Consider the following 68,439-nt stretch of genomic DNA (forward strand, 5'->3'; position numbering starts at 1 on the left):
CACTATGTGGTCTGTAGAACTGGTATCTACCACTATGTGGTCTGTAGAACTAGTATCTACCACTATGTGGTCTGTAGAACTAGTATCTACCACTATGTGGTCTGTAGAACTGGTATCTACCACTATGTGGTCGGTAGAACTGGTATCTACCACTATGTGGTCTGTAGAACTAGTATCTACCACTATGTGGTCTGTAGAACTGGTATCTACCACTATGTGGTCTGTAGAACTGGTATCTACCACTATGTGGTCTGTAGAACTGGTATCTACCACTATGTGGACTGCAGAACTGGTATCTACCAAGTTAAAGTTGACCTGTGTTGTCATCTCTATTATTTGATATCGATGACCTATCTTCAGGCTTAGTGGGAGGGGATGCGCTTACAATGGCCCACTGGATTGACTATAACTAACGCTTTACACCTGGCATAGATTTGAGTTTCTGGTGCATGGGATGCAGGTCTTGATAAATTTCCCCCTATGTATTTCGAATATTTCGAATAAACTGAATGAACTTTGTTATCTACAATACTTTGCATACCTACAGGGCCGGTTTTACACAAAGTGTGGCCCTGGGCAAAATTTTAAGTGGGGTCCCAAAAGAAATATTGCACAGACAACACATTCACACATAGCCTGCCTGCACTGATTGCAGATTACACATGTTTTTTCCACGCAGATTCTCGTGCAGAGAAACTGCAGTGTAATACAGTACCAGCAAGGTGTATAAAATTATCTTTAGGATAGGTCATCAATATCAGATCGGCTGGCGTCCTTCTCCCGGGACACCTGCCGATCAACTGTCGGGAGGGTGATGTCACTGTATATCAGTCACATGGACTAGTTGCAGTTCAGTCCCATTCAAGTGAAAGGAGATGAGCTGCAATACCAAGCATCGCTGCTGTCCAATATACGGCGCTGTGCTTGGTAAACTATAAAGAGACTGCAGTGCTAACCAGCGCTCTGGTGAGCGCCGTTACCTCTTCAAACAGCTGATCAGAAGGGGTGTCAGGAGTCGGATCCCCACTGATCTGATACTGATGACCTATCCTGGTCTTATATCAAATTCCCAGTTAAACCTTATAAATAAAAAAAACAAGAAGCAGGTTGGAAAGACAAACAAATATAGCCTTTAAAGTGTAACTCTCCTTTAAAAACACTTTCTACATGTCATCGTGACCACATACCTCTTACATCCAGGGACAACTATCATGTAGACCTTCTCTTTCCTCTTCTCCTCTGTTTGACCCAGACCACCATGACAAATTCTTTCAGCCGCATCTTGTCTCTACAGAGTTTGTAACAGACACGTTAGATTTCTAAATTTTTCCTTCAACCTCCCCATCCTGGTGTCCCAACAGTGTCATCCTGCTGCCACTCCCAATACTGTGCCAGTTTTGCTCTCCAATGTCCCAGGTACTATCCTGCTGCAAAAATAGTGACCCTAATAGACATAATTGTGGTCATTTATCAAACTGGTGTAAAGTAGAACTGGATTTCCAAAAGAGTTGTCAAAAATGAAAGATGAGATCTGATTGGTTGCTATGGGCAACTAAGCCAGTTCTACTTTACACCAGTTTGATAAATTACCCCAAATGTCCATATAGTGTCCACAGCAGATATAATGTCCCCTAGATTGCCCCAGTAAAAATAATAACACCCTATATTGTGCTCCAGGTAATAATCCCTGTATAGTGTCCCCAAAAATATTAGAATTGCCTCTACAGTGCCTCCCCAATAGAAAAGCCCCCCATGCTGCCCCATATAGTAATCCCCCCATAATAATTTGCCCCCCACACACAGTAATTTCCCCCACATAGTAATATACCCCACACTGCCCCCCATAGTAATCCCCCCACAGTAATTTGCCCCCCCCCCACAAAGCAATTTCCCCCACATAGTAATTTGCCCCACACAGTAATTTCCAGCACACTGCCCCTATATAGCAGTTTGCCCCCGCACAGTAATTTCCCCCACACTGCCCCCACACAGTAGTTTACCACACACTGCTCCGCACAGTACTTTACCCCACACTGCCCCCACACAGTAGTTTCCCCCACATTGCCCCATATAGTAATTTGCCCCCACATAGTAATCCCTCCCATAATAATTTGTCCCACATAGTAATCCCTCCCATAATAATTTGCCCCCACACAGTAATCCCAGCATAATATTTTTCCCCCACATAGTAATTTCCCCCCATACTGCAATTTCCCCCCAATGTACTGTCTCTTCACATTTACTCCTGTGTGTCCACCCCATGTCCCCCAAAGCTGGCACATAAAATTAAAAAATTTATGAAAAAAAGCTAAAAGCTAAATACTCACCTATATCCAAGGTGCGCAATGGCAGGCGCACACTTCACTGTGCTGCGTCCAGTCACAGGCACACAATGATGTCATCACACACGCCTGCTCTGGGATTTCACTACCGCATAGGCCTCAGGCCTACTAGGCATGAAGCCTATGGCGGTGATCAGCAGCGGGGCAGGGAACTATTCGGCGTTCGGGTCGGCGTTGGGCCCTGGGCTGCCGACACAAACGTCATCCGCCACTGACTGGAAGGGGGCCCCTTTGGTTATGGGGGCCTAGGGCAATTGCCCAGTTTGACCCCCCCCAACGCCGGCCCTGCATATCTGTTGGTATACTGTAGTAATCAGTGAGTTTAAATTACCTGCTAGTTCCTAGGAGACCACTGAATTCCCTTTATTCTGTGACCTGAAACGTTTTCTATGACAAGAAAAGGAAGCTGAGATCAGATTGGCTTCTACTGGAAGATGTTGATAGAGACTGATTAAACAAAGACTAAACACTTCCTTCCTTAATCTATTCCCTTTATTTGATACTAGTTTATTTCGTATTACAATCAAAACCGAGAAATACCATATTTTTAGCCCTGTAAGACACACTTACACTTAAGACACACCTAGGTTTTAGAGGAGGAAAATAAGAAAAAAAAAATTTTTAATCAGACCTCAGCTCTGATTCCTATCACAGCACACAGTGGAGCGAACAAAGACCAGAAAGCGGTAAGTACAGAGCCTGCATGGGGAGCGCTGCATTCACCGTTCGCCGGTCTTCCTGTGCTAATAAGCGCTTCCATAATGGAAGTGCTCATTAGTATTTGCCCCATAAGACATAATAACTTTTTTCCCCCACTTTGGGGGGGAGGGAGTACGTCTTATAGGGCAAAAAATATGGTTTACAGTGAGGAACAGAACTATTTGAACAGCCTGCGATTTTGCAAGTTCTCCCACTTAAAAATCATGGAGGGGTCTGAATTTCCTATTGTAGGTGCATTCCCACTCTGAGAGACAGAATAAATAAAAAAAAATCAGGAAACCACATTGTATTATTTTTTAAGAATTTATATGTCTTGCACTGTTGAACATAAGTATTTGAACACCTGAGAAAAAGCAAGAATTCTGGCTCTCAAAGACCTGTTACTGTGCCTTTAAAAAGTCCACCTCTACTCCACTCATTAATCTACTTTTGTAGCACCTGTCTGAGCTCTTTAAAGACACCTTTCCACCCCACAGTCAGTCAGACGCCAACTACTACCATGGGCAAGACCAAAGAGCTGTCAAAAGACACCAGAGACAAATTTGTGGACCGCCACAAGGCTGGAAAGTGCTACGGGGCAATTGCCAAGCAGCTTGGTGAAAATAGATGAACTGTTGGAGCAATTGTTAGAAAATGAAAGAGGCTTACGACGACTGTCAGTCTCTCTCGGACTGGGGCTCTGTGGCGAAACCAACCTCGCCACTGGGTTTTGGAGGGGCCTGGCTGCCAGCCTCTTGCCCCAGGATTATGGGCCCTCTCATCAGCCAGGTTTCCTTTGTTCACAAAGGACTTGTACTAACTTGAACCCCTAGTCTAATTCGTGCCTGTTTTATCCTTCATCATGTTGAGGCTGGTGTTTGGGTAACTGATCAACACTGGGGGATTGCTATACGCTGAAGATTTGCTATACTCCCCTGGCTTTACTACTAGCTCTTGTAAGAGCTGTTCCTGCTCTCTGGTTTTAAGAGAGGTTCACCCACTGGAGCCTGGAGCCTTGTCGTAGGTCCAGGGTGGGTAGGAGACGGTGAGACCTCAGCCAAGCTTCGGCGGTTCGTGGGGTCTGCAGTGCTGATGGTGTCAAGTGGAGTGCTTGGAGTCCTCTGGAAGCACTAGGAGCATCTATCGACGGAGGTACCCGGTCGGGGTGCTAGGAGATCCGTTACATTGGTGGCAAGCAGTGGGATGGCGTCCTAGTGTGAGGAGAAGCAGCTCGGAGACACCGTTCGTGGAGTATATTGAGGGCAACGCTAGTATCCGTACAGCGCCCCTGGATACAGCAGGATGAAATCAACTAGTCTTCGGACAGCGTTCTATGACGAGGAGGAGGAGGCAGCCGCAGACTACAGGGATGCAGAGAGAAAGGAAGTCTGGTATGATGCCCTGGAAAATGCCCAGCGGCGGCGAGGTGAGAGTCTCCCCAGTTATGAGCAGCAGCTACAGAAACGTGTGGCGATGCGGATAGGTCTCTTGGGAGAGCAGCCCCTGGATGACTGGGTAACCGAGCTCCAGAGCCTGGTATGTAAGGAGCTTTGGCTAGAGGACGCTTACCAGGCCCTAAGGTGACATGACATTCAACATTCCCCCTGGGCAGCTGAGCATGACAAGCCAGAGGGAGAGGAGTTTTATGGTCCTGGCTTGTTATGGGAGTCCTTTGCAGAGCCTGACTTCGGGAGCCCTGCACAGTCCAGACTTCAGAACATTTTCTATGAGAGGGAGGCTAGGCTGGATTCGGATGACCCCCACGAGGTAGAGAAAGACCTGGCTCACCTAGCAACCCTGGAGTGGGAACTGGAGCAGGTCTACCGAGATCTCTACCACTCCATTGAGAGGGCTCAGCGAGAGAGCAGAGTGTCAGACCCAGGTCCAGAGCCCTTCAGCTGGGAGGATATTGTGGAGGTGTACTGGGAAGACCCGACTGAAGTATCCCCTGCTTTAGTACCAGCTACAGAGGTAGGGGACCTCATAGACTGGTCCTTGGGGGAAACCCATATGGCAGGTGGAGATGGGACCGAGATCTCTCCACCGCCCTACAGGGATGCTGGGCAGTCGGCCCAGATCCCCAACGGCAGCCAGAGTTTCAGGGAGTAGGGACAGTTGGTCCTGCTCCCCAGCGGCAGTATGTTTTGCAGGGAGAGGAGAGCATCGTCTCCATTCCCCAGCGGCAGTGTACTTTGAAGGGAGAGGAGACAACCGGTCTCTCTCCCCAACCACAGGGGGACAGCACCCCTAACTCCAATGGTGCAGATGGGACCGCAGTCTCTGCACCAGGCCTACCGGGATGCTGGACGGCCGGTACAGATTCCCCACCAACCCCACAGGAATGCCACAGCTGATCCGCAACAAGGTCCTGGGGGTAGGATTCCCTGACCCCATCCCAGCGGAAGAGCTGGCATCTGGGCAGAGCGCAGTTGGCCTCTGCCCTCCTCTATCCTCTTCTCCAGAGGCTGAGTCCACACCGGCTGCCCAGCGGAAGAGCTGGCATCTGGGCAGAACACAGTTGGCCACTGCCCTCCCCTCTCCTCTTCTCCAGAGGCTGACTTTCCACAAGCTACCCCAGCGGAAGAGCTGGCATCTGGGAAGAGCACAGTCGGCCTCTGCCCTCCCCTATCCTCTTCTCCAGAGGCTGACTTTCCACAGGCTACCCCATCGGAAGAGCTGGCATCGGGGCAGAGCGCAGTCGGCCTCTGCCCACCAAGTACCTACAGCTCCAAGCTAGAGAAAAACAAGGAAGCAAGGAGTAGCAGATGCCCCCTCAACAGCTGGGGACATACAGAACAGAGCCAGGCCCCAAAATTCAACAGGTCCAGTATTGGGTTGTGGGTGGACTGCCAGACTAACTCGGGTACCGACCAGCGTGAGGTCAGGTATCTGGTTAGTCTTCCCTGGGAGGGGGAGATGTGTGGCGAAACCAACCTCGCCACTGGGTTTTGGAGGGGCCTGGCTACCAGCCTCTTGCCCAGGATTATGGGCCCTCTCATCAGCCAGGCTTCCTTTGTTCACAAAGGACTTGTACTAACTTGAACCCCTAGTCTAATTCGTGCCTGTTTTATCCTTCATCATGTTGAGGCTGGTGTTTGGGTAACTGATCAACACTGGGGGATTGCTATACGCTGAAGATTTGCTATACTCCCCTGGCTTTACTACTAGCTCTTGTAAGAGCTGTTCCTGCTCTCTGGTTTTAGGAGAGGTTCACCCACTGGAGCCTGGAGCCTTGTCGTAGGTCCAGGGTGGGTAGGAGACGGTGAGACCTCAACCAAGCTTCGGCGGTTTGTGGGGTCTGCAGTGCTGATGGTGTCAAGTGGAGTGCTTGGAGTCCTCTGGAAGCACTAGGAGCATCTATTGACGTAGGTACCCGGTCGGGTGCTAGGAGATCCGTTACAGGCTCCATGCAAGATCTCATATTGTGGGGTATCACTGATGATAAGAAAGTTGAGAAATCAGCCCAAAACTACAAGGGAGGAGCCGGTCAATGACATGAAGAGAGCTAGGACCGCAGTTTTAAAGGTCACTGTCGGTAGAACACTACGCCGTCATGGTTTCAAATCATGCAATGCACGGAAGGTTCCCTTGCTCAAGTCATCACATGTCCAGGCCCATCTGAAGTTTGCCAATGACCATCTGGATGATCCAGATTAGGCATGGGAGAAATTCATGTGGTCAGATGAGACCAAAGTAAAACTTTTTGGTCTAAACTTCCCTGGTCGTGTTTGGAGGAAAAAGAAGGATGAGTTGCATCCCAAGAACACCATTCCTACTGTGAAGCATGGGGGTGGTAACATCATACTTTGGGGGTGCTTTTCTGCGAAGGGGACAGGACGACTGCACTGTATTAAGGAGAGGATGAATGGGACCATTTATTGTGAGATTTTGAGCAACAACCTCCTTCCCTCAGTCAGAGCATTGAAGATTGGTCGTGGCTGGGTCTTCCAACATGACAACGACCCGAAGCACACAGCCAGGATAACCAAGGAGTGGCTCCGTAAGAAGCATATCAAGGTTCTGGAGTGGCCTAGCTAGTCTCCAGACCTAAATCCAATAGAACATCTTTGGAGGGAGCTTTAACTCCGTATTGCCCAGCGACAGCTCCGAAACCTGACAGATCTAGAGGAGATCTGTGTGGAGGAGTGGGCCAAAATCCCTGTTGCAGTGTGTGCAAACCTGGTCAAGAACTACAGGAAATGTTTGACCTCTGTAATTGCAAACAAAGGCTTCTGTACCAAATATTAACACTGATTTTCTCAGGTGTTCAAATACTTATGTTCAGCAGTGCAAGACAAATAAATTCTTTAAAAATCATACAATGTGATTTCCTGATTTTTATTTTTTTTTTATTCTGTCTCTCAGATTGGGAATGCACCTACAATGTGAATTTCAGACCCCTCCATTATTTCTAAGTGGGAGAACTTGCAAAATCGCAGGGTGTTTAAATACTGCTGTTCCTCACTGTATCAAGAAATCACTGTGTCAGCCATGCTCTTCCTCTTCTTCACTGTCCTGTGTCTGACTGTAAGAAAGTTGGCTTGAGCAAAAGCCTCTGTGCTGTGCCCTGTATGCAATATGATAAAAATGTTACAGAACCACACCTCCTTTGATAGCCTTGATGACAGTGTAAGCATAGAGGGGGGGGGGGGTTAACATTTATAAATGGTTGCTTCCTTGGGGTGCTCAAGTGAAACTTTTTCTCACTAGGGGGTTCCTGTCTTGAAAAGGTTGAAAAGCAACGCTCTAAACCACCAAGGATTATAAAATTAAACTCTTCATTGTCCTAGACCACCAGGGTCTTTACAACTAAACCGTTACTGCCATAGACCACCAAAGATTAATTTATCTGAAAACATCATTAACTACACAGCACAGTACATCTAAAAGGAGTATACATACATAATATAAAACAAAACAAGTACAAGAAGCAATGTGTGCAAATGAGCCTCTAAGAGCAATGGAGACGTTGCTGTTACACCTAGATGCTCTGCTCTCTCTGCAACTGCCGCGCCCCCTCTACTTTGAATGACAGGGCAAGGTGTGATGACGTTTTCAGAGCCTATTCCTGTCAATCAAAGTGTAGAGGGTGCAGAATTTGCATTTTTCCTAGAGACTCATTTGCATGTATTAAAACATCATTTTTCTCAGCAATGTGGGCACATATGAACATGGGACCAACACAGATGCCTTCAGCTGTCAAGCGCACATGGAACAGGTCAGTCAGTTTCATAGGTACAAATTGTAATTAACTGTAATTGATAGGTCTGGCTGAGTCACATGGGGGAACGATGATCAATTGTGTTTTCTCCATTTTGAGTTTTAAAAAGTGAGAGGAGATCCCCACTTTACTGCTCTAGTTCCTTTAATTCTATTAACTTCATTAATGTCTTTAACCACCAGGGATGTCACTATTAACCCCATTACCATTCTATACCACCACCCCATTATCACACTAAAGACTAAAATAACCCAGTATTATGTAGAATTGAGTGGCAGTATACAAGTATTAAATTACGGAATTATGTAGGATCTTTATGAGGGTGTTTTTTCTTTTAAACTACTTATTATTTGGGAACAATATGGTAGTAATATGTTGACATTTTCTGGAAGTATTATTTTGATATTTTAGCACTATAATAGTAGTTTTATTATGGCGATATAACATGGCAATGTGTCACAGTCTTATGGAGACACAATGAGAATATAGGATCTGCCAGTCAGTATTATTGCAGCATCATATGATGGTATTATTAAATGCATAATGTACATAAAAAAGACAGCAGGTATAAAAATATAGAGAGAGAGAGTGAGCAAGGATAAATAAATACATATTTTTTACCACTGTAAGAATGTAAATGCATCTGCCTCTTTTTTAATTACACATGCTGTATGTACACACAATATAAGTGATTTCTTAGGCACTTTTTAATGAATTAAAGGAAACTGAAATAAATATTCTTTGTAATAAATTTTTATTGCACACAAAGTCCTAAGTCTGCATTTCTAAAAAAAAACATCTATAATAACAAAATTTGCGTTGTTAACTTAAAGAGAAACACATATTTTTTGTAACAAAGGTTAAAAAGGATATTTCCTCCTATCCGATGGGGAGCAGGAAGGTGAAGTGTGCAGGCAACGACTTCCTGTTTCCAGTTACAGTCTAAAAAATAGAAAACAGAACAGCATACTGATCAAAACTGAAGCCTTACTTTGTCATCAATTTCCCTATTTTCACCTATGTGAAAACAAACTGATTGGTAAGCCATGTTTTTTTTCTCTTTTTTGGGGAGGGCAGCAAATAATATGTCAACATAGTACAGATAGATGCTAATGTGAACACAACTTCAATGGACCTTTGTTATAATACATTTAGGGGCACATTTTTAGACACCGGTCTTAATAAAGCCCTATTTTAGGTAGAGAGTTGAACGCCACTCCTCTTCAGTAAAGGTAGTGCTCAGAGGTAAATTTGATGCTTCAAAAGTGGGAGAAACCACGGCACTGAGATATCAAGTATATAGATTATTTATTTATTTTATTTTTATCCATCCAAATAAAGTTCTAGCCACTGGCCAACGTTTCGGTCTAAACATAGGCCTTGTTCACGGCCTTATTATGGTACAGAAAATAAATAAAATTAATTAGAGATACGGTAACAGCAAAATTAATAAAGGAATGCGAAATAGGATATCACATAATTACATAATTAGATGCTGAGATAATCACATGATTGGTACAAGGATAGAAATTATCTCGACAGCAAACGATTAACAAAGTCATGTAAGGTATCCCGACGTAATGGACTTGGAGCCATCTCAGAGCAACCGGGCAAGGATGATCCCTGTAGGTTTAACATAGATATGGTATGCCAACAAGTAAGTAATACATGGACAAAAAGTTAGTTGTACTAGGAAAACATGTATAGCCAAACGCATGATAGTCATGGAGGTATAGTATTAAGGTAAGAGACAGCAGACATAAAGTCAGGGAATAAACCTATAAAGTCAGGCATAACAGGTAGGTTCAGACTGTCTAATGGGAATTGCGCAGCGCTTCTATTATGTATATGCATAGTTAGTGGCTTGTGGAGGGGACAAGCGCCCAGGAGGAGACAGCAGACATAGAGACACAGATATGGTGGACAGGATGAGAGTTCTCCCATTTAATAAAGCCCTAAACTGGCAGTGGGTCCGCCGGAGTTATGGAGAGGCGCCGGGCTAGTTTAGGTGTATTTCAGATTAATAAATGACTCCCTTATTAGCCTTTTCCACACATGAGCAACACATTAAAGCATTAATGTACAACAATTCCAAGTTGTATGGAGGCACAATACAGCACCACTCTGTGCTTCCGGACTGTACACCATATTCCCCCAGAATTTATATTGAGGCATGTCCCATCAGCCTCCATATTATACAGGCATTCTCCTCTCATACAGAGGCACCTTACAGTTGCAGAGTTTAAAATATTAAAATAAATACTTAAAGAGGACTTGTCACCTTTCCTGACATTCCCCATGTAAGAAGAATTCTGGAGCATCATTTAACTCTACGTTATACCCTTCCTCGATTATTGTTAATAGAAGATTATGAATGAAATGCCAGCAATCTGCAATAAAGCTTCAACTGGGTGTTACTGGTTGGTTGGCTGTTCCTGCACAGCCTGAAAATGGCAGTACTGATTGTATAATATCAGACTGTGCAGGGAGACACCCAAACGGGTAGCACCCATCTGGACCTTCACTGAAATCCGCTAGAAAATCATTCGGAAATTCTGGCAGAAATATTAAAGAGTGGCACAACATAGAGCCATAAGAATTAATGCTCCAGAATTGTTATTACATGGGGAATGCAAGTAGTTACTAAAACAGACAGACAGGGACCTTTTTAACTAGATGCTGAAAAATCCATTCACATTGCATGATTTGTCTAGCTCTGTGTTTTTGTCTTTCGCAGATGCTACATTATTTTGCAAGCCGATTGCTTTTGATTAGACTATTACTTATAAAATATTGCTCATGAAATCAACCTCCAAAACAAGATAAATACAAATACCAAGCAAAATACTAGGCTATGTCCTCAGTACTAATGTTGATAGTGTTGTACCATAGTGCTCGGGTGCTCGGGGGCTCGGGCTGAACACATCGGGATGCTAGGGTGCTCTACCGAGCACCAAAGTATAATGGAAGTCAATGGGAGAACGCGAACATGAAACCAGGCACCCCCTGCTCTGAAGAGGGGAGGGTGTCTGGTTCATAGGAAAAGGTCAGAAATTGATGGAAACACCACTGAAATTGTTCGGGAACAGCATGGGGAGGATGTCTGGATGCATCTTGGACTCCCAGGTCGCTGCTGGGAACGATGTTGTCCGAGTAGTACGCCACTTTTACAGACTGACAATAATTCGCACCAAACCGAAGATAAAATAGATTTTAGAGGAAAAATTGTTAGGAAACATTCTTTCCTGTATATTGACTTGCATATAAAGTGCAAGTGCTGCCAAAAATTACAAGGAAGAGGAACTCCGATACAACCTGTATATCACATAAAGGAGGGCCTCATTCACATTGTGGTACAATTGTTCAGGTAGTGGGATCTAAGACATTATGGGCGATGACCTGCTGCCTTTGGTGGCTCTAGATACCCTGAAGTCGATTGCACCTCCCCGTGATGGCGACGATCCATTCGGATGTCTGCCCTATCAACTTTCGATGTTATTTTCAGCGCCAACTACGGTGACCATGGGTAAGGGGGAATCAATGTTCGATTCCGGAGAGGAAGCCTGAGAAACGGCTACGACTACCACATCCAAGCAAGGCAGCATGTGCGCAAATTACCTATTAAGTATAATTAGGTAGGTGAGGGCCAGCAGGTGAGCTGACCCTCTAAAAAATTATATGCAAGGGCCTGCTGCTGAGCTGACCCTTAAAAAAAATATACAGTGTTCAAAGCAGGCCGGGTCGCCTGAATACTTCAGCTAGGAATAATGGAATAGGACTCCGGTTCTATTTTGTTGGTTTTCGGAACTGGGGCCATGATTAAGTGGGACGGCGGGGGGCATCCCTATTGCGCCACTAGAGGTGAACTTCTTGGGCCGGCATAAGATGAACCAAAGCGAAAGCATTTGCCAAGAATGTTTTCATTAATCGAAAACGAAAGTCGGAGGTTCGAAGGCGATCAGATACCGTTGTAGTTTCGACCATAAACGATGATGACCAGCGATCCGTCGGCGTTAGTCCCATGACCCGCCGAGCTAAAAACCAAAGTTTTTGGGTTCCGGGGGGGAGTATGGTTTCAAAGCTGACAAAGTACACTGTGTGTCACAGATAAATGTTTGAAGCGCACACTTTACACTGCAGATGTGGCCCTGGTAAGGTCACTGTCAGAAGCGGACACCGTCTGCGGAAAAATTACACTGGATGTCACAGATATTTTTTGGATGCGCACACTTTACACAGGAGATGTGGTGCAGCTAATCTCACTGTCCGCAGTGGACACCGTCTATTAAAAAGTACACTGGATGTCACAGATATTTTTTGGATGCGCACACTTTACACTGGAGATGTGGCGCAGCTAATCTCACTGTCCACAGCGGACACCGTCTATTGAAAAAAGTACACTGGATGTCACAGATATTTTTGGGATGTGCACACTTTACACTGGAGATGTGGCACGGATAATTTAACAGTCTGCAGCGGACACCGTCTACGGAAAAATTACACTGGATGTCACAGATTTTTTAGGGATGCGCACACTTTACACAGGAGATGTTGCGCGGATAATTTAACTGTCCGCAGCCGACACCGTCTACAGAAAATTTACACTGGATGTCCCTGATATTTTAGGGATGCACACACTTTACACAGGAGATGTGGGGCGGATAATATAACTGTCCGCAGCCGACACCGTCTACGGAAAAAGTACACTGGATGTCACTGACTTTTTTAGGGATGCGCACACTTTACACAGGAGATGTGGTGCGAATAATTTAACTGTCCACAGCGGCCTATTACACGGTATTTAGCGCAGGATGCGCTAAAAATATATATTGCTGCTATCACACACAATAGTCCTTACAAGGACTTTTGGGTCTCTGAAACGTTTTTGTACAAAAAAAAATATTTAATTACTCTCCCTAAACTGTCTGTCCCTTTGTCCCTTTCTATGCACAGCTCCCCCTAACACTGAACAATTTAGCGCAGGTTGCGCTACAAACATATATTGCTGCTGTCACACACAATAGTCCTTACAAGGACTTTTGGGTCTCTGAAATGTTTTTGTACAAAAAAAAATATTCAATTACACTCCCTATACTCTCTGTCCCTTCCTATGCTCAGCTCTCCCTGACTACGAATGACCCGAACATGCGTCATCGGGTGCTATATAGCACCCGATGACAGGTTACGGCCTTCCAATCACTGTAATGCCAGTAACCAACATGGCTACTGCCATTACAGTGAGGGCAGTACTTACCTGCACGTTTTTGGCTGCATAGCAGCCAAGAAATGTGCAGGGAGGAGACTCGAACATGGCGCTCGAGCACATGCAATACTCGGCCGAGTACCGCCATGTGCCGAGCATTGAGATGCTCGAGCCTAACAGATGTTCGACCGAGCATGCTCACTCATCACTACTCAGTACCATAGAGAATGAATGCTGACCTACTGCTTCATCAGGGGAACAGGTTCCCCATTCTGCTCCAGCAGTCAGACCCAAGTGATCAGTCACTTATCTCCTATCTTCTGGATAGAGTATAACTTGTAAACTTGGCAACCCCTTTAAACTTTGTAGATTCCTGTTTTTTGCTTGTATTTTTGTGTTTTTTTTTTTACTATTTGTTAATATGGATAAATCTTAACACAATGCAGAATTATAAATATTATTAAATATTTTGGTTAAAAAAGCTAATTTCACTTACCCATGTTCACATTACATACAATATGGGAGCAAAACTATGAATCTACTCTTGAGAATAGATGAATTTTTCAACTCATAAGTCTCAGGTCTCATGCACACAAAAGTATTTTCTTTCCATGTCCGTTCCGTTTTTTTCGCGGAAGTTACTCCGTGTGCATCCCGTTTCCATATGTCCATATTTCTGTTCCACAAAAAAATAGAAAATGTCCTATTATTAGGGACAAGCATAGTACTGTTCTATTAGGGGCCAGCTGTCCCGTCCAAAATACGGAATGCACACAGGCGTCATCCGTATTCTTTGCAGATCCGTTTTTTGGGGACCGTAAAATACATACGGTCATGTGCATGAGGCCTTATTCAAAATGAAAAGTGTATGTGGTTTACCAGATATGAAATGGCAACAGTGCACAGATTTCCTCCGGTATGCTTCATGGCTTTTAGATTAATGGATTTAAAACCATAAAAAATAAGCTGTACTACACATTAGCCTACAATATCACAAATGTAATTCAAATCGATTGGTACCCACACGCTTTAAGTTATTGCCTTTTTGGCATCCAGACATACATGTATGTTGGATGCTGGGCTAATTTCCTGCATCGTGCCATGCATGCACATCCTGGGGATTGTAGTTGAGCCTGTAGAACAGCTGCACTTCTACAGCAATGATTAGAATTTGAGAATCCTACAACAATAAGCATAATCAATTGAAATTAACGCTGTCGTCAATGCGTACAGCAAAGAGCTTCCCAGGTGATAGTGTTTTATATAATATCCACAACCATAAGGTACTGACATTTAAATCTATGATAAAGCGCAAAAGTTTCCAAAAGGGTAAAATCCTAATTAAAAGTTGTCAAATATAAGCAAAAACAAGAATGTAAGAAGAAAACAACATTAAAAAGCTATTGTTTTACAATAACAAAATGTATGTATACCACATATAATGCAATATTACAGACATATATGGTATCTTTGAAACTATAAAGACTGTTACTATAAATATTTTTGGTGGTCAGTGAACTGCGTGAAAATTAAAAGAAAAAATTATTTTGATTTGTGGGTTTACCCCAAAATGTAAATTCACATAAATTATACTAAGATATATGTTTATGGCCCCACATTTTTGCTTTAAAAAGTATAACTCCTACAAGGCCGCATATAGCTGTTGCTATAGGTAGCATATACCCAATGGAATGAAAGATGCAAAATCAAATTAAAATACAGGTCTGCTGCAAGTGTCCTCAGTGGTTATATATTAATTAAATCCTTGTTCAGGGATGGGAGGCATGATTCCAGTAGTACGTGACATGACTGCTGTGTCCACTGAATGGCTGCAGCCATCAAGTGCTGGTTGCTTGTAAACAAAGACTGGCATGTCCACCCTGGACTGTGAGGGTTGAACAGGTGAATACTGCAGTATTTTATTATTTATAGCTCCTCTTAGTTTAGGTAGTTCTTTTTTTTTTACAAGCCAGATAACCCCTTTATATAACTTTATCAAATCCATAAACATGAGGGGGAGGCATATATGAAACCTGGTGTATATTTTTGTATCAAAATATTGCACATGATGTCGCACGCAGCACCTTGGGCAAAATTTTGGGACATTTTGACTGCTGCTCTATTTTCGGTTTTTGGAGTTCAAAAGCAGGCTTGGTATCTGCGACTTTTGGAAAAGTTGCAAAAAAAAAACTGTTGCAACACCACTTCAGTAGGGGGTGGCAAAGAAAAACTGGAGAAGCATTTGTAGACAAAATTATTAGGTTTAAAGATAAGCCGAATTTAACAAACAACATGCAACTTTTGGAAAATTTGGAGCAAAGTATGCCAACACAGACTTCTGCAAAACTCAGATATTACCCTTATGATAAATTCTGTCTTCATTATAAATTTCCCTCAATGTGTACACTATACAAACTTAGTATGTAAAAATTAGCATAGAGAATTTGAAAAAATTGAAAAAAATATAGATAAATGCAATGCATGCAATGTTTATATACATCTTACACAACGCACAAGAAAACCGCATAAGCTGCACATCCAAAATAACTAAAATCAAGTATAAGTTTTATTAGAAAAAAAACAGACACGTTAAAAATTGTATACGATTTTTCTTCAATAAAACTAATACTTGATTTTTTGTCATTTTGGATGTGCAGATTTATTGCGTTTTTGTTGTGTGTTGTGTACATTGTTTATTGGTTTCAAACCACTCTTGCACTCCGCAGTATGGTGAGTGTGCCCCCATTTTTCATTATTATGTTTATATACATCATTACTATTATTTTTTACACAGAAACCACCGCCACTTTATTTATTTTATTATTTTTTGTTTACTTTAATGGGGGCGTTGCTAGAAAAAGAATTATTGAACAGTTTTAGGCTACATGCACACGACCGTTGTGTGTTTTGCGGTTCGCAAATTGCAGATCTGCAAAACACGGATGGCGTCCGTGTGCGTTCTGCAATTTGCAGAACAGCACGGACAGCCATTAATATAACTGCCTATTTTTGTCCGCAAAATGGACAAGAATAGGACAGATTATATTTTTTTTGCGGACCACGGAACGGAGCAACGGATGCGGACAGCACACGGAGTGCTGTCCGCATCTTTTGCGGCCCCATTGAAGTGAATGGGTGCGCATCAAAGCTGCAAATACTGCAGCTCGGATCCGGACCAAAACAATGTTCGTGTGCATCTAAAATGATCATGGCAGGGATAACGATAAAACATGAGCGTCCGTTTAACAACAGGTTAGACCTGTCCTGCTATCTAAAAAAATATTCAATGCAAAAAATTGACATAGCTATGCTAGAAAGTGATATATGAATTGTGAATTAGGGTGTCCTATGTATACCTTGACGTCATTCAAGGTAAATAGCCTTTAGGGCGAATAGATTTTGATATGGCTGACTCTAAATCTTTACCATACCTACAGTTTGCTTTCCTTAATTGCGAACATCTATGTTGCCATATAAATACAGTAAAATGAACGTCTTTATTATTTACAAAAATTGATATTTTTCTTTTTAAGTACTAAAGCGGATGAGAGACACTTTAATGTACTTCTCATCAGACAATCTTACAATGATTTGATAATTTATTCATGAAACAGATCATGTTGCAATAACAGCATTCAGTATGCTCATGGGCCAAGTCTCCTTTTTTTACAGAAACTAATTTAATGATTGTCATTTTAATAAAAAAAAGATGTCAAACATTGCTACTGTGGACATGTCCTTATTCTGATCATTTTGGTCAAGTACTCACATACTCCTTTGGTTTAATAATCAGCTAATTTATTCAGTTTTTTCCTCTTTACATGTTTAAGCAACTGTAACTTTTTTTATTTTTGTTGGCATGGTTGTATAAGGCCTAGTATAAGGAATAACTAATTGCAGTTTTGTGCTATTTGGGAGTATATATAAATTACTTTGTAATTTATAAAACTTTTTGCATGTTGCAAATATAGAAAAATAGATTTTTGACATTGCCTTTATTTACTTTTTCGTTTATACTGTACATACTGCATGTTGGTAGAGCAGGAGCATTCACAGAAGTGCTCAAATCCTTCTAACCAAAAGACAAAATACCGTGGATACTACTTAAGGAGTTAAATGGTTTCTGCCTTAGGCTAGTTTCACATTTGTAGACCTTATGCAGACGAACATATATGCTTTCCGTGTCCGTTCCATTTTTTTTTAGGACCGTATACGGAATCATTCATTACTCCATGTGCATTCAATTTCCCTATGTCCGTATTTCCGTTCCGCAAAAAAAAATAGAACATGTCCTATTATTGTCTGCATTACAGACAAGGATAGTACTGTTCTATTAGGGGCCAGTTTTTCCATTCCGCAAAATACAGAATACACACGGACGTCATCCGCATTTTTTGCAGATCCATTTTTGAGGACCACAAAGTACATACGGTCGTGTGCATAAGGCCGTAGCCATGCTTTCCAGCAGGCTGCTCCGGCAGAGAACATCCTGCCAGAGTTCTCTGGATCCAGCATTGCTGGATGTTACCAGAATGGCCGCCGGCCTCATTTACTATAATTTGGTCCGGCAGAGATCCACTTGCAACCTGGCAAACATGCCGCTATACGGCGGGACAAAAAATGCTGCACACAATTATTTTTGTCCAGCCAGTTCCTGGAATTCTATGCCAGAACAGCCTGCCGGAGAGCACAGCCACACATGTGAAAGAAGCCTTAGGCCCCTTCACATATATCTGTTGTGTATGGCCAGCTAATTCAGGCTGGGAACCTACACAACTGATATATGTGCACTGCACTTCACTGCACAGATTCACTTTTCTGTCTGGAGCTATTTGACATCCGGCGTCATCAGTGATGCACCAAATGAATATGAACAATCCCATAGAAAACTGTGGGACCATTTGTAGCTTCAGTTCCCCTCTGGCATTTTCTGCACCTTGCTGGAGGGGAACTGAGGCAGCCACATATATGTGAAGCTGTCCTTTACAAATTTAATGCATCTTTATCTTTTTTGCTTTATATATTCTTGCATTTATTTCTTTACCCTTTTTTTTTTTCATTTAACTTTTATGTTACAATAAAACAAATAAAAAATTAAAAAATGTTGATTTGTATATTGTATTATTTATTTCAGTACTATTCTTTTCTGCAGATATCTTGGTTAATGCTTCATGTATTCAATTCAAGTATTCTGGACACTTTTATTTTTTTTTGTTTTGCAGAGCCCAGTGTATATGCACTTTAGTGCACAGGTCTGGCATCTATAAACTTATAGCACTCGATGGAAAAAGGTAGCATGCCGCATTTTTCTGTCCTTTGCTAATTGACATCTGGCATCACAACTGATGTGCTGGATGAATATGAAGGGTCTCATCAGATTTCTGGCTTTAGTTTCCTGCCACGCTTTGTTATAAGATAAGGCCTCATGCACATGATTACTTTTTGTATTTGCTCTATTGTTTTGGGACCAAAACACAAAGGAAAGTGTTTTTTCACAGCAGCAGTTCATATAAATGAATTTAGATTGGAGGTGGTATGAAAAAAATTCTTCATAGAAGTCAATGGAGCCTGAAAAAGGTACCCATAATACTGATAGCAATATAGAACTATTACTATATTATCATATAATAATGTTATATTATTGCATTCCATTTGGATCAGTTGCTCAAAAAATGCAAAAATAAAAATGTGCAGCAAAATAAAACACTATAGATAGCAGATTTCTAGACAACTTGTATTAAATTTGAATACATTTTTTTTAAAAGTTGAATTTTATATGTCTGTATTTTGACCTAAAAAAAAATCTGATAAAGTCTCCAGATAGGGATTGTTAAGCCACACCTTTTATTAAATTGTCTAACTTGTTTGTATGGGTGGTGTCATTTTTGTGTGCGCTTTTTCTTTTAAGGCATATTGGTTGGACCTCTATAGGAATTAATAAATGATGCACAAAGGTGTCTTTTGTAGTGGTGCAGTGCAATGGCGGTTTTTAAACTTGCAGTATGCTCTGGCTGTGACTTTTTTTTATCCTTCATTTTCTGAAGGTTTTGTCTCAAAGACATCCAATGGGTACATATTCCTTTATTTAAAAAAAAAAGGCATACAAAAATCATATTAAAAATACCTGTCCTCAAACATTATTTGGTCAAAAAAAAATGCTACAAAAAGACCCTACTCCAAACGTCAGGAATTTTTATACCTTTTTTGTGTGTGTGGGGGCGGGGGGGGGGGGCACAGGCAACTCCCTATGTGATGTAAAACATATTAATATCAGTTAATAAATATGGTGAGCTAGCTGACTACCATGTTTTCTGACACATTTGCATTATTGGTGGGTCTTACCACCGTCATGCTTGGCCCCTATAAAGTCAAAAGTATTCCAAGAACAATTTTAAGAATAAAATATACAGTTTTATCCCTAAACTCACAATAAAGAAAGAATATAGTTAGCAGCAAAAGCTATTAGGTATTACTTCCCTCTGATGAAATAGAAAAAGCACACATATAAATAAATAAATAAATAAATATAGAACAGTTTTCTCATATAATCTGTATACATGTACAGGTTATATGTATTTTCTATTTATAAATATGTATTACTATTGTTCACATGGCTGTACTCATAATCCAGTTTATATTAGGCAGGAGTTTTATCTTTACAGCCCCATCAGCATTGAAAAGTGGAATGATCGGAACAAGTGACACAGGTTCGGGTCACCCTGATTCTTATTGCTCTTTGAAATGACTTTTTACATTTGGAAATGTTAAATAATGGTCTATGACCTCCAGAAAAGACGCTCGGGTTGCAGTGACCTGACCAAGGAGGAGGGAATGTAATCTCCCGTGTTGTGTTCTGCATGGCTGCGACCCATGGGATGACACAAGAGGTCCAGTATGGTGGAGCTGAGGACCTGTAATGTATATACACACATGTACACTCACATAGGTGTCCTATCCACAAAGCCAGCAGCAGGGACACATAATCAGGTGTAATACATCCGCAGAGAAAGTCTACACAGAACTGGATCTCTGGATCTCATAGTCATACTTTTATATGTTTCTAGGCTTTGCAATATGTAATTTATATACATTAATACAGATAGAGGAAATCCAATAATAAATGCATCTCATGTTTAATAATACAACACATTAATGTGACATTGCAGAAATACGTCTAATATGAAGCACATTACCTACTGTATGCCCATAACATATGATGACCATATGATAGATAGATATGAAAGTGTAAACATTGTAGCTACTGTATATTCTCCCATATTGATGCATCTGTATGGGTGAATACAGCTACACATTTTGTACTTGATCAGGGGTGCTGCCATATCTGTCTTTGAATATATTTGCATGGTACCTGGATCATAGGATGATGAATGGATAGATAGATATTGATGCATCCTTATGGGTCAATAAAGCTACATATATATACTTGACTTTGGGGTGCTGCCATATCTAGTTTTGAATATATCTGCGTGAGACCTGGATAGGTCAGATATATGGATGGTTAGTCAGATTAGAAAGATAGATAGATAGATAGATAGATAGATAGATAGATAGATAGATAGATAGATAGATAGATAGATAGATAGATAGATGCACTGGATGTAGAGAGAGAGATGCATGTAAATCTTTGACAACTGTAAAACTACTAGTTATCACTATAGAACTATAATTTCTCAAGACCATAAATATTTGTAGTCATCTTTTCATATAATAGCTATATGTTTCTGCTGAACTTTCCGATTTCACTTTAAAGTGACTATGTTAGAGACGTCTTCCTCTCTGTCCAGCACTATACTTAGTAATTGAATGTAGAGATTAACTCGGGCATTGTGTCTGTGCAGTGTACACAGCATTGTCTCAGTCTCTTCATGCAGAACAAGAAGGGAAGAGTAAATATAATCCACTATAAATGTATGGTATTCTCCAACTGGGGATTTCCTCATTCACATTAGATAGATCTATGACTGGATGGATGGATCTACATTAAAATTTATTTAGGAAATATGTATGTTATTTAAATAGCTGTCAGCCAAAACTATCATAGAAACAGCGATTCTGAGACAGAATAGCTTTTAACTACAGACACAAAAAATTAGCTACCATAAAAACTGTGTTTTTTGGGCACTACCTCTGGGTGCAATGGATTCAAGTTGCCAATTTTTCCCTGTGCCTTATAGACATAGATAGATAGATAGATAGATAGATAGATAGACAGACAGACAGACAGACAGACAGATAGATAGATAGATAGATAGATAGATAGATAGATAGATAGATAGAAAGATAGATGGATGGATGGATGGATGGATGGATGGATAGATAGATAGATAGATAGATAGATAGATAGATAGATAGATAGATAGATAGATAGATAGATAGATAGATAGATACCCCAGCACATTTTTATTCAGTGTGTGTTTTCATAGACTATTTGTGTCTTTGGCTCGTCATAGACAACTATGTTGAATATAGCAGGAAAATATATTGTTGAATATAACAGGAAACTGAAACCTTGAACTCTCCTCAGTAGTAAAATAGAATGAATGTCAAAGTTGATGCATTTACAAGCAGAGTGTCCCTGACTCGAGCAGATTAAACATTAAGCCAAACCAGTATGCAGCAGGGCAGAGCTATTTGAACATATAGTATGTGATAACAGACTGCATGCATTGTTCTAGATATCATATACTGTTATATTGTGCTCATTTCAGCAAGTTTCATGACAGGAAGTAGTGGCAATAGGAAAGATCATTGGAAAGAGCCATTATCACCATATTAAAGTCACACTCTGCTAATGACAATCAGCTTAATACCATTATCTGTGAAGACATCTAGCGGAAAGTTTTGGCAACTGCACTAGGAGTACCATGTGGCAGATTATTTAAGTGTAGGGTTTACCATTATTTGAGAAGAGGAGCAGTATATACTAACTATCTCATCTGCTGTATTATGTATTAGATTCCATTAACTGGCCCAGACTGAATACTATCACATAGGCCATCTATACACTCTTGGGGGGGGGGGGGGGCTCTTGTTGGCAGAGGAGACGATCACATGGAAGAAATGCACAGAGACAGTGACTCCTATCCACAATCGTTAGGACCTTACTTTTAGTACATTGTGAAGGAGTGATATGTAGGCCTCACACAAGGATATGTTGTAGGAAGGATAACCTGTTACATCTGCCTGTTCCGACCAGTTCAGACACATGGATCTGAAAATAATATTCTTCTATAACTTCTAATGATTAGAATGCTCTAATTTTACTTATGATCAATCATAATAGTTTTACCCTGACCAAAGCACAAATGTATGGATCTCCTTTTCTATGTAGATCCTTACACTGTACACACTTTTTATGAACTATGTACATAAGGTCTCAATAAAATATTGACTTTTCTGGTATTTCCAGTCCTGTGATTTGCCTCCTATCAGTTGTTGTTCTTTATGTAGAAAGTTGTTTTTCTGATTCCTCCACCAAATAAGAAAACATATAAGGTTACAAGAAAGGTCACAAATACGATAGATAGATAGATAGATAGATAGATAGATAGATAGATAGATAGATAGATTAATAGATAGATAGATTAATAGATAATAGATAGATAGATAGATGAGAGATAGATAGATAGATAGATAGATAGATTAATAGATAGATAGATAGATAGATAGATAATATATCAAAAATAGATAAATTTTCCACACATTAATACATTTACACGTACATAAACACACGATAGTTGATGATAGATAGATAGATAGATAGATAGATAGATAGATAGATAGATAGATAGATAGATAGATATAGAGAGACAGACAGATAATATATAAAAAATATTACATTAATACATTTACAAGTACATAAACACACGATAGTTGAAGATAGATAAATAGAGACAGATAAATGTAAATCTCGACAATTATGAAACTACTACAGTTATCACTATATAAATATAATTAGATTGACAGATAGATAGATAGATATAGAATAGATAGATAGATAGATAGATAGATAGATAGATAGATAGAGAGATAGATATAGAATAGATAGATAGATAGATAGATAGATATATATAGAATAGATAGATAGATAGATAGATAGATAGATAGATAGATAGATATAGAATAGATAGATAGATAGATAGATAGATAGATAGATAGATAGATAGATATGAGATAGATAGATAGATAGATAGATAGATAGATAGATAGATAGAAGCATTGCCATTGTTTCAACTACCTAAATTTGGAAACAATAATATTTGGTCGTTCTCGTTTAATTATTAAGCAGCTCAATAAATGGATGAAGTAATAAAATAATAAAGAACATCACTCATAGATCAGTAATAGGTGGGTCATTCGTGATGCTATAACTTGAATGAAAATTCATTAAACTTCTGAGATTGTCGGGCCAAACAGTAGACAATAAGCTACATAGTGAAAATCAATAATCATCATACATTAATATAGAGCAGAAGACATTGCCAACCTCAGATACATATATAGGGAATTTAATATGGTATATTTTTCTATAGGAATATTTATTTACGGTACTGAATACATATTATTCTGGTGATAGGTCTTGTACTTTACTTCAGAAATAGGCGCGATGAATACTATTTCTTATTTTACATATTGTTACATATTGTGGTTAATCAGATGTTGAGTTTGATAGTGTGAAGATGTGATGTCACCATTCCACGATCATAGGAATATGTATCGCACTATCTATGGAGCTATATGTCAGAGAACAATAATCGCATCTCTTGCTGAATTTGGGATAAGGTCTCATGTGACAGGGAACTAACAGGCCCCAATACCATGTTTAGAACCAATGGCTGAAGAATCTAAATCCTATCTGGTGTGTGCAGCAGTGAGATAACCATAGCTAAAAATAAGATTGGGGGCTGCTCTGGACAGTGGATGGGCTTCAGCATTGTAGATCAGGTAGCTGCAGCCCTTTAACAGAGCTGACATTTTAAAAGCATGCCTCTGCCTTAGGTTACATTGAATCCCATTAGACTGTTACTTTATATTGAAGGGATTAGGATGGAGGTAAAAGAATGAGATCTAATTAACCCTTTCCTTTCTGCAGCTCACAACCTGTTGTTAAGCTGAGATTTTAAAGTGCCCTATTGTGTCAGACACCAGGATGCTTTACTGTAAAGGGCAATGCCTGATACTTATGGCTATTGGGGCATTGCTTGGTACCTGCTGCCTATGTATGTATTATTGTAGTTGCTGCCACCTTCTTGTGTCTGATTCCAAACCCATATCTGCATGTGATCGTGTAATGCCAACTACCGGCTCATGTTCACTTATAGCTAGGATTACTGTACAGCTAGTATTGTCTAAATGGGACTTCACGTGATAAAATCTACTGAGACAATGTACTGAAATAGCTGCTCAACCACAGCACATTCTTCCAGTCTTGATCCCCCCACAGCCCTTTGTTTCCAAAAGGTATCCAGCCATCCTGGTCAAAAACAGTAACGTCTCAAGCCAGACAAAGCAAAGGGGTCCCAAATTGCAGAGCTGGAGAAAAGCCTTTGAAGAAAACCACTTCCTTACACCAGGGGTAAGACAAAACATGGCTGTTAAACTTGAACTTAAGAGGAATGAGTGAGTGCACTGTGGAAAGGGCTAGGGAAAGAAAGAAAGAAAGAAAGAAAGAAAGAAAGAAAGAAAGAAAGAAAGAAAGAAAGAAAGAAAGAAAGAAAAAGAGATGTAGTTAGATAGATAATAGATAGAGAGAGATAGATAGAGAGATAGAGAAAGAGAGATAGATAGATAGATAATCCATCATATACATAACATGGTACACATCAAAATACTCTTTTAGTATACACACATTAGACTTGCATATTTGTCATGAATCAGCTTTCTTTATGATAATAGTATAGTAGAATAAAAGGCTTTTGTAAATGAAGATCATTATTTTATTTTTAGTAAAGATGTATATTAAAGTGTTACCTTTTGTGTCTCCAGTACAGATGCCGGACTGGTACCAGTACAGCTCCAGGCACAGCAGCCAGTGTTTTGCAGGCTGTCTACAAGGAGAGACACATATTAGTGGGAATCTCTGCTCTGAGGCAGCGGGGAAGTGTCACACTGTTTAATTACCTCGTGTGTAGACACCATTTGTACAAAGCAGATTTTTCCCCCCTCCTTAATTAATGATATTCTTTACCGAATACCTCGCAGCACAATATTATGGAGAGCTCTGTTTGCACAAGGATATCATAAATGTCCCTGTATAGCATGCTATGACCTAGAGATACATTTTAATTAATGAGCCCGTCAAGGACATATGATTACAATTAGCTGACTCTTGCATATTGCCAAATATTGGATCAAATTCAAATGACAATAAAATATACACACCTCTAAAATAATCTCATGCACTATTACTTTGAAGGAATGTTATGAAATATGTTTATGTATGGATCAATGGCAAAAGCTATTACATGTATAATATACTGCTGCTGCTAATGATTATTATTATTATATTTTTTTATTATTATTTTCAAGCAATGTATTACAGCCACACACAAGATACACACGTGTGTACTACATTTATATGTGTGTTTGGTCAGTGTTTTTTCAGTAGGTCTGCAGTGCTGCCTCATTTTCTATTTTTATGTGTGTTTGCCGATAATATATTGCATGAGTTAATATAATAGAAGACTGGAAGTTTGCCCTCAGTTGTTTATTAGTATTATTGTTGTTATTATTAATAATAATAGCAATGAACATTAATCATCATCATTGCGACATGTATTATACTCAGTAACATTACTATGAAGCAGAATTGAGCCCAGTTCAATGTAATTATGTCTTCTGTAGGTCAACAAACCCTTTTGTTTCTTGAAATAATTTCCATTTCCCATAGACATGTGCAAACAAATGGAAATGTGTTAATTGTATACTTGTATCTAAAAGGTTTACCAGCTACTCGTTACATAACTAATGATTTCTCTGGAACAAATTACATAATTAAATATGGTAATCATTATCCGGGTAGATATGACAGTCATTTTCTTTCCGAATTAATGACTATTAAATTTATCAGGCATGGATGAGATGGATGTGACATTGTTATTATTCATGGCCTATGCTCTTAACCTAATATATATATATATATATATATATATATATATATATATATATACACACACACACCCATATAGATATATATATATATATATATTTATATATATATGCACACAAATTTAATGACAAATGGAATGTGAGGGTATGTATATGTCTGTATATATGTATATGTGTGTGTGTGTGTATGTGTGTATATATATATATATATATATATATATATACACATACAAACACATATATGTACATATACATGCAACAGTGTACACTTCGAACTTATGGTAATCCCATGACATATAGCAGGTTTTAGTACATGACCTCGGTGTACACGACTTCTGCCTAGACTCCAGTGCAATTGACAGAGCACATTTGGCTAGACAAGCACTTTCAACTTGACCTTGGCCTGTATCCCTGCTCAGCACTCATGCACAGTTGCCCTGAGTTCAGTGCTAGGTGTGGATACTGTGTATCTAGTATAGAATCTAAGTCCTCAGAGAGACTCTCAGTGTGCCCCATCTCCTCATGTTATTGCATACTGTTCACCAGGGGATGGAATCAATACCATGCTATTTTTTCTTGAAATAGATATATAAAGATAATGTAAAGCCGAATGGTACAGTCATTTAAGATTATCATTACATATAGTTGGTTTATTCTGTGCAAGGGTTTGAAACTAAATAAAGTATTACTTTTAATCAATTTGCACAATTTATTTCAGTGGAGCTTGATGCAGTTGGTGTAATGTACTCTTGCACACAAAGCTCTTATTTGCATTATTGTATATAATAGATATACAGCTAGATATATAGATAGATAACATAAGTATATGACAGGCAATATAAGAATATGATAGATTTATTGATAGATAGATAATTATAGGAGAGACAGTAAAAGTATATAATAGATAGATAGATAACATAAGTATATGACAGACAATATAAGTATACAATAGATAGTGTGTGTGTGTGTGTGTGTGTGTGTGTGTGTGTGTGTGTGTGTTTTCTCATGTGCCAATACTACTACTTACATTTATCTTTAAATTATCTACATTTTGTGTTGAAATATTGATATTGCTTTTTTCAGTTTCCGTTTACTTTTATCCATTTTGTACATATTACTGTTTATAAATACCTTCTTATATTGGATACATTTCTACTTCTGTACATATTACTGTTTATAAATAATATATTTTAGACATTTCTATGTCTGAAGACCCCTCTGGGTTTTATGCTTCCACTTCTCCTGTTTTCTGCCCCCGATACCGCCTATAGGTAATAAAAATGAATTCTTCCACGTTATATATATATATATATTATAACTGCCCTGAGATGATGGGGGTAGATGATTGATGAAGCTGTCACACTGTGTAATGCTGTGGTCCCTCTCTGTGTGTAGAATTCTAGATGCTGGTCTGTAGAGTAGATCATTTAGGAAAAATGCATTCTATTAAAAGGAATGAGGGGAATGGGCCCATGATAAACCGAGTGTTGACTTATATGAGGGAAAAGGAAGAAGAAGAAAAGAGGTAAAAAACTGAATTATCTGCCTTGGCTGCTGGGCTCTGGACTCTGGCAGCTGCTTTGCATATCACGTGACGCGCCGGGGCCAATGAGCGGGCGCGTCTGGCGAGGCTGAGGCTACACTCAGGGAGCTGCAATGTGCTGGGCTCAGTCTTTGGGGCTTTTAATGCGGAGCTGCCCGGGCTATGACAGCCTCCGTGCTGCTCCATCCCCGCTGGCCCGAGCCGCTCATGTTCCTCTACGACAACAGCTTGGATGACATTAATAAGAACATGGAAGGATTCGCAGGCAGCAACTTCGCAGCCAACCAGTGCAGGAACCTGATGGGGCACCCGGCGGCGGCATCTCTGGCCCCCAGCAGCGCCTACTCCTCCAGTGAGGTGCCAGCCTCGGGCATCGCGGAGCCTGGCAAGCAATGCAGCCCCTGCTCCGCGGTGCAGAGCTCCTCGGGGGCCAGCCTGCCCTACGGGTACTTTGGCAGCAGCTATTACCCGTGCAGAATGAGCCACCACAGCAGCATCAAGTCCTGCTCGCAGCCCTCCTCCTTTGGAGACAAGTACATGGAGACATCAGTCTCTGCTGGCGAGGACTTTCCTTCTAGGGCCAAGGAGTTTGCTTTTTACCAGGGATATGCCACAGCCCCTTACCAGCCAGTGCCAGGCTATCTGGACATGCCCGTGGTGTCCACCATTGGAGCACCTGGGGAACCAAGGCACGAGCCATTACTGTCAATGGATAGCTACCAACCCTGGGCAATTACTAATGGCTGGAATGGGCAGGTTTACTGTGCCAAGGATCAAAGCCAACCACCCCACCTATGGAAATCCACCTTACCGGGTAACACACCTGTAATTCCACTAAGTAACTGTATTCCCCTCTCATGTACAGTCAGCGCTATCTATCTATCTATCTATCTATCTATCTATCTATCTATCTATCTATCTATCTATCAATTAATTATCTATCTATCTCATATCTATCTATTATCTATCTATTAATTGTCTATCATCTATCTAATCTATATCTAATATATCTATCTACATATATCTATCATCTATCTCTATCTTCTCTATCTAATTATCTCTAATTTATCTATCTATCTATCCACCACTAATCTCCATATCTATCTCTAATGTATAATTATTATACAATATATATATATATATATATATATGTACATGTATAGCTCGATACACTCAAGAATATGTGTGTGAGTATATATATATATATATATATATATATATACACATAGACTCACACACAGGTACATGCACACACAGTGTGTGTGTGTCTTTGTGTGTATCTGAGTATATACCTCTGTATACATCTTTTGTGTCTCTATATGCAAGCTTAATGTGATTTATTGGTCTACATATATAGCATCAACTATTAATTTTGTGTGATATTATACACTGTGTGATCATGTTAACATTTAATTCTCCACCTTATAAGAAAAAATATGTCGTGATGTTTCAAGTTTTATATATATATATATATATATATATATATATATTTATATATATACTCAGATATGTGTGTGTAAGATATATACTTATATGAGTGTGTAATATTATATATATGTATACATATATATATTACAGTTATGTATAATATAACTGTATATTGCTTGCTGTATATTTTATATTTAAATACATACAAGATTACATGTATTCTGGGGGATATATATATATTTATGCGACTTGACCACTGCATTGATGCTTGGGTGCCCCATACCTCAGTGACATGTACTTTCCCTTTCAGACGTGGTTTCCCATCCTTCAGATGCCAACTCCTATAGACGAGGCAGGAAGAAACGAGTCCCTTACACTAAAGTGCAACTCAAGGAACTAGAAAGGGAGTATGCAACAAATAAATTCATTACCAAGGACAAAAGGCGCAGGATATCAGCCACCACCAACCTGTCAGAGAGGCAGGTCACTATTTGGTTTCAGAACAGGAGAGTGAAAGAGAAAAAAGTCATCAATAAACTGAAGACCACTAGCTAATGGGCGGATTATACTCAGCAGGTTCTTATCGCATCAAACTGATCTGCTCTTTTCCTGACAAGTCATCTGGAGACCTTTGAAAATGTTTAAAAAAAAAAAATATGGATAATTTCTGGGGGGAGGGAAAAAGTTAGAGAAAAAACAAAAGGATGTATTATTTGAAAAAATGGCAAGACTCTAAATCTTGTTGGAGGTCACAAGATCTTCTATCTACTGGTGGAATTGTTCTGAGCATCCTGATATGACTTGTGAATTGATCATAAAGAAAAGACTTGTAGCTTTTATCAAGAATCGATGTAATAATTGCGCTTTGAACCTTGACACCAGACTGCATGTTGAGTGACTGCTCAGGTAATTTGTATCTTTACTGTATGTTCACTCTATACATTCTCATATATAACCTGGAGGGTTATTGATGATGTTTTGAAAAAGAATGCACAGTTATCTGGATGGGGGGGTTGGATTTTACACTATACACAAGCCCATTTAATAAGTAGACGCCTTCCTAGGCCTGCCCTGACATTGTCCTTGTAGGAAGTGAGGTGCTTTAATCTCACCTCGTTTTACATGAATTTATTATTTGGTGTATTGGAATTAAAATGATCTGCAAAGGACAGAGCTCCATCTCCACATGGACGGATTATTGAAAATACCCGGTTGTGTATAATAAATACCAAAATGACAGAAGTATAAGACTGTGATATTTAATGGTTGAGACTTTAGAATGGTATTAGGAATATTTTTTTGTTTTGTTTTACTCTCTGTAATTTGGCTGCGGTAGATAAGGAGATCCAATCATTTCCAGCACTTTTAATCTCATCAGCAACTATTTGAAAACATTTGTTCTGTCTCTTCTCACTTCTTTAAATGCAATCGTGTAAATACAAAAAAAAAAAAAAATAATAATAATAATAATAATAAATTAGCGCACTGTGATTGTGAACTGTGCACCGGCCATGTTTATTTTTCCCTGAACCTCTAATGTATCATTAGCAATAGAAAAATATGGATCTATGTAAAAACTCCATCGTATTGTGTGAAAGGGTGATGTGAGATCCAATACGATTCAATTATTAGTTCTGTAGAGAATATCAGGTTTAGAAACCACATCAGAAGTTGTTGTGCATGATATTGTATTGGTCCTGATACTAAATAGTGAGCTCCATCTGAAAATAAATTGACCAGAAGGATCCTCTAATTATCCTTAGCCCAGGGCTGTATTTTCTGGGAAGCTGTGGCGATTGTTGAAACAACTGGATGGGAAGGCCTTAAACCTTGACCTTGAGGAAAAGAGACAATTTGTGACCTTGACTTCTGACAGCTCATGAATAGGCATCACTAGGATTAGTAGATCAATTGCGCCATCTGGTGTTCAAAAGCAGATCTGCAGCGCTGGTGATTAGCTGCTGTTAGGACTGGTGCTTGTTCATGTCTCAACGTGTAACCAACTCATTTTTACCAATTATAATGTGTTTTGAAGATTGTTTGGATGTTGTAGTTCATTTGCATTAGTTATATTCTGTGCAAAATTTGGGTTTACATAAATTGAAGGATATTCTCAGTGATAAGCAAAGTTAACTCTAGAAAACAATAATATTGTATTGAGCGTTTTAATCTTCGTCCTTTCAGGGTGTTTACTAAAGAAATAAATGTCCATATATATGTCATAAATATTTTTTCCCCTTAATTCAATTTAAATTCTTGCAGTTTTTAGTTTGTTCGTTTTTGTTTTGTTTGTTGTTGATGTTTTAATTGGGCCATAATATAAAAGTGAATATGTAATGGTGCTGATTACGTTTTTAATATATTGTCTATACTCATAAAACAGTTTACACATTTTAAGTTTAATTTTTTAAGATGATTTTGGTTATGCCGTTCTTGGCTTTAGTGTCTAAATTTCCATGTTTTTCCTTTTCAAATTACACAACAGTTTACATATCAATTCAAAAATATCTGAGTCTGAGTGAACTTCTTTATGAAATATATATATATATATATATATATATATATATATATATAAAAGCTGGTGACTAAATTCCCTTATTTAATGTTTATGCAAATGGATAGCATTGAAATATATGTTGCTGAACTATTCTATATTATTATTTATGTGGTTGAAATGATAAAAGAAGAAAAATCCAGGCAAATGTGTTATCTCATAAACATTTGTATCTAAAAGACCGTAAGTCTGGATGATAATTTGCTAATCATGTAAATTGGGGTGTAAAATATATTAACAAACTAACTATTAAATAATTTAATAGTCAACAAAATATCATCCATGTTTGTTATGGTGAAGTGGCTGCTTTTTTTTTTTTTTTTGCTTTATTACGTGTGTACAGCATATATGAAATGCTTATGCAATACAAAGCAGAAAATACAAAATGTATCTGGAGATAGAGAATACAAGTATATGCCAGATAGAAGGAAGATAGATAGATAATAGATACTATAAGTATATGCCAGATAGAATGATGATGTACATATAAAATTAATTATATAGATAGATAGACAGATAGATATAGAATAGATTCATAGATAATATAGCTATATGCGAGATAGAAGGATGATGTAGATAGAAAATTAGATAGATAAATTATAGAATAGATAAATAGATAATATAAGTATATGCAATATAGAAGGATGATGTAGACATAAACTTAGATAGATAGATAGATAGATAGATAGATAGATAGATAGATAGATAGATAGATAGATAGATAGATAGATAGATAGATAATAGATAGATAGTTGATAGATAATAGATAGATAGATAGATAGATAGATAGATAGATAGATAGATAGATAGTAGATAGACGGATAATATAAGTATATGTGAGATAGAAGGATGATGTAGACAAAATTAGATAGATAGATAGATAATAGATAGATAGATAGTTGATAGATAATAGATAGATAGATAGATAGATAATAGATAGATAGATAATAGATAGATAGATAGATAGATAGATAGATAGATAGATAATAGATAGATAGATAATAGATAGATAGATAGATAATAGATAGAAGTTATGACAGGTCATTCTTGTCACGTAGCAGGTCATCCCAGCTCTCCCGGTTGCACTAATGTGACAATCCTCTGTGTTAGCTTTTTATTCTTCAAATATATTTAACAACCAGGGAAATGTGTCACTCTATTCAGCACTTCGCAGGGGAAATTAATATTTCACCAGTGTATCCTGGGGTCAGCATTAAAAGATTACTACAGGTTCAAGTTTATTAGTTATAAAAGACCATGGTATTCACATAATTGCGGCCCAAACAACTGTTGACATTCTAGATATGCCAACGTGTTAATAAAACTTCCTTGCATATAATTCAGGAGCTTCACATGGCAGAGAGTCGGACTTTTATTTTCAAGAGGCCCAGGAAGAAATACATACAAAGTACCCATGTATTGATGTCATTCCGTCAGCGTCAGTAAGGGAGGCGCTGCTGAGCACAGCTCCACTGTCCCTGTCCTGGGTAATAAGGTGATTTAAAAGCACCCAGAATATTAATGCAAGTCATAAAACATTGTGTAATTAACGATGACAGGAGCAGGGCTTGCCCTTTACATCAGGTCGGTTGTGTTATTTACTGTAGTTGTAGACATGGATGCTTTTTCCCCTTTTTAAACCTTTTTATGTTTTTATTTAATATCTATGTTGTCCAATGAAATCTCCATTGATGTCTATGCCCTTTTATTTTTCTTATAGAACATGCGGCAATGTATGCGGGATTCTGTTCCTGTAATAACATATAATGTAGGATGGTGTTTATAGTGAGCAGTAATGGGGCTTTGTATGGCAGAAAGCACTAGAGCTACTGCTAGGAGGGGGCAGCAAACAGCCATTGTTGTGCTCACAGAGGGGACAGAAGGACCGTGCCTGGCTGTAGTAGGGCAATGCCGAGATTCGGCAGCCTAATATAACGTTCTGACAACAATATATATATGTTACAAAAAAGGGCTGCACTCTAACAAAGAAAGAAGAAAATATATCCTTTATTCACCCATGTGGTAACAATGCGTGAATCACCACATGGGTGAATACAGGATAATTCTTCTTATTTCTTTTCTAGAGTGCTGCCCTTTTTTGTATTTTGCATTTTGCAATTGCCTATTCCCTTTGAGCTTGCACCTATCCTCTGTAAGGCTTTGCTATAGTATTAATGCCAGTGCTGCCATTTTTCTTGTGTGTATATATATATATATATATATATATATATATATATATATATTGTAGGGATCACAGCACTCCAGGGATGTGAAAAAAAAATTGTAGTTTCATTCCTCTATATCCATAAATACGCAACATTTCAGCTCCACCTTGAGCTTTTTTTTAAGCGATGGGAGCAGAAACATTGCGTTTTTATGTATACAGAGGGGGAAAAACAATTTTTTTTCACATCCCTGGAGTGCTGTGATCCCTTCTACGTGCTATTTGGTACTATTTGATCAAGGTCTGGATTGAATGCACCATACTAGTGCTGCTGTCTCCTTTTTTTGTATATATATATATATTTATGTACATAATTTTAATTTACGTTGCTCAATCAACATGTGTGTGTGTGTATATATATATATATATATTTATATAAAATAAAATTTAAATGTGAAATATTATATATATATATATATATATATATATATATATATATATATGAAGAAACACCGCAGGTGAAGAAATAAGTGGGTGGGTAAATAAAGGACTTCACTTATTTCTTCACCTATGGAAGTGCTGCGGTGTTTCTTTTATATATTTTGACGGTTGGTCACGTCTGGATTGCAGGCCCTCTGGACCTTGAATACTGTTGGTGCTGCCTTGGATTTTCCTATAATATATATATATATATATATATATATATATATATTATATTTCACAATTCAATGGTATATTCTATTACTATTCCGTAGCTGTCCTACTCCTTTTCCTTCACATGTTTTCACCTATTAATTCCATCTCGCAATAAGGATCATCACCATAATAGACATCAAATATATTTTATTGCCACATTTTTATTTCACTTCATGAAGAAAACAATGGCTACAAAGTATTCTCTTTATAAGAAGAATCTTCCATATGGGACTTTCAGAGCAGTGATACACATGTGAGGTGCCGATAACAATATCTAATATACAGGAAATTAGCAATGTGTGCCGGCTTCATGTGTCCCAGCTTCTCTGCTCCTGGTTCTGCATTATTCCTGCTGGAAGCTGTGTGCACATTCTGCTGCATGTAGTCCCCATTTCCGAGCCTTACCCTACAGCAGTGTGTGCAGTGATATTGACTTCTTTCAGTCTAAAATCATCTTCAAATCTATATTTCATAGGAGGTAAAATAAACACACATGATGGAGGTCAAGGTCAAGGCATTACCTTTACTTGTGATTATATTAGGATACATGATTAGCAGAATAACTCTCAGCAGAGTATGGACGCCTGGATGTGTAGTTACCTTGGGTCCAATGCCTAGAATAACAAAGCTGTGGGGTCCTCATCCACCACATGGCCATCCTCACAATTATACTTTGCAGTCCAGTTTTTTAGTAGGAAATAAATTAGAAAATTCCAAATTTCGCTTCCATAGGTTGTGCTGTTTTACAGGCTAGCCTTACTCTTGCTATAGGCACTTTTGTGGAAAGCAGACTAGTCAGAGCCTGCCAGACGGTCTAGACTGCCTGCTCTCACAGCCCGAAATTGCCTGCAATAATCATAGACCTGCACCTGTAAAGGGCCACTAAAAAGAGTCTACAGCTGTATAATGACTGCACCCGAAACTCTGCACATCCGCCTGACCAGTGACCACAATGAGGGCTGCTAGAGGAAATAATCCGAAAGTATTAAGAATGTCTTTAAAATACTTGTGCTATATATTGTCTATCTATCTATCTATCTATCTATCTATCTATCTATCTATTTATCTATCATGTGTGTATGTACAAATGTATATATTTCCTATCTATTTTTTTTATCTATTTATATCTATGTATATGTAAATACATTAATATGTGTGAAAATGTATATATTTTCTATATATTTAATCTATTTATTTATCTAAAAATCTATCTATATCTATCAACTATCATGTGTGCATGTATATGTAGATACATTAGCATGTGTGAAAATTTATATATTATCTATCTATCTATCATCTATTTGTCAGCTATGGTGTGTCTATGTATGTGTAAATGTATTAATTTGGGGAAAATGTATCTATTCCTGATCTATTATTTATCTGTGTCTGTCTATGCTGTGTTGTATGTGTAAATATACTAATATATGTAAAATGTATCTATCTTCATACTATTTATCTATCTTCATACTATTTATCTATCTTTATACTATCTATCTATCATATATCGTTATTCTAAAGATATTTGTTATTCACGTTTATATTTTTTCTTGATATTCCTTTTTTCACGATTACGTTAGATTTTCAAAACATGTATTATTAGTATTACTATTGTTTCTAATCTTACTACTATGTAGAACCAATTATTTGAGATTTGCCTTTTGTGTTTTATTCTGCTGAGAGGGGTTAGTTTGTGTACATATGCTGTGTCTACATGTTCGGGATGATTACATGAAATGCATACTAGACTGGTTTAGGGGGTAGGTTTTGGTAAACAGAATGTAATGTGCCGAAGTATGTGCGGATAGACCAGTCTTCGGTGTGTGATGAAATCGGATTTTTACTAGTGAATCTAAACAACAAAGAAAAAAAAAAAAAAAAAGAAAAAAAAAACCACATTGGTCCCAGCAAGTAACATGACAGGCTGCAGAGTCCGCCATCACGATCCCTGTGCAGGAGAGGTATGTTGTATCTGTGCACATCTGGAGAAGCAGCTTACTGGTCGGAGGGACAGCCGAGCTTCAAGGCCAGACTAGCCATTATTTAGTGTCCTGGGCTGTGGCTAAGGTCAAATACACCAGAGCAAAAATATTCTAAGGCATCTGCAAGTGTCTGCCTAATGCATCCTGTAAGACCTGGAGGTGAATAGGAGTATATACATGTATGGGATCTTATTAAAGGGATTCTTTCTGTATCTGAATTCTGCAAAAATATCATCAATGTGCACAAAGACAGACACACAGGATAGATAGATAGATAGATAGATAGATAGATAGATAGATAGATAGATAGATAGATAGATAGATATCAGATCGATAGATAAATTGAATAGTAGAAATAGAGATAAATAGAGATAGATGGATAGATGATAGATAGATAGATAGATAGATAGATAGATAGATAGATAGATAGATAGATAGATAGATATGAGATCGATAGATACATCCAATAGTAGAAATAGATAGATAGTACATAGATCATAGAGAAAACACATGCATCATATTTGCTCCTCAGATATATATACACACACACACATATATATACACACACATACACATACACATATATATACACACACATATACATACACACACACACACACACACATACACATATATATACACACACATACACATATATATACACACACACATGCACACTATTCTATGCAGATGGAATGGATGGTTACCAGCATACAAACCTGCAGTGTGACCAGTGACTGCATGTAACATGTGGAGGAGGTCATGGGCTGCATGTAGGTGGCGTCTCCTGTGAGCCCCAGGCCAGGCCATGTCTGCTGTGACACAGGCTGAAGGTGACTGCCGAATGTGCCATAAAACCGCAGGTCAGTCTAGAGCTCTGCTCACTTCTCCTTGACGCGCCGGCTTCAATTATAGTCTTTAAAAGCCTCAATACAAGTGTAAGAATTTGTTTTCCTTCTCAGAGGCGGGGCAGGGGCTGGCTATGGGGGCGCCTTTGTTTCCCAGTCAAAGGAGACCTATCCATCCATCCATCCATTCATGTAGCCATCTGTATAATATGGTATATATATATATATATATATATATATATATATAGTACATAGTATATATATAGCATTTTTGTATATATATATATATAGAGAGAGAGAATACAGTATATATATATATATATAGAGAGAGAGAATACAGTATATATATATATATAGAGAGAGAGAGAATACAGTATATATATAGAGAGAGAGAGAATACAGTATATATATATATATATATATATATATATATATCCATTGTGCAGGGCAGCCAGGGCTCTGTATGGCGCTGAGGCTTCTTTATGCTCTGGTGTAATGTGTAAAACCATCAGATGTGACTCTAGGAAGGAAACAGTCAGCTTCACTTTGGTTTTGCAGCAGGGTGGGGGAGGGGGCATCGTGCTTTCTGCACCCCCCCCCCCCCCCCCCCCCAGTTCACATGACAGCACCCTGCCTTACTTTCTATGCCTCCTTCACTAGGGTGCCCCCTGTCTTATGCCTTTCTCTGTCTGACATCTCCTGTAAATTCCGCACTGCCCGCCAGAGCGCCCCCCGCAGGGCTCTGGAGGAACCGGAGCAAGTGACGATCTGTTGCTTCCCTTGAGATGGCTACAAAGAGCGGGGCCCCGGGCTGCGGGCCCGTCACGTGACCAGCACCTCCCTGCGCGAGGATGGGGATAGATCTCCACGTCAGCTTACGTCTTCCAATTTCTACTTCGCGGATCTGCTTCAAAGAGGCAGCTGCCTGAGAGAATGATGTTAAGCTCGGCTAATGCGGACAGCCCGAGGTAGCCAGGGATGGATTTTGATGAGCGTGTCCCCTGCTCCTCTAACATGTATTTGCCAAGTTGCACTTACTACGTCTCGGGTCCTGATTTCTCCAGCCTTCCTTCCTTCTTACCCCAGACCCCATCTTCTCGCCCCATGCCCTACTCCTACTCCTCCAACCTAGCCCAGGTGCAGCCCGTCAGAGAGGTCACCTTCAGGGAGTATGCCATTGACACCTCCAGCAAGTGGCACCCCAGGAGCAACCTGCCCCACTGCTACCCAGCAGATGAGCTGGTGCACAGGGACTGCACGGGCACCGCCGCCATGGGCAACGGCTCCAACGTCTACCACCCCAATGCCAACGTGCCCTCCAATTTCTATGGCTCGGTGGGCAGGAACGGGGTGCTGCCACAAGCCTTTGATCAGTTCTTTGACACGGCCTATGGCAGCCCCGAGAACAGCAGCCAGCAGCCGTCGGATTACTCTGTGGACAAGCACTGCGACAAAGTGGCGGCGGCAGCCTCTGCGACAACTTCAAGTTCGGAGCCCTGCAGGGAGGCAGAGGAGAAGGAGAGGAGGACGGAGAGCAGCAGCAGCAGTCACAGCAGCTCCCACTCATCTTCCGGCAACAATGAGGACAAAGCCAGTGTGTCCAGTACGTATGAAGGCTGCGCCTGAAATGTCGCACCGCCCGCATCTAGGCGCAGCGCTGTTAAACTTTTATATGCTGTTTTATAAGCGTATAAGCTTTATGGAGGCCTTTAGATTTCCCTCAACAAAACTTTCTTATAAAAGGAGAGATCACGTGTGTAGCACTGAAATTGGCCGTGAAATAGCAGCGACCAATAGATGCCTGAAGACAATCCGTCCCCCCTTTTCTTTCCCCTTTTAAAACTCTGGGGTCGGTTTGTAGAGAATACAGTCAGTAAAGAATGTGCTCCAATAAAAGGACAGAGTAGAGCCCTGCATGCTCTCATACCATGGCCTGCCACAATGGGAGGGGGTGCCATGGGTGGTGGGCATCCAGGATGCCAAGTCTGAGCCCGGCTACAGCAGTGATTGCATGGAGCAGGGCATGGAGTGTGGGTAGTGGGGGCATAGGCAGCACCTTACTGCATAGGTGGCACAGGGACGGGTCTCACACTACTTCTAATGCTGCCTATTCTTCTGCAAGTCAGATTAGTAATGTAAATGTGTCAGTATCCTCAGTGTGTCCTATGGTTACTAGCATTCTGACTTTCAAATCTATCTATCTATCTATCTATCTATCTATCTATCTATCTATCTATCAATTCTCTATCTATCTAATCTATATATGTAATCTATCTATCAATATCTATTATATATCCATCCATTTATACATCATCTATCTATTTGTCTGATATATATATATATATACCCCCAATGTATACAGTTAAAAACATATCGCTCTCTATCCATTTATAAATTATCTATCGATCTGTATGTCTGTCATATATCTATCTATACAACCAAAATAATTCAGTTAAAAACACATATCTATCTATCTATCTATCTATTTATCCATTTATAAATTATCTATAGGTCATCTGTCTGTATAACTATACATACACCCAACATGTACACTTAAGTCATATCGCTAAATATATACAATATACAAAAATATCTATGTATCTATGTAGCTATCCATTTATACATTATCTATCTATTTATCTATCTATTTATCTATCTATCTATCTTTATACACCCAATGTGCGTAGTGTGTAAAATAAAATAAATTGGCACAACTAAAATAACTAGCAATTTGATTTGGAAATGTACTAATCTATTTTATTTCCATCTATATCTGTCTGTCTATCTATCTATCTATCTATCTATCTATCTATCTATCTATCTATATATCCATCTATCTCTATCATCTATCTTTATGCACCCAATTAAAATAAAACAAATCTCCAGCAAAAGCTAGCAATCTGATTTTGAAATGTATCAATCTACTTTCTATCTTTCCATCTATAATCTATCTATCTAACTATATATCTATCTATCTTTCTATCTATATAGCTTCCTATTATCTATCAGTTATCTATCTATCCATCTATCTATTATCTATTTATCTATCTATAACCTATCTATCTATTATCTATCTATCTATCTATTAATTATCTATCTATCTATTATCTATCTATCTATTATCTATCTATCTATCTATTAATTATCTATCTATCTATTATCTATCTATCTATTATCTATCTATCTATCTATCTATCAATTATTTATCTATCTATTATCTATCTATCTATCTATCTATCCTATCTCCCTCTCACTATTATCACTGGTTATATATAATATACACAGGTCGCAGTATATTGCATTTTAACCACTTATGTCCTGGATTGCAGTGTTCTCAGGTAGTCTGGTTCTCTGTAACATTCTCACATGTATCTTTGCTCCACAGGTGGACAACGTACCCGTAAAAAGAGGTGCCCTTACACCAAATATCAAATTAGGGAACTGGAAAGGGAATTTTTCTTCAGTGTCTATATAAACAAAGAGAAAAGGCTACAACTTTCCCGAATGCTGAATTTAACTGACCGCCAAGTCAAGATCTGGTTTCAGAACCGGAGGATGAAAGAGAAAAAGATTAACAGGGACCGACTGCAGTACTACTCTGCTAACCCCCTCCTATGAGAGTACCACCGTTTCCCGCATTTATGGAGGATAGTATGAGGATTCTTGTCAGAACAATAGGAAGTACAAGTCTTCCCTATGGAGTGTAGCTGCCACTTGTATCCGAGGAGGATAAGGGTAGTAGTACTGTCTCCATTTCCTGTCCTTGGCTATGGCAGGCACCAATAAATGACGCAAGCATTTGCCTGTGTTCAAGACAAGTATCATTTGGTACGGATTTAAAGGACCAATTTGATTTAACAGTTTGGTTATTATGTCCAAACACCTTTGGATGATCTGCAAAAGTCTTCGATTTGGCATTATCTTCATATACAATAAGCGGCCATACTGAAGCAGATGCTTTCAAATTAGAAGTTAAAAAGAAAATGAGAAATGATAATAGGGGGAAATAGTCACTTGAACTTCTGTACTTTAATTGAAGCGACCTGCTGCGTCTCCCCTGTACTTACCCCAATCGATCAGTTCACCTATGTGGTCTATGAGACATGCACTTTGTTTGCTAATATCAATCCCTGTCTGTGACTACCCTGTGGAAAGCCACAGATCAGACAGCTCTTATCTAGAATAATAAACCTGTTTCCATGATGATATCACCACAGAGAGGAAAGAACCAATCGTCAGCAATAGCCTCTCATCTCCTTCATACCAAATACAGGCAGATGAATGATTGTCCTCTGAAGGGATGTGACCAGGCTAGAGTTTATGTCAGATAAAATCCTCAAATTTAAATATATAAATATATATAAGACCTTGAAAGAACCAAAGTTATTAAAAGTGATTATATTTGAAATGATATATGAGTTTACTGGGGACATGATAATCTATTTGTACTCTCTCAGTTTGAATGTAAGTTTCCTATGTTTTACTACAAATGTAAATAAATGTCATTTAGTATTGGGTTCAGACGCCTTTTTACACAGCTAATGTGGTGGTGATTTTTAACATTTTGCTACAGATGACTTGTTTGATGTTGGTTTTGTCACTTCTGCCACATTGATGAACTTTTCTTGGGGGGGGGGGGGGGGGATCTTTGGCACAGATCACCTGGCAATCGGTCACTATTTCACTGTTTATTCACAAATGGATATTTTATATGTACATAGGGTTTGTTTGATGCAGATTTTAGTGGGTTGCATGTCTACAAGCAAGAGAGCGCACAAGTCAAATAAACGTGGTTGCAATGGCTCTATCTGTATTGGATTTTTTTTTCCATAGTTTTTAATTTGCACATGCAATGTCTGATGGATAGGCTGCAGATTGAATGCCATATTAGAGTCTTTTGCTCCTCATTAGATTTCGCTGCTGATTGTGCAGCCTCAGCTAGAAGAAGGTCACTGATTGAGAACTATTGATTGCTAGATGGATCCCTTGTCTTGTGCATGGTGATTGTGGTGACATAATCCATTACAGAGGTCTTGTTTGGGTAATGCAAGTTTTTTTTTTTTTTTTTACCATATTTCATGCATCACCTGAGTGACTTGGACTTCAACTGGACTGTATCTTACTAGCAATTATGGATCTATCTGATGGATAACAAAGAAGGATCTTCATTTTGAATATCAGATGTATAATTTTCTCCCAATTCTTTATTTTCTAATAGCTTTCTGGCTTTGAACTTCTGTGGAGCTATTGTTGGGCATCACACATAACCTTGAGAGGAATGTCTAGCATTCAGTGGTCTCCCTATTGTGTACAGGATTCTTTAGAGTTTATATTCTACAGCAGGAGAAATATCAAACATTGCCCCGGCTGACGCAGATCTCTGTATAGGATTTTAGTGGTATTTTTATTTTATTTTTTGTTTCTGGCAAATACAAGTAGGGCCAAAAACATCAACATTACAGAGAAATAAGGAGTGTGAGTGAATAGGCAGAAATGAGATAGAGAGAAGAATGTCAATGAGGCTTTTACAGGATATTTCCTTTTTTGGGTTAAATATTAACTAGCTTCTCTTACAAATGCTCCAGACCTTAGAGGCCTGCAGTTTGTCCGCCTGAGTCTTTGGTCAGACCCAATAAAAGCACATGCACTGTGTTGCTAAGGTAATTTGGTAATAAAACGTGTCTGCTATTTGGGATTTGCATATTTGGAATGCGAGGCTATAAAGTAAAGACAGGATAAGCAGCCATTTCTCAGAAAGTAGCAACATCAGGACTATCCAACAGTTGCTTCAATGGACATTGTACATCTCTTTATTATAAAACAGCTGCACCTGCAGAGCATCTGAGTGGCCACCAGATGGCGCTGCGCCGATCAATGTCAAAGCCGCTGTGCTGGGGGAAGCCAATACTACAGTACTGGCCTTTTGTTCTTTGCTTATCAAGCGAGGAGACACTTCAGATATTTTTGTCTTTAGGAGGAAAATCTGCCAGTCACTAGCTGATTAAATAGCTGCTTGTTTGGGAAGTGCAGACAAAATTCAGAAAAATCACAAACAGTATTGTGATGGATGAGGGAGATAAGGTGAATGGGGCTGAACACTGTATTCACGGTAAGGTTAATATAGGGGCATGTGTGTGTTTATCCTTATCTATATCACTATCTATTATCTCTCTATCATCTATCTATCTATCTATCTATCTATCTATCTATCTATCTATCTATTATTTATCTATCTATCTTTCTTTAGATGTCAGAGAACCATAATCACACCTCTTGCTGAATTTGGGATTCAAACTTGGATTAGAATTCTAATTTAGATTTGAATTTGGGATTCGACATATATACATATTCCAGGTTCTGCAATGAGTATAAAATAAGAAAAATAGCAGATGTAGGAATAAAATGCTGGCCTTTACTACAATGTCCAGAATAGATAAATAGTTTTAATATGTAGTTATATAAGCAAGTGCTGTAGATCACTAGGTATCCACATACAACCCAAAAAGTTAACGTGTTTTTTTTTTACAGCCCCCAAGGAACTGTACATTCAATGATCCCACCATAATAAAAGAAAGGGGGAAAAAAAATCGAATTTGTATACAGATTATTGCTTTTGGGAATTTTCATCTGCCCCAGGCAGTAAATAGTTAATGAATGTAGCACACCCAGATTAGTAGACATTTTTACATTCTCAAAAAATTTCCTGTAGTGTTAAAATAATCTAATGTGTTATGAACCCTTGCATCATTCATGCCATGCACTGTTATGACAATGTTTAGTGATAACATTCTGGACTGCAGTAAATTCATTCAGATAGTTTAGGATTACCTACTTCTTTAAAACTGATCCAATGGAACGTCTAAATATTGTAACAGAGCCAACAACTACATGACCAGAAGAATGGTCTGACCCTGTATAAAATATTAAACACAAATGCAAGAGAATAATTAGTAGCCAGGAAAATGTGTGTTGGTAACATTTTAACTGCCCTCCAAGGCGACATTGTATTAAGTTGCTGTGCATTTGACAAGAAACATCCATAAACTTTATAAGTTACCACTTAAAATTGATACATACAAGTATTTGGTGTATATAGTGTTTATGTTAACTACAGTCTCCAAGATGCATGGCATATGCGGAGGGGCCATTTTCTCAATATCATAGTCCCCATAAAACCCAAAATTAGTGTAGTCTAGTGTCTGAATTCAAAATGTTAACTGTTGTCTAGACTGAACTTATAGTTTCTGATCATTTTATTTTATATTACAAGTCTGAAATTCAAGCTGCTTCTGCTAAAATAAAAATGTATATTTCCATTGATTAGCACTGCCAATTATGAGTAATTCAACAATATAAACGTATATTTAATCCTTCAGAAATATCATATGCATACTGGATTTCATGTTTACCATAATATTGTTATTATTTGTGTATCTTCTACTTATCTGTGGATAGATAGATAGATAGATAGATAGATAGATAGATAGATAGATAGATAGATAGATAGATAGATAGATAGATAGATATGAGATAGATAGATAGTCAACAGATAGATAGATATGATATATATATATGTAGATTAATAGATATACAGACAGATATATAAATATCTAAATAGAAAGTTAGAAAGAAAGAAAGAAAGAAAGAAAGAAAAGAAAGAAAGAAAGAAAGAAAGAAAGAAAGAAAGAAAAGAAAAAAAGAAATAAAGAAAGATAGACATATGTCAGCCTATTCAGTTCCCCTCCTGCCAGAAACAGAAAAGTCTGGATGGAAACAGAGCCAGAGCTGATCCTATAGTTTTCTACAATCATGCAGTTGTGATGCTGAATGTGAAATAGCGCCAGAGAGAGGGAAAAAAACGCACATCTATCAGTTGTGTCCGGCTACAGCATAAAACTGGCCAGGCACAACTGCTATATGTGATGGTAGCCCTTATGCATGTATATATGTAGGTTAATAGATAGATAGATAGATAGATAATTACATATGTGCATGCTGGATTACAAGTTTGAAATATTATTGTTTTATACATCTGTTCATTCATTTAGGTAGATGCATGATGATAGATAGATAAATAGATAGATAATAGAAAGATAGATAGATAGAAAGATAGATAGATAGACAGACAGACAGACATAACGCTGGACTCATTACAATGGGCTTGATCTAATGCTTGGACTGTTCAGTATGATACAAATTAACCATAGAAAGACAGGCAGAAAAATAGATAGATACATAGATACATAGATACATAGATACATAGATAGATAGACAACCAGATATATAGATATCCTCTCTGATGTGGTTATTTTGCAGCAATAAAGACATTGCTTTTCTGTAGTGGGATTGCGGTGTAGTATATATTTTTTTTGTAGGAGGCATTTGTCACCGAACTTGGCACCAGAGAGCCCTACATCTGATTCTAAGCACCACCCTGGATCCTGTCCAGAGGAAAATGAAAGTATTTGGCAACCGCATGCATTCTTGACAGTTTACAGTTGTCAAAAAATAAAATCAGAACAAAGACAATTTACAGTCCAGGAAACCTGTCCTATATTTTGTCACATGGGTAATAATATATATATATATATATATATATATATATATATATATATATATATATATATATATATATATCATAAGGCCCGTGCATACACAGATCTAGTGTGCACATGTACTATGTGCATATTTCAATGCAGTTTTATTCCTTTAAATGTAAACACATTATATAATTTCATGATGCATTAAATATTGTGGTGCATTGCTGATTGTATGTATGTAGTGTTTATGCTTCTTTTTTTTTTTTAGGACACATTTTACAATCTAGAAATAATAATCTATTTTTTCCAACCTTTTCTTTGCCTAAACAGAGCTGCTCGCCTGTAATCCAAGCTGCTCCATTATGAGCACTGGGCTTCTCGCCTGCCTCTGTTTAGAAGAAAATCTCTATTCACCCAAGTCCCATTTATTCTTGACAGGAGATTCCAGTCGGTATTTAAAAAGTAGTTTGGCACAAAAGCAGCATTTTCCCTCCTCTAAGCTCCAAACTGACCATTTATCGTTTATAGTTAAGATTTAAATGTGCTGTATTAGTTTTGCTTGACTGAGCTTGATGATACTTTAGTTTACTATTTGCCTTGCTCTTGTTGGTGATTAAAGAAAAGAATGGATCCCGCACAGCATTGGGCTATTAAACTTCATGAACTAGACGTGTGTCTGACTATAAAAGGCATCCACATCTCTCTGTATAAACACATGTGCACTCATCCAATCTTGCATATCCACACCTAGCCTTCTATGATATTTCATCATACAAGAACGCCCCTCGTGAATGATGACAATTGTGGCAGGAACCTGCCCCTCCACACAACACAACACGACACACCGGCCATTGGATGTGCCCATTGAGACATCATGTGACAGTGACTGCTCCTCAAATAGCCCTTTGGGACAAAAAATATTCAACACAAATAAATAAATAAAAATAATACATACATATGTATGCAGATGAAAAATGAACTAAAATGTTTTATTATTGTGATTGCTACTGTCCAACCTACACTATTACTACTACTACTATTACTTCTATTACTACTACCTGTACTGCCACTAGTACTACTTCTACAAGTACTATTACTACCACTGCTACTGCTACTACTTTTACTACTACTACTACTACTACTTCTACTGCTACTTCTACTACTACTACTACTACTACTACTACTACTACCTCTACTATTACCTCTACTGCAACTAGTACTATTCCTACTCCTACAAGTACTACTACTACAACTAATATTATTACTACTACAATTACTACTACTACTAACTCTACTACTACTAATAATAAAATAACAGTAATTAAAATACATAACAGTAATAATAAAAATAATAATACACCCTCAACACTCTGCAGTATAGGTCTAAACATAAACCAGGTGTAACATGTATAATTATTTGTATTTAATATTTCTTTAACCTAAGCATTCTTTCTTTCTTTTTTCTTTTTCTGTTCTTTTTATCTTTTTATAAACCCCCATTGATGTATCAGGGTATCATAAAACTATTATGCACTCCTGGTGTGCTGTCCCAGAATACTATGTACTGTGTTACTACATAGATAAATACATAATCAGTCCAGGACTTGTGAATTCATCTGCATCTATGTATATTTTGGAAATATTTATTCTCTTTATTAGTATTGCTACTGCCACTAAGTTTACTATTGTTGTTTTCAACGCCCTCCTATTTAGCCATCATCATTGTCTTTGTACGTGTTATTTTTATGTAATGTATTATTGCAGGGTCCCTGCTCCCTATAGAGTATGGATATTTTACAGAAGCCAGTTTAGGTTAGCATTGCTGATATATATGAATTCCATGTTTTCACACAATGCTGAGTGTGCATTACAGAAGGCTGCATGCATATATAATGAGTGGTTTCACTGCTGTTATAGGGAAAGATTTTACAAGAAGAAATAAAGTGTTTTACTGGGGTGCAATAAGGAGGGAAGTTTCTTATATGCAGTGAGCGTCCAGCAGTGCACAGACCTTGGAGAGGGCCCCTAGGCTTCCCATTCTTACAGAAACATCTGAACTCTGCTTGTTTCATATGCCCTTCCCAGAAGAAAGCCACAAGTGGAGGCTAATAAAAATGTAGCCCAGAGTTTAAGAAGCAGATATTTTCCTTGTGCTTGTAGAGGCAGCCTGGGTCCTGCTCTGGTGTAGTCTACACCACGTCTGAAAGCCAAGGGTAAGTGCTCTGGGGATGGTTAAAATGCTGCACTGATTTACATACTAAATCAACTAATAAACCTTCTGATTCCTCTGACTTTGCACACCACATTCAACTCCACCGGTGAGGCTTACATACAGCAATATTTTATCTAATCATCTCTATAAATAAAATAGGCACAATATGGGACCATTGACAAAATTCCAGCACAAACCTGTAAACACCATTCACTCAGTCATTTAATTCTGCTAACTCAAGGATATTAGGACATCACAACAAATAGGCTGTATACCAGCAAAGTACAGAGGGTGTATATAGCACCATAAACAGCCACAAACAATTCACTTATGGTTTAATGCCTGCTGCTAAAAATATAAAACCTTTCTGCGCCAAGAGGGGATTTCTTTTATGTATTTCATTAGAGCAGTTCGTCGCTTTGTGTTACTGTTCATTTATTTCACATCTAGTTACATAGTTATTAGATGTAATGTAACGTTTTTGTGGCATCAGTGATTTGACCAAATCCTAGATTTTATTTCACACCCCTGAATTAGGGTCAGTAACCCCTTTCATAATACAACAGATCACATGCTTTCATTGTTTTTATTATTATTTTTCATCACACGCTTTACATCTGGATGATGTGTATGTTTTGAAAATACACGGCTTCCAAAATAAAAAATAATGAAAATAAATAAATATAAAACAATGACCTCCTCACATAATAAAATGTCATCTCTAAACCTCCCCAAAAAAACAGCAACTTCTACTGGATAGCAAGACTTGTAAAAAAAAAATAAAAAAAAAATTTAATGTAAGTTTTTAATTGATATTACGATTGTAAATGTGCAACTTGCAAAAAATAATGAATGCAAAATGGAGAATATATATATATATATATATATACTTGTGTGTGTGCATGTATATGTATCGAGGTCGAGCTCAGATGAACCTTTGCATACGAAAGTGATCTGGGAGGGGTTGATGGCTGGGCTTGAGCTGTCATTGGCTGCATGCATTTGCAGTGGTGCAGGGCTATCTCTAATCATATTCAGCATGTTTTGCACAAGAAATGTCAGCCAGAAAGGAATATCTGCTCTCTTCGCCAAATTACCCCACAACAATGTCATGCTCAGAGAGCCCGGCTGCGAACTCCTTCTTGGTGGACTCCTTAATCAGCGCTGGCAGAGGAGCAGAAGCTGGGGGCTACTACCAGGGCACAGGGGTCTACCTGCCCCAGGCTTCCGAGGTGTCTTATGGGCTGCAGAGCTGTGGACTTTTCCCCGTTTTGAGCAAAAGAAATGAAGCTGTCCCCCCCAGTAACCCAGCCCCCACTTCTCAAGGCTATGCTTCAGGGATGGAGCTCTGGCTAGAAGCCCCCAGGTCCTGCAGAGTGGAGCAATCTGAAAGCCAGGCTGCCACCGCTTGCTCCTTCGCACAGAATATCAAGGAGGAGAACTCCTATTGCCTCTATGACACGGACAAATGTAATAAGACTTCTTCTGCGACTGACTTATCAGCCACTTTCCAAAGGGTTAACCCTGAGGCTAGCCCTGCTCATAGTACCAGCTCTGTTCCAGTGCCAGGGTACTTCCGCCTCTCCCAGGCTTATGGCTCATCCAAGGGGTACGGTGCCGGTCACATTGCTGTTCCCCCATTTGCACCCCAGCCCCCCGCTCGCTTTGAGCAGCCCCTGTCCTTGCCCTCCATGCCCGCAGAGAATGCCAGGAAAGACAGCGAGGAGTCGCCCCCTGCCAAGCTCCCTGGTGCCGCCGCCCAGCTCGGAGCAGACGAGGAGCCTCACATGTCTTCATCCGGAGCTGAGGACTCTTCTCCGGCTCCTTCTGACAGCAGCAAGCACTCCCCGGAGAAAGAACCTCGAGGTGAGCGGGCACTCACACTCAGGCTGCTCCTCTTTACCAGCAGCCTTTGAACTATCTCATAATTGGGCGTCAGTCTGTCATAAACATCATGTCCATTCTCAACTTTACACCACATGCTGCTCCTCTGTGCTTTGTCCTGCAGGAAGCAGGAAGCTCCTATAAAATAACACTTATTTATAGGGCCCATTACAGGCGCCAGGACAGGCTGCCATGTAGAATATGACAGGGAATGGCCCAGGTGCATGTGTGGGAAGTGCATGTCAGGGGCTGCCTGGTGCTCACATGTGCATAGCACAGCCCTGCACCATGACTATGGCCTGTGTGCTGGGTACCTAGGCATGCTAAACATTCATTTATCTATCTATACAAATGATGAAAGAAGGGGGAGGCAGCTGTATCCAAAAGAAATTATAGATGACTATATAGAGAGAGAGAGAGAGAATAAGATAGATATATAGATAGATATACGTATAATGTATATTATGCACTCAGTATACAGACATATGCCATGGTAACAGTATTAGCTAGTAGGATAGCAGCAACAACCAACCATACAGGGCTTTGCATATGCAGTTTGCTATACTAATTGTGTTGCCTGGTGCTCAAATGTACAGCACCGATCACTATGGCCACTTTACAACCATTAGACCTAAATGGATATAGGCATGCTAAACATTTGTCTATACAAATAAAAGAAGAAGGGGAGAGGCAGCTGTATATATATATATGAGAGAGAGATGTAGGTTATAATTTATATTAAGCACCCAGTATACAGATATATGCTATGGTAACAGTACCAGCTAATGCTATAGGAGCAACAACCAATCATACAGGACTCTGCTTAAGAAGTTTCCTATACTAATAGTATCTAATCAGAAAAATTGCAATAATGTATCCCATATAATATATATATAGATATAGTTATTAATATATATATATATATATATATATATATATATATATGTGTGTGTTTCTATCTAAATTAAATTAAATTAAAGTTAAACTGTCCACCTTTAAAGTTCATTGTGTATACATAACTGCTATGTGAATATGAATACACTTTGTACTAAATATTTATACACATGTAATATATTGATAGACATAGACAGACGGATAGATTGAGACAGATACATAGAAATATAGATTTAGATTGATATATAGATATAAGATAGATAGATTGCCAGAAATTGATCCTGGGTTTATGGTAAAGGGGGATAAAAGAGGAGAGACAGAGTGCTGCGATTTTGTTTCAGCTTTTTTTTTGTAGATAACTAGATAATAAAGAATACTTGAATACTATTTTTTATTACTTTATTTTACCTATTGATTTATGATTTTTTTTTTGTTCAGGGAACTCAAAAGGTGAAAATTGTGCCAACTGGTTAACAGCAAAGAGCGGCAGAAAGAAAAGATGTCCCTACACCAAGCACCAGACCCTGGAGCTGGAGAAGGAGTTTCTCTTCAACATGTACCTGACTCGAGAGCGTCGCCTAGAGATCAGCCGCAGCGTCCACCTCTCAGACAGGCAGGTCAAGATCTGGTTCCAGAACCGCAGGATGAAGCTGAAGAAAATGAACCGGGAAAACCGAATTCGGGAGCTCACAGCCAACTTCAACTTCTCTTGATGAGCTCCTTCATGGAGAACCAGTACTCTTCTTCTCCTCCAGTCACCTGAATGGATTGCCAGAGCTGTACATTATGACCAGTATGTCCTTCATCCGCCCTGCCTTCCGGGTTAAAGCCATACTTGCACACGTCTTAAGAGCTTTTTTTATTATTATATTAATTATTATTATTATTTTTTATTATTTTTTTAGACTGAGATAATTTTTTATGGCGGTTCCGCATTTATTTCCTTGTACATTTACTGTCCTGTTCCTCCCTTTGTCTTACATCCGGCATTGCATTTTATGTTGATCAAAGAAAAGGTGGATGAGGCACTAAAACACCAGTTCTCACATTTTATTGGGTAGAATTAAATGTTCCTTATTCCTCCAGGAAAAGGGAACTATTTCTTTCCTCAATAAAGTCATGAAGGCACATGAGAACATTTGCAGGACTCAGATGATTTCTTGAATGTAGTCTTTGAGTTTGGGTAGAAAGAGCAGAAAAGCACATGGTCCATGGCTAGTAGGTCTAATGTTCTCCTTCCTACTGCTGTCACCATACAGGACACGAGCCTTGAGGTGGGGGAGCGCCTCATTCCTCTGATATACTGTGAATTTACATGCTTTAAATGAACTTTATAGATGCAAATATGTGTAAATGTCTATTATTATTAAAAGGCCAACGTTCTTCTTGATCCATGGACACATGCCCATTACTATCCAGATCATATGCTGCTGTGTGCGACTAGGCCATGTGTATGTTTTCAATGAAGAATCAAATAAAAGAAAATGAATCCTTGGTATTTTTTTCTTCTTCTAATTCTGTGGCTTTTTTTTTTTAAACATGTTATTTTATCTTCACAAGAAGTTTACAACAGCACAAGTTGCCTAACACCCCCTCCTGCAATTACTATAGGAATCCATTTAAATATTACCTAGACAGTCGTAATTTGTCTGAGCCATATAGCAATGGTGCTGGAAGCTTTGTCGGCTTTTGTTCACTTTTATGACTTGCTAGTATATCTGGAGTGTTGCAGAGTAGAGCAGAGCTTTCAGTTGGGCAAGGAGCAGCTAGACAGAGGAAGCAGTCTCACAAGAGGACATGGGATTGGTTTTATTTTACCTAAAAATACTAGAAGCTATTTTCTCCATCCGGAATAACATACAAGTGGGCCAAAGAGACACTGAGGAAACCTCAAGGTGAGGCCAATCTTAAAGTCTACTGTTTGGCACATGGCAACTTTTGTGTCCTTCTTCAATTTCTACTCATACATTGCATTTGATTCATTGATTTCCACATAGCTATCTATCCCTTCTATGTACACACTCACACACAGATACATACACACATACACACACAGTCATACAGAGATACACACACACACACACACACACACACACATACACAGTCATACAGAGACACACACACACACACACACATATACACACACATACACAGTCATACAGATACACACACACACACACATATATACACACATACACACACATATATATACACACACATATGCACACACATATACACTGATCATACCATCGCCACATATGTTCCCACAGTGCTTACTATTTGTATTTAATGACTTTCTTGTATGTCTCCTCTCATATTGCAATATACAGGGTGCAGGGCTTGCAGGCTGCTGTGCCATTTTCCAACGTGTCTGTGATTTTTTTCTTTATAGCGGACCCTCTTCTAGAAGCTTGGAGGTCTCCGATCATAAGGTGTTTTTTTTTGTAGAAAATAGCTGGAATGTGATTTAGGTAGTTTCATGTTGTTGGGGCTCCAGCTTTCTCTCGACAACAAGGAACTGCCTTAGTTACATCAGTGGATATCGTCACCCAGGTAGAAGATGCCATGTCATATGGAACATAATGTGCAATATGGAGCATGGATGTGATATAGCACTGGGACATAACATGTGGTATGTGTCATAATATGCAGGATTGAAGGGACTCATGTGAGATATTGGACACAGGATATAGGCGTGCTGTGTAATAAAGAACTTTTAATATCTGTATAGAACGAAGATTGACATTGGACTACCAGGTAATTCGGAAATTTGACTATTAGAACATAGGGCTGCTATGTATTTTTATCTGAGATGAATATTATATGACATTTTCTGTTATTGTGTACACATAGAGCAAATGCCTGTATAATCAGAAGCGTGTTTGATTTTTGATTGTTGATTCTTAATGATAATAGATTGATATTATGATATTGCATTTGTTATGCATAAACAATTACACATCACATGGTGTTTACCAACTGCCTCACCACATGGGAAAAAAATATAAATGTATATATAAATATACATGCATATACCTACACTTCTATTATTTGTAGATGGTCATATAATATATATATATATATATATATATATATATATATATATGTATATATATTTGGAATAGAAAGTATAACATTAATGGGAGGAATGCTGGTGAGCGGGATGCAATGGTTTCCTGCTCACAAGGCCTAGGTTACGATCATTATTACAATCAGCCTATAGTCTCACATTCCTGAGAACCTCCCCACCAGCACAACCCTGGAGAAGGCAGACTACTCTTCAAATATACCAGACAGCAATCTAGACTGGGGGGCTCTCATCTGCCATGTTATTACAGGGCTGTGTTTACCAATCACACCCCCACGCACATTTGTAGCCATTATCCCCTACCACAGGTTGCAGTCTACAGGACAATGGCAAAAGGAGATAATGCACTGCTATATGTTAGGCGTCTAATAAAAAAAATATATATAATCGGTAATGCCTGATTCACACAATCTGGGTTTCTAGTGATTATGTATAGTATTACAGTCAAGCTGGAAAAAATATAGTTGGAAAAATAAAAAAATTAGTTGTAAAATAAATATTTATAAGATGTCAAAATACAAAAGAAAGCTATAAAAATAATTTCATCTGTAGGCGTATGTGTGTGTGTGTGTATATATATATATAGTGAGAATGCCACCGCTTCTACTATTGCCCCTACCACTGTAGTAAAGATTATTATTATTATTATAATTATTATTATTATTATTAATAAACATTTCAATCTCAGCAAACCTTAGTGCAGTTACATTTTTTTGTAATTATTCTTGTTTAATATTTTTAAAACCTACATGGTAGAGAAGCCTATCTGTCCATCTATTTTCTTTCTTTCTATCTGTCTATCTATCTATCTATCTATCTATCTATATCTAGCTGTCTGTCTATCAATTAATCTATCACATCTATTTAAGAGGTGACTAGATACATTGCTCTACATCTAAAATACGACTGATTATTAGACATTAACAATAATATTATTATTATTAATATTATTATTATAATACCTTAGAATGCAGCTAATCCACTTGGTTATGTCCTATTATCCCAATGACCGCCATTGACTTCCTAGATCCTCAATTACATTATTTTTCGTATTTACACTGTAATAACATTGTTCTAAGTAATAAATTGCTCATCGATGTAGGTATATTTTTCCCTTTCACAGAGTCTCAACTTGCTTTAAAGACTATTAATAACAGCTTCAGATTGATCCTACCTTTGGGGCATTTTTTTTTTTTTTTAGTTTCTAGACGTATAATTACTGGTTATGGACAGTACAGGAGATTTGTGCTCTATGAAAGTATTTTTATTTCATTTTTCCCAAAATAGATCTTTTCAGGATGACAGGATCTCCTCTATCTATCTATCTATCTATCTATCTATCTATCTATCTATCTATTATCTATCTGTCTATCTATCTATCTATCGTCTAATATTCAAATATAATATATGATATAGATAGCGAAATAGACAGATAAATAGTAGATAGATAGACAGACACATAGATAGATAGATAGATAGATACATACATACATACATAGACATAACGCTGGACTCATAACAATGGACTTGATCTAATGCTTTTACTGCTCAGTACAAAACAATGTAACCATCCGCCATTACATTGTGCTCTGTATATTTCCCTGCTGTACTGTTTTACCAGAACAGCTCTGCATCTAAATCTATGAACCTTACCACATTTCTACAAACTATAATAAAGGCTTCATGCATGTGAGACAATTACTGCCATGAATCCACGCCCAAATTTCCCTTCCTGGGTCTGTTCTCTACCCTCACTTGTGGTCTGTTTTATTATCGTTATTTTATGGCACCGGATTACCCAGTAAATCTTTCCCACCCAGATCCTCACAAAGACTAAAGTCGCAGTCAGGTATCATTTGAAATCTGCTGGAAGAATAACAACAAAAGCAGCAACACTACTACCTACTACTAACAATAATAATTATATTTGCAGCAAAAATATTTTACACGGCCTATATTCCTGTATTAAAGTCCTAGTGGTATTATCAGTATTATTTGGTTTATTAGTCTATAATGTATTATTATTATTATTATTATTATTATTATTATTATTTGGATGATAGCAATAATGCCGATAATAACATGTAATAATTGCTCCTACCCTTCGATAGGTTTTCTGAGCTATATTTTTCCATATCAGATGGACATGTTTCCATCGAGGTGCATTGCTCTGTGCTGATTACAATGCGTTGTATAGGCAGATATATAAAAACTAATTAAACAACATAGTAGAGAAAATAAAAGATGTGCTGTATCTGCATGCTGCCTGTCCATTCTGGAGCAGAGGGCTGATTGCCCTGTTTACAGGCAGCCTGTGTGTGTCTAGAACAGCACTATGGAGACTTATTAGAGATTTGCATTTGACTGCAGCTCCTGGCTGGATCTATACCAGATTACTGTCCCCCCTCTAATCACAACAGTAAAATGTAACAACTGCTTGTAACCAGCAGAAGTGCGACATAATAAATCCCATCTAGCACACTGAAGGCTATAGGTAGGAAACCTTTACTATATATCTATGTGTCTATGGATGACTTTCGATCTAGGACTGTGTGGAGAACACCTACATCCTACTGTGTGATTAATAATGATGTAAAATAGTCCCTGCCATGGTAGAAAAGGGGGGAAATGGGATCTTTTAATCCGACTTGGCCACAATTAAAGAGGACAATATTGTATAACTTCAATATCCTTTTGCATAAAAACATATGGCTTTGCTATAAAAATGATGACTGGAAAACAGTGAGCCATTAATAGCCTGCGGACTGATTTATTCCTTATTGTTCTGCTTCTTAGTCACATGGCCCAGGCAGCCAATAGGAAGCCAGTCCCTGCCTGCAACTTATTAGGTGACTGTACTTCTTTGTAGGACCAAGTTGTTACATGAAATCTGCAGTTTCATAATTTCAGCAGGTCCTGCTCCTCATCCTAGCAATGACGACTTCTGGGACTCTGAGCAATTATTATGTGGACTCCTTCCTGATCCATGAGGGTGAGGAGCTGGTGCAGTCCAGGTTTGCTTCTGGCTCCCTAGCCCAGCCACCACGACAAGCTACCCTGGGAGCTGAGCACACTGAGTACACTCCATGCAGCTTCCAATCTAAGTCGTCCATGTTTAGCAGTCCCTGGAATCCAGTCCACCATCCTCAGGCTGCCAATAATGTCTCCAGCGTGTACCACCCTTATGTGCACCACCAGGCACCCCTAGCAGCCTCAGATGGCAGGTTTATGCGGTCCTGGCTGGATCCCATGCCCGGATCATTGCCGTTCCCAGGCTTATCCTCCAGCAGGCACTACGGTATTAAACCTGAGCCTCTCTCAGGCAGGAGGGGGGACTGTACCACGTTTGATGCCCACACTCTGTCTTTGTCTGATTATGCTTGTGGCTCTCCTGCTGACCGAGAAAAGCAAAGCAACGAACCTGCCTATGCTGCCAATACTGAAGAGAAGATAACAAATGAGGAAAAACCTCCTATTGACCCAAGTAAGTTTTCTGCAATCATTGATGGGCTGTGGAGGGGATCATGGATTTTCTGATGATGCTGGTGGTGGAGATTAAGATGCCAGGCTATGGGGGGGGGTCATATAACAGAATGCAATATTGAAAGTTTGTAGCCTGCCATGTAACTGTATGACTGCTGCTGCCACAGCAATGGCCGTCCACAATGCATAGACATGTAAGCATCTCAGCATTGAGGGGGTATAGGGAAGCATTTTACAACGCTGTGGGCGTGGGCTGCTATATAATATGAGAATTGCAATGTATGTGGTAGGCAAAAATGCAGGGAATACAAAGGATTACCGAGGGGTCTGTAGTATGGGGACATGTTTTGTATTTTAGGGACATTTGGAGTCGAATAGCAGACCCTTCTATTGTATAGTAGTGTATCTGTAGAGGCATAGGAAGTGACTCCAAGTGGCAGTCTATGTATTGATCCACGTATATATCATATGAAATAAAATGCATTGCATAGAGCATGCTTAGAAATCTGTGTGTTCCTGCATTGTACATATATTGTATAGGGCATGCTAGAAACATGTGTTTGTGCAAAGACTATATATTATATAGGACGTGATTAGAAATCTGTGTTTGTGCATTGACCCTATATTGCATAGGACATGATTAGAAATCTGTGTTCCTGCATAGTACATCTATTGTATAGGGCATGATTAGAAACACGTGTTTGTCCAAAGACTATATAATATATAGGACGTGATTAGAAATTTGTGTTTGTGCATATCCCATATATTGTCTAGGGCATGATTAGAAATCTGTGTGTTCCTGCATAGTACATCTATTGTAGATGTATAGGGAATTCACAGTAGGTATATGTTGATGCATCACACACACTTCATAAGGTTATTTACAGCATTGTATTTATTAAGGCCCAAGTCATAGGTATAGGGCATTAAATATGTATGGATTTGGACTGACCCATAGGATAGATTGTATAGGGGAATGCATGCAATCTCTGCTGATGCCTATAGCATATAGCATGAGGGGCATTGTGATAGTTTGCTCATTGATGTATACATATCAAGTGAGGCCTTAGGAGCAAATATATTTAGGGCCACAAATCAAGCATTATACAAGGCACTTATAGCAGTCTATATATGAATGTATAGGGAAAACATTGAAGAGAGTTGATAGAAGTCGATTTTGTCATCATATAGGGCATGCATTGCTTAGGACATTTATAGTTGTCTATGTACTAAAATATTATATAAAGCATGGATAGCAGTGTTGTTGCATGGGGCATATATTTTAGGGCACCTGTATTGCTTTGATTGATGATGCAGGGTACAGGTATTGATAGAATAGTACATATGTTCATGATGTATATATTATTTAGAGAGCACTGACCGGGCATAAATAGCAATGTGTTTATTAATGCATAAGAAATGTATAGTAGTAGCCATTAACAAATTTCTCCCCCCCCCCCCCCCAGATAATCCAGCTGCTAATTGGCTCCATGCAAGATCCACCAGGAAAAAAAGATGTCCCTACACCAAGCACCAAACACTGGAACTTGAGAAGGAATTTTTATTTAACATGTATCTTACCAGGGACAGGAGGTATGAGGTGGCCAGACTGCTCAACCTCACAGAGAGACAAGTTAAAATTTGGTTCCAAAACAGAAGAATGAAAATGAAAAAAATCAACAAGGATCGATCAAAGGACGAATAAATACGGAATAAATGGTGCTATAAACAATGGGATGCTACTGTATTGAGGCCTCATGTGTCTCTCGCTCCTGTATATCATGCTAACAAACCAAGTACCACCACAGCGTTGGTTTACCAGAGCTATCCAAGAGGTACTTCATTTCTTAAATTATTTCATGAACCACACAAAGGGGCATTAGGGGTGGGCTGGCATAAAAGTAATCTACTTTCTCTACTCTTCAAGTAAACTACCTTACCATTGTGCACAACTATATACTGACTGTACAGACTAGCTCTAATAATGTAGGTTTTATTCTAATTAATATTATGTTTATTATAATTATTATGTCTTCTCTGGGCAGCGGGAGCCTCTGCTGCTATACTTGAATCTTGTGTTTTATTGTAGCTGTGACCGGATTTATGTGCTTGGATGTCGTACAATACTAGGACTTAAACTGAACTCAGGTTAATGAATATAATGCTAGGTCTGCAGTACCAGCCTCCAGTGTTCATATTATCCCCCCCCCCCCCCATATCCCCATATCCCCATATCTAGTCAACCAACCAGATAAAGAATCGACCTCGGATTATTGGCAATCACAGTCTCCAACAATCTGTCCTGAATTGTAAAGATGTATATATGGCTTATAGGCCACAAGGAAATATGCAGGAGGTGGGAAGGTGTGTATGTGTGTTGGGGTGGGTGGGGAGGTCTGAAATATTTTAGAGCCCTGGAGATTTCCTATAGGATCTACAAATACGTGGATTAAAATATATGGTGAGTGAAGGTTTTACTACCTATAGCTTGTGTTATGTTCTTGTTCACTGTATTGAAATTGCATTTATTAAGAATAATAAATTATACACAGGAAATAAAATAAAAAAGATATACATTGGTTATATTTCTATTTCTAAACAATACAAATAATTTATGCAGAACATTACTATATATTTGAAATAGTTACCTCATGACCTGTTGACCAAATTGTTGTGTTGGAATTATATTTATCCTTTTTTTGTTTGTTTTTAAAATAAAATTATTTTTTTTGTTAGTTGTGATATGGCATTTTTATGTTCCTGGTAAAATTGCTTACCATTTTTCATTTGAAATCTGTAGGTGAATCTATATATCTGTATATCTATATGTATATTATATATATAAATATAAATATAAATATATATATATATATATATATATATATATATATACAGACACATACAAACGCACATGTATGGGGTAGCTAGAGTTTTTTTTTTTTTTTGTGGTTTCATAAGACTTCAGGTAAACATTACTAGTGGTGCACAAAATAAATGTTTATTTTTCCACATACAGGTCTGCTATATTTGCCCCTGTATTTTATTCTATAAAGCTAATGCTAAATATATTATTATTATTTACTGCTTTAGATACATTGACTACATCATTGACATATATTTATTATTGTTAGTATTATTATTATTATTATTATTATTATTATTATTATTATCATCAGTTTATTTTATATGTACATGAGGTTTTCAGATGGATAAAGAAAAAAAAAGTACCCACAAGCTCTGTATATGCAGTATATGTAATATTATAACAACCAACATTTTTGTTAGCCACTTGTTTTCCTTTTTCAATTTAGATCTTTATATATATATATATATATAGCTACCTATATGGAACTTCTCTCTGTGGGATTTAGACTTCAATTTCCTCCTAAGCACCCTTTGTTAAAGCATAATTTAGAAATTGCATAGCTTGAAATAAAAGGGGTGAAACAAGTCAAACCAAAAAACAAGTCCAGACAGAGGATGTAGTTTAGGAAAACTCTGGGCCATATAGTGCAATAAAAGAAAATTACTGCTGTAACCATTTATGGAGTGTAAACCGCTGCAGGCTTCTCAGCAAAACCTGGAGGTCATGCCAAGATTCCTCCAAGTCTGGTGATCACACATCTACATGTATGTATGTATGTATGTATGCATGTATATGTATGTATACACACACGTGTGCTCAGTGCTTTGGTCATCACATCTGGTTTTATACGGTTACGAGAAGAAATAGTAATTAACTGTTTGTAAAAAATGAGAGAGTTAGAAATAATAATTGCAGGCTTTTCCGGGGAACTGGCTGTTGAGACGCCCTCTGTTGTTTCGGAAAGAAAGGAACTTCAAAGAATGTTCAGAAAAAAAAAGTGTGTAATATATGACTGGTCTGCAAACTGTCTGGAATTCGCCCCTTAATGACTTTATAGCTGTCCAGCCGCAATTAAGATTTTCTACAGAAGCCTTTTCATTTGTTTTGTCTGGCGGATTGAGATAATGTGAAGAGAGGAAGTAACTGTCTTTCATTGTTCTGCAAGGCAGAAAATTCTAGCTCTGTGCAAGTTCGCCTTGCAAAATAATCTTAGAATGGTTAATACAGTCACCCAAACTAAGGGCTCCATTAACAGACACTGGTTGGTTAATATTCAAAATACTTGCACTTAACAGATATCACCAGCAGATGGCAGCATAGCTCCACCAGAAACATTGGAATTGTGTTTATGTTCATGGTCTGCCATTTTTTTTTCCTTGGGGGGAATAAAAAAAGACAGAAAAAAAAGAAAGAAAATATATTCTTCTAGAGGGTTTTCCACACTGAAACATTGTTAGTCTCTTCTTTTTATTCACAAGGTATTTCATATTTTGCACATTTTATTTGAAATTGTTTAAGTAATATCACTGTATATGGATATACTCAAACACATTTTAATGCATGTTCCAAAAGACTGCCATTCTGATTTTATTTTTTATATTTAATTAAATATCATGCTTATACAAGTATCCTTTTTATCTTTTTTTCTATCTATCTATCTATCTATCTATCTTTCATATCTAGTCAAACTGATAAAATGTTCGTTTTCTGTGTCTGTGTGTGAATATATAGAATATATATATATATATATATATATATATATATATATATATATATATATATAGTAAATTATGTAAAATAATATAATTATGTATTTAATACGTTTATTCTTTTTACCCACACACACACATATTTTTCAATGGTTCCCTTCCTTCATTGTTACATTTATATTTATTATTTATCTATTGTTATTTTTTATTTTTTGTAACTTCCTGGACCTCTCTCCAAATAGGCAAGGTAACCCAAGATATTGTAGAATATAATATATCTGTTATGTGGATTTTATTTGCATAATAAAACATGGTAAAAAAAAAAACATGGGGGAAGCCCCCGCCTACTAATATTATGTCATCATATTTCTTTGGACCTTTTGTAAGATCTTAATTACAAGGCGCCTGCAACATAAAGTAATCTTTACTTGTATGCACGGAATTACTTATTTTAGGAACAAAATATTGCAAATAAATATTATAATTCCTCCGAAAACTAGACCAAGAAAAGAGAGCCGAGATTATGAATGTTTTAATGATGGTATCTAGATATTGCTTCCATTATTGCTACTATTATTATTATTATTAGTAGTAGTAATACTTGTACAGAGGCACTTCACGGAATTAAAGAAAATAAAACATCAATGCGTTGTCCATAAAATGTTCTCTAGTGTGCACAGCCCCTGGAAATGTGCTGGGAAAGCAGAGATCAGAGCCTGGGATCCCTTTGTAGAACAGATGAGCAGGGCTGTATCTTTTTAAGGTAGAATTTCCGGAGCAGCCATTCCCATTGAGGGTTTCAAGTTTATGATGTGCAATATAAAGGCTATAAACCCTGGATGTGAGCAGCAGAGGCTCTGCCCAGCCCCAGGAGTCACTCCAACCGGCGCCTGATCACAACAACCAGCTTTTTCATGTTTCCTATGGATCTATTCACTTTTCTGTACATATTCTATATGGATCACCGGGAGCTGCCCCTTCTGCGAGCACAGGTACTCAAAAACCCTCAGCTTCAAATGTCTCCTCATTTAACTATTACCTAGCCTTCTAGCATTAATACCAACATTTTATGTTAATGATTATTATATATTTGCCTTGGCTTTGACTGTATTTAATTTGGCAAGGAGAAGTAAAAAAAGAGACATAAAGAAAATAAATCCTGTGGTATGTTACCTTTGTTCATATAATAATGCTAATATGTAATACACAAGGAAACAAAAAAATTACATGCACCAGACCTATACATTTTTAAATACACTGCTGCTTTCAGATGCATTTTACGTTGCTATTGCTTCTGTATGTCTTTATCTTTAGTGTTGTTTATATTAAATATTTAATATAAATGAGCATTATTTATCATCCTATTTCTATATCAAGCATTTACTGCTTGTTAGATTCAGTGGTATAAGGCATCGTCGCATGTAATTGGTGAAGAACTATCTGGGAGGAGTGTGGCTGCAGCATATGAACACCCGATACTGTAGGAGATGATTATTTGGGGTGTCGGATTATTAGTAAACATAAATAGAGCTTTCTGGGGACATTGTGAGGGTGACACTGGAGAATGGGTGTTGTTCCTGCATTGCACACAGATCGCTCCCACCTGTGATCCAGGATCAGATTGGATGGGAGAGTCAGATGGTCGCAGATCACGTGCAGGGGGAAGCTCAGTGCACAAGAAAATGGGGTTTTGTGTAAATCTGGGGGCTTAATGTTTCCATATATCAAGCTACCTCGTAAAACCGACACTGGAGCCACCCGGACCACAAATCACAGGTGAAGAATATGACTTCTTCCTATTATGTGAATGCTCTGTTCAGCAAGTATGCGACTGGGGCTTCTCTCTTCCAAAACACAGAGGCCACTTCGTGTTCCTTCACCAATTCCCAGAGAAGCTATGGAGCCGGCACTGGGGCATTCCCAGCGACAGCAGGAGCACCCCCATCCATGACCGGTCTGTACAATGTGAACAATGCCCTGTACCAGACCCCCTTCCCCGGATACAGCCTGGGCGCAGAAGCCTATAACCTCCATTGCTCCACGTTTGATCAGAACATTCCTCTTCTCTGCAATGACCTGGGCAAAGCCAACTGTGACAGCAAGGCGGAGGAGGCTACCTTACACCCCCAGAGTGACAGTCATTTCCGCATATACCCATGGATGAGGTCCTCAGGTATGGGTAACTCTGTGCACCCCATTACTCATAATACACCACCCCTTAGGGGATTGTCGTGCAGTCCTCCCTCCAAATACGGAGCTGCAACTAAATAGCTTTTATTTTACAATAGTCAGAAATTCTAAAATAAAATAGTTGGTCACACAGAGGATAAATAGCAAATCACAGAATCGATAGTAATATGGAATAAAAAAAATAATAATAGAATACACTTCTGTGCATTGTGTTTGCAGTGCATGCAATTAAAGAGACATTTTTGTTTTCATTACTTTTATTCATAAGGTAATATTCTTGATCCTGTGTGTAGTATTTACATGAGATAGATAGATAGATGATAGATAATATAATAAATATATGCTAAATATATAGATAGAAAGAATGATACGTATATGATAAATAGATAATATTATCAATATTTGCTAAACAGTAGATAGATATATAGATAGATATGAGATAGACATGAGATAGATAGATATGAGATAGATAGATAATAGATAAATATTGACACAAGCAGATATACATCATGTAAATATTCTATGTTTTTATCAAACCTCATTTATTAAGTTGAAGGAAGTATTGCAATGAATGAGGCAGTAACTTTCAGAGGAGCCTAGGCCTTCATGGAGTAGTGATGGCAGATTTCGTACAGTGAGCCCCCATGACTAACATATAGCCTGGCTTGTGTGTATAGGTCCAGACAGGAAGAGGGGTCGCCAGACATACACCCGGTACCAGACCCTGGAGCTGGAGAAAGAATTCCATTTTAACCGCTACCTAACCCGCAGGAGGAGGATAGAGATCGCCCATGCTCTGTGCCTAACTGAGAGGCAGATCAAGATCTGGTTCCAGAACCGAAGAATGAAATGGAAGAAAGAACATAAGGAGGAAAATGTCGGCAGCCCAGAGGCTGGGGATCAGACCCCTGCATCCACTACTCCTGCGGCAGCCGCTGCTGAGGAGGAGGAGGAGGAGGACAAGGTCACCAAGGATGAATAGTGCCCGATCTGGCTTATGGACTGGAAACCTTTATGTGGATTTTAATTGTGTTCTTCTTGAAGCAGGCCAAATTCAATGTCTTCAGCACAGGGGGCGTAGTCTGCAGGGAGAAAGAGGAATATATGTGTGATATGATTATTTAAGATTACATTCAATTCCCCATTATATGGATATTAAACATAAACTACCTAAATGTAATAATGCACACAGCAAGTGCAATTAGTCGTTACTACCTACTCTTCACACATATAGCATTCTATGGCATAGAGGATTTCACCAATGCTCAGTAGATCAGCCACTACCTTAACGTACTACTACCTATTCCAATACTACCTATAGTATGCTCTGCTATACATTACTGAAACCATAGACTCTGCATACAGATGAGAAGTGACTACTCTGCACACTGATACAGTCAGACCACCACAACAATAACAACATAAAAAAAAAAAAAACATAAAAAAAAACAAATACCCAGCAGCCTTGATCTCATCTGCAGTCTTCTTACACCCCAGCCATGATGTAGTGTTTCATTTCTGTGCAATTATATTGAAAGTGACCACATTGTTTTGTATTTCAGGGATTTGTATTCGTGGAAAGCTGTGTTATTAGTTGTCTTGGGCAGTATTTCTAGATTTTTGAGTTTGTATCTTCTATGGCATGGTTTATTTGTCTACACAAAAAGAAAAAAAAAATCAGTTCATAAAAAAAAAAATCTATAAAATCTAGCAGTGTGCACGTCTGTGAGTGTCCAGTAGTATGGTATTTTAAGTATGGTTCTGTACATCTGTACAGATGAATATGTAAAAAAAAAAAAAAAAAAAAAAGTGAAACTGTAACTTGCATAATATATTTTCTTTTGTCAGAAATAAAAAAAGAAAAGTGAAAGCGCAGTTGCTGAATACTTGCTGTTATTTAGTAAAATAAATAATACAATAATAAACCAAAAATTATATATATATATATATGTGTGTGTGTAAATATATAATATATACATATATGCTCACATACATGTATATAAATTAATATATGTGTGTGTGTATATATATACATACATACATTGAATTACTCTCCATAAACACACATCTATTTACTCTCTCTTTACATGCACACATACATCATACATATCAATTTAATCTCTCTCTTTCTCTCTCTCTTTATATATATATATATATATATATATATATATATTCTCTCTGTCTCCCTCTATATATGTATACTTTCTATCTCTCTCTCTCTCTCTAAATATATATGTATACTTTCTATCTCTCTCTCTATATATATATATATCTATATACTCTATATATGTATACTTTCTCTCTCTCTATATATATATGTATACTTTCTCTCTCTCTCTCTCTCTCTATATATATATATATATATATATATATATATATATACTCTATATATGTATACTTTCTCTCTCTATATATATATGTATACTTTCTCTCTCTGTTTCTATATATATATATACTCTCTCTCTCTCATATCTATATATATATATATATATATATATATATATATACTATAACTATATATATATATATTTTTTATTCTATATAGTGTATAAAAGAATGTGTGCTGTAGAGTAAAGAGCATAGTGTGAATAAGTGCATAAACATAAGTTCCCTGGAATGCTGCTTCATAGTGCAATGTACAGAAGTGAGCTCCTGTTAGTGGATGAGGTGGAGGAGCTGTGTGGAAGCTATCTGAGAGTTAAGATGGCGGCTGTGTAAGACCTGCCTCTTCTCAGTGATGAGGCAATGGCTATAAATCCGTTGTTGTTTATGAAAATTTACAACTTTGCAATACAAGTTTATGAGTTGCTCGGTTTCTCCATTGGTCGCTGCTGGTCATGTGGATGGCAACTGTGAACATGTAGTTTTTTATAATTTCCCTTGTGAGAATAGAGCTGCATTCTTTAGCTGAGCTCAGTCCTGCTCTGGATCTGTCTGCATCTCAAGCCTCCAGCCCAGGTTCTCAGTGTATAAGGCAGCTATGTGTCTGGAGGTTCTTCTGGAGGAGCAGCTCCCTAAAGCTGAGGTCCAGGATGGCACTGCTGGATCCTTCCCCAATAATAAGGTGTGGCATGCTGAATTCCAAGCACTGGAGTGGCAGAATTTCAACTTACAGCCTGGCTAATTTCCTGCTTCTCCTGGCACCAAAATGGGCTCCATTCCTCTCCTGAGCAGCCAAGGCGACAGCTGTCAAAGTGGCAAGGGCTTCTCTGAGCCAGAACCTAAAGGTGAGAAATGTGCACCCCTCACATATTGCAGGGATCTCCATTCCCCAGTCCAAATAAACTCTGCAGCTATTTAATGTCTGCTCCTCAGCCAGGTCTCTCTCATCACATCAAATGTCACTATATGGCTGTATTATCAGGTACCATACTGGTAATACCACGCAGGTGCTCATACTGATGTGTAGCAGAATACAGGGAGCTTAAGTACAAATAGTATGTTAGTATTTTGTGTGTATGCTCATTTATTACTATTACCGCAACTGCTATTACTATTAATACTATTGTCCAAAATAATTGCACAAAATAAGTCGATCTATGTAAAAGTCGGACATTGTTATTTGTTTCTTTTTTATATTATTATATTTCTACTACATATTAATGAAGCTTTTTCATTCATTTATGATACAATGAACACAGCTGTTTGCCATGAAATAAATGAGTGTAATTATTTATGTAACGCTGCATTTATTCCTATTAGCGCATTTGCAATTTCCAATATTGAGTGCATTTAAATCTCTAGCTACACCGATATTATAAGCTTATA

The 68,439-nt window shown here is 38.2% G+C and overlaps 6 protein-coding genes across 9 annotated transcripts in view; all 6 read left to right on the plus strand.

Moving 5' to 3' along the window:
* The first annotated feature begins 28,298 nt into the window (after positions 1-28,298).
* On the plus strand, positions 28,299-30,119 carry HOXA13 (homeobox A13). The gene is made up of 2 exons (XM_040432740.1): positions 28,299-28,950; positions 29,875-30,119. The coding sequence occupies exons 1-2, from the start codon at positions 28,299-28,301 to the stop codon at positions 30,117-30,119; spliced, it is 897 nt and encodes a 298-aa protein (XP_040288674.1).
* Positions 30,120-38,710: 8,591 nt separating this feature from the next.
* On the plus strand, positions 38,711-42,416 carry HOXA11 (homeobox A11). Its single transcript, XM_040432393.1, has 2 exons — positions 38,711-39,408; positions 41,191-42,416. The coding sequence occupies exons 1-2, from the start codon at positions 38,784-38,786 to the stop codon at positions 41,421-41,423; spliced, it is 858 nt and encodes a 285-aa protein (XP_040288327.1). The 5' UTR covers positions 38,711-38,783; the 3' UTR covers positions 41,424-42,416.
* A 7,196-nt stretch (positions 42,417-49,612) lies between these two features.
* Positions 49,613-52,773, plus strand: HOXA10 (homeobox A10). Its single transcript, XM_040432394.1, has 2 exons — positions 49,613-50,423; positions 51,774-52,773. Exons 1-2 carry the CDS (start codon positions 49,613-49,615, stop codon positions 52,046-52,048), a joined length of 1,086 nt encoding a protein of 361 aa, XP_040288328.1. The 3' UTR covers positions 52,049-52,773.
* Positions 52,774-57,294: 4,521 nt separating this feature from the next.
* On the plus strand, positions 57,295-60,562 carry HOXA9 (homeobox A9). Its single transcript, XM_040433583.1, has 2 exons — positions 57,295-57,907; positions 59,373-60,562. The coding sequence occupies exons 1-2, from the start codon at positions 57,358-57,360 to the stop codon at positions 59,609-59,611; spliced, it is 789 nt and encodes a 262-aa protein (XP_040289517.1). The 5' UTR covers positions 57,295-57,357; the 3' UTR covers positions 59,612-60,562.
* A 3,376-nt stretch (positions 60,563-63,938) lies between these two features.
* HOXA7 (homeobox A7) lies at positions 63,939-66,377 on the plus strand. The gene is made up of 2 exons (XM_040433584.1): positions 63,939-64,654; positions 65,349-66,377. The coding sequence occupies exons 1-2, from the start codon at positions 64,267-64,269 to the stop codon at positions 65,651-65,653; spliced, it is 693 nt and encodes a 230-aa protein (XP_040289518.1). The 5' UTR covers positions 63,939-64,266; the 3' UTR covers positions 65,654-66,377.
* A 1,141-nt stretch (positions 66,378-67,518) lies between these two features.
* Positions 67,519-68,439, plus strand: part of HOXA3 (homeobox A3) — a 45,610-nt gene continuing 44,689 nt past the window's right edge. For 2 of the 4 annotated variants that reach the window (XM_040433586.1, XM_040433589.1), the window contains exon 1: positions 67,519-67,898. The gene's annotated coding sequence lies outside the window, so the exon portion shown is untranslated. The remainder of the gene's footprint in view (positions 67,899-68,439) is intronic. The other 2 variants (XM_040433591.1, XM_040433588.1) reach the window with 2 other exon arrangements.

Source organism: Bufo bufo, chromosome 5, assembly GCF_905171765.1.
Source record: "Bufo bufo chromosome 5, aBufBuf1.1, whole genome shotgun sequence".
Lineage (NCBI taxonomy): Eukaryota > Metazoa > Chordata > Amphibia > Anura > Bufonidae > Bufo > Bufo bufo.

Bases quoted from the DNA above. Each gene is read 5' to 3' on its own strand.
- HOXA10 (XM_040432394.1), top strand. From the start codon at position 49,613: ATGTCAGCCAGAAAGGAATATCTGCTCTCTTCGCCAAATTACCCCACA. The intron at 50,424-51,773 runs GTGAGCGGGCAC...TTTTTTGTTCAG, and splicing joins CCCGGAGAAAGAACCTCGAG to GGAACTCAAAAGGTGAAAAT.
- HOXA11 (XM_040432393.1), top strand. From the start codon at position 38,784: ATGGATTTTGATGAGCGTGTCCCCTGCTCCTCTAACATGTATTTGCCA. The intron at 39,409-41,190 runs GTACGTATGAAG...TTTGCTCCACAG, and splicing joins GGACAAAGCCAGTGTGTCCA to GTGGACAACGTACCCGTAAA.
- HOXA7 (XM_040433584.1), top strand. From the start codon at position 64,267: ATGACTTCTTCCTATTATGTGAATGCTCTGTTCAGCAAGTATGCGACT. The intron at 64,655-65,348 runs GTATGGGTAACT...TTGTGTGTATAG, and splicing joins CCCATGGATGAGGTCCTCAG to GTCCAGACAGGAAGAGGGGT.
- HOXA9 (XM_040433583.1), top strand. From the start codon at position 57,358: ATGACGACTTCTGGGACTCTGAGCAATTATTATGTGGACTCCTTCCTG. The intron at 57,908-59,372 runs GTAAGTTTTCTG...CCCCCCCCCCAG, and splicing joins AAAACCTCCTATTGACCCAA to ATAATCCAGCTGCTAATTGG.
- HOXA13 (XM_040432740.1), top strand. From the start codon at position 28,299: ATGACAGCCTCCGTGCTGCTCCATCCCCGCTGGCCCGAGCCGCTCATG. The intron at 28,951-29,874 runs GTAACACACCTG...TTTCCCTTTCAG, and splicing joins ATGGAAATCCACCTTACCGG to ACGTGGTTTCCCATCCTTCA.